This window comes from Coffea eugenioides, chromosome 2 (assembly GCF_003713205.1).
Source record: "Coffea eugenioides isolate CCC68of chromosome 2, Ceug_1.0, whole genome shotgun sequence".
Classification (NCBI taxonomy): Eukaryota; Viridiplantae; Streptophyta; class Magnoliopsida; order Gentianales; family Rubiaceae; genus Coffea; species Coffea eugenioides.
The window spans coordinates 7,248,330-7,317,667 of NC_040036.1; the positions used below are offsets into that span (position 1 = coordinate 7,248,330).

General features: G+C 37.0%; 10 protein-coding genes and 1 non-coding gene across 16 annotated transcripts in view; 5 read left to right on the forward strand and 6 right to left on the reverse strand.

The window, feature by feature from the left end:
* Window positions 1-5,272: 5,272 nt before the first annotated feature.
* Window positions 5,273-13,621, reverse strand: LOC113764174 (protein GUCD1). 2 transcript variants are annotated; one of them, XM_027308254.1, is made up of 11 exons: window positions 13,449-13,621; window positions 12,346-12,366; window positions 12,094-12,261; window positions 11,864-11,988; window positions 10,381-10,492; window positions 9,087-9,161; window positions 8,381-8,469; window positions 8,090-8,151; window positions 6,602-6,674; window positions 6,253-6,328; window positions 5,273-5,548 (listed from the first exon to the last, which is right to left on the reverse strand). In XM_027308254.1, the coding sequence occupies exons 2-11, from the start codon at window positions 12,349-12,351 to the stop codon at window positions 5,483-5,485; spliced, it is 852 nt and encodes a 283-aa protein (XP_027164055.1). In that variant the 5' UTR covers window positions 12,352-12,366; window positions 13,449-13,621; the 3' UTR covers window positions 5,273-5,482. The 2 variants fall into 2 exon arrangements, with proteins under 2 accessions (XP_027164055.1, XP_027164056.1); XM_027308255.1 differs by lacking the exon at window positions 12,346-12,366.
* Window positions 13,622-20,092: 6,471 nt separating this feature from the next.
* On the reverse strand, window positions 20,093-20,307 carry LOC113764177 (60S ribosomal protein L39-3-like). Its single transcript, XM_027308259.1, has one exon. The coding sequence runs from the start codon at window positions 20,246-20,248 to the stop codon at window positions 20,093-20,095; it is 156 nt and encodes a 51-aa protein (XP_027164060.1). The 5' UTR covers window positions 20,249-20,307.
* Window positions 20,308-27,139: 6,832 nt separating this feature from the next.
* LOC113761004 (rop guanine nucleotide exchange factor 5) lies at window positions 27,140-30,825 on the forward strand. Its single transcript, XM_027303795.1, has 7 exons — window positions 27,140-27,731; window positions 28,242-28,358; window positions 28,518-28,672; window positions 28,993-29,067; window positions 29,140-29,433; window positions 29,716-30,072; window positions 30,174-30,825. Exons 1-7 carry the CDS (start codon window positions 27,446-27,448, stop codon window positions 30,654-30,656), a joined length of 1,767 nt encoding a protein of 588 aa, XP_027159596.1. The 5' UTR covers window positions 27,140-27,445; the 3' UTR covers window positions 30,657-30,825.
* Window positions 30,826-31,584: 759 nt separating this feature from the next.
* TRNAP-AGG lies at window positions 31,585-31,656 on the reverse strand. The gene has a single exon. It is a non-coding gene; the product is annotated as a tRNA-Pro (tRNA).
* Window positions 31,657-35,333: 3,677 nt separating this feature from the next.
* On the forward strand, window positions 35,334-36,117 carry LOC113761005. The gene has a single exon (XM_027303796.1). It carries the CDS (start codon window positions 35,443-35,445, stop codon window positions 35,983-35,985), a length of 543 nt encoding a protein of 180 aa, XP_027159597.1. The 5' UTR covers window positions 35,334-35,442; the 3' UTR covers window positions 35,986-36,117.
* Window positions 36,118-37,429: 1,312 nt separating this feature from the next.
* On the forward strand, window positions 37,430-38,255 carry LOC113761006. Its single transcript, XM_027303797.1, has 2 exons — window positions 37,430-37,832; window positions 38,000-38,255. Exons 1-2 carry the CDS (start codon window positions 37,493-37,495, stop codon window positions 38,014-38,016), a joined length of 357 nt encoding a protein of 118 aa, XP_027159598.1. The 5' UTR covers window positions 37,430-37,492; the 3' UTR covers window positions 38,017-38,255.
* Window positions 38,256-39,198: 943 nt separating this feature from the next.
* On the reverse strand, window positions 39,199-41,628 carry LOC113761732. Its single transcript, XM_027304841.1, has 6 exons — window positions 40,991-41,628; window positions 40,431-40,512; window positions 40,053-40,207; window positions 39,867-39,942; window positions 39,724-39,782; window positions 39,199-39,452 (listed from the first exon to the last, which is right to left on the reverse strand). The coding sequence occupies exons 1-5, from the start codon at window positions 41,120-41,122 to the stop codon at window positions 39,766-39,768; spliced, it is 462 nt and encodes a 153-aa protein (XP_027160642.1). The 5' UTR covers window positions 41,123-41,628; the 3' UTR covers window positions 39,199-39,452; window positions 39,724-39,765.
* Window positions 41,629-52,510: 10,882 nt separating this feature from the next.
* On the reverse strand, window positions 52,511-57,086 carry LOC113755509 (cucumisin-like). The gene is made up of 10 exons (XM_027299510.1): window positions 57,051-57,086; window positions 56,785-56,873; window positions 56,593-56,687; window positions 55,473-55,716; window positions 54,822-55,335; window positions 54,511-54,614; window positions 54,146-54,364; window positions 53,952-54,063; window positions 53,666-53,879; window positions 52,511-53,034 (listed from the first exon to the last, which is right to left on the reverse strand). Exons 1-10 carry the CDS (start codon window positions 57,084-57,086, stop codon window positions 52,511-52,513), a joined length of 2,151 nt encoding a protein of 716 aa, XP_027155311.1.
* Window positions 57,087-59,734: 2,648 nt separating this feature from the next.
* LOC113763046 (ras-related protein Rab2BV-like) lies at window positions 59,735-61,656 on the forward strand. The gene is made up of 3 exons (XM_027306729.1): window positions 59,735-59,867; window positions 60,045-60,238; window positions 60,991-61,656. The coding sequence occupies exons 2-3, from the start codon at window positions 60,074-60,076 to the stop codon at window positions 61,471-61,473; spliced, it is 648 nt and encodes a 215-aa protein (XP_027162530.1). The 5' UTR covers window positions 59,735-59,867; window positions 60,045-60,073; the 3' UTR covers window positions 61,474-61,656.
* A 1,159-nt stretch (window positions 61,657-62,815) lies between these two features.
* Window positions 62,816-68,252, forward strand: LOC113763669 (mitochondrial substrate carrier family protein B-like). Of its 4 annotated transcripts, none has more exons than XR_003467381.1 (9): window positions 62,816-62,941; window positions 63,035-63,320; window positions 64,126-64,302; window positions 64,426-64,575; window positions 65,066-65,167; window positions 65,251-65,321; window positions 65,488-65,555; window positions 65,748-66,668; window positions 66,755-66,832. XR_003467381.1 is itself a non-coding variant. In XM_027307560.1 (9 exons), exons 2-9 carry the CDS (start codon window positions 63,048-63,050, stop codon window positions 68,043-68,045), a joined length of 1,050 nt encoding a protein of 349 aa, XP_027163361.1. In that variant the 5' UTR covers window positions 62,816-62,941; window positions 63,035-63,047; the 3' UTR covers window positions 68,046-68,252. The 4 variants fall into 4 exon arrangements, 3 of the variants coding, with proteins under 3 accessions (XP_027163361.1, XP_027163360.1, XP_027163362.1); XM_027307560.1 differs by lacking the exons at window positions 65,748-66,668; window positions 66,755-66,832 and adding exons at window positions 67,751-67,876; window positions 67,963-68,252; XM_027307559.1 differs by lacking the exons at window positions 65,748-66,668; window positions 66,755-66,832 and adding an exon at window positions 67,751-68,252.
* A 339-nt stretch (window positions 68,253-68,591) lies between these two features.
* The window catches only part of LOC113762317 (protein DA1-related 2), a 4,852-nt gene continuing 4,105 nt past the window's right edge, over window positions 68,592-69,338 (reverse strand). For both annotated transcript variants that reach the window (XM_027305712.1, XM_027305711.1), the window contains exon 12: window positions 68,592-69,302. In XM_027305712.1, coding sequence (XP_027161513.1) covers window positions 68,974-69,302 — 329 coding nt within the window. In that variant the 3' untranslated portion in view covers window positions 68,592-68,973. The remainder of the gene's footprint in view (window positions 69,303-69,338) is intronic.

Genomic DNA, 69,338 nt, shown 5'->3' on the forward strand with positions numbered 1-69,338 from the left:
CACGTGTCCGGCCACAATTGTATAAAAAAAAGCCCAAAAAATGTCAAATGCCATTCTAATACTAAGTATTAAATTTAAGGACTAATAGCGTAATAAAAAAAAATTCAAGGACTAAATAATATCACATGAGTCAACAAAACCCAAGAACCGATACAAATAAGCTCCAATTCCAGTACATTAATCTAAGAATCAAGTCACAAAATTTGTCTAGAATTGGAGCTCATTTGTATCGGCTCTTGGGTTTTGTTGACTCATGTGATGTTATTTAGTTCTTGAATTTTTTATTTATTACGCTATTAGTCCTTAAATTTAATACTTAGTATTGTAATGGCATTTGACCTTTTTTGGGCCTTTTTGTTATACAATTGTGGCCGGACACGTGACTGTCATATGGCTTTTTTCGGTAACAATTTGAAAAAAAATCGTCAAGGGTACTTAATGTACTCAAAATTTGAAAGTTCGGGTACCAAATTTGTTTTCGTCCAAAATCTGGGAACTAAAACCACTTGTGCGTCAAAGTTTAGGTACCAAAACTGCATTTTTCTCATTCCAGAAACCTCCCATGAGATTTTTGACAATTTTTCTAGCTTCTCCTAAAATTTGTGAAATTACACATAATTTTCCTATCTGTTGGTGAAATTACACAAACATTTTCTTTTAGGTCTGTATAATTTTACAAATTTTAGAGGATGCTAGTGAAATTATCAGAAATCTCAAGGGAGATTTTTGAAATTATTCCTAGATTCAAAGACAGAATTGGTAATGATAACAATAGATTGTAAGTTATTTGAGATATTTTTACTGTAACACTTTTTTGTGATGTGATGTATGTGAGATAAAAAGGTAATTAGAAAAATAAAAAGTATATTGAAAATTATAATGATGATATAAGTAAATATATTTGAAAAAATAATTAGCTGTCCAAACAAACCATGTTGTTTGAATTTTAATTGGGGCTCAAGTTTGAAAAAAGGACAGATAAGACGGGAATTAGTGTCACATGGCAGTCATCACTCCTCAACGTGGTAGCAGTGCCGTCTAGGATCGTGAGAAGCATGATGTACTACTAATTGATATACATTCATTAACTGTTTGTTTGGATTGCTTCATATTTCCCCAATTTTATTTGCTTACATCATATTTACAATTTCCAATACACCTTTTTATCTTCCCAATATCTTTTTATCTCACATACATCACATTACAAAAAGTGCTACAGTAAAAATATCATAAATAATCCCAAATAACTTACAATCCAAACAGAACTGAACCAGTATAACTTGATTTAATTTTCTTTTGACTGGAATACTCGATCTGCTTCCACAGGTTCGATGCATTTGCTCATTTCTAAGGGAAACCTGGTGATCAAGTGCTTCAAGAAATCTTCACCTAAAAAAAAAAAAATAGCACGGGACGGACCAACCCTAAAGTATGCAGATGAATACTTTCATGGGACCGGACAAGAGAATTTGGCAGACTACTTGCGTTGAATTTGTTGGACAGAGCAGTCACAGCTAATTTTGCTGATCCAATCCAAAAGTTGATCACCGCCACTCCAACCTTGACAGCTAACTTAGCACATGTTTTCAAGACTGTATGGACATGTTATTATATTAGTACGTTTTTGTTTGTTCTATGGGGCTTTCGGTTTATGTGCCTTGTGGGGGTTGTGACCATCGGCATCTACCCATGCAGCAGTGTCTCCATCTTATATTGCAGAAATTATGTTCCATGATTGTCGATGATCTCCTTGTCTTTGTACACCTGATTTGTTTTTCCTAATTCCTGCACGGCTGTACGCTTGTCTTGGTCCCATGTCATACTGTTATGTTCCAACGTTGTCTTCGTTCTGCTGTCTCCGTCCCAATTGTTTGGAATCCAACTTTTTAAAAATAGTCGTTTTATTACGGTATGATTAGAGAGAAGGGTTATATTAAAAAGAGATAGAGTTTAAAAGGTGTCTTTAACTTTTTTCTACTACATGATAAATATTTTAAGATATTTCAAAATAAAAAGTAGGATACTTTCAGTGAAATGGAGGGGATAAACTATTGAACAAACTAATCAGCATGCATTAGTAGCTAAACGTTTCTTCTACATTATTATGGTATGCAAAACGAGATTAAGAAGTAAAAGTTCACCATATAAATTTTTCAGAAAGAATACAAGGAAGACGGTCAAAAGTTAAAAGATGGGATGGATGGATTATTAAATTAATCAAATCAAAACAAGAATAGGGGTCTGTGAATAAGAACAGAATTTGACTGATTGCTGATGAATTATTTGGTTTTTATGCGTTGAAATAGAAGCAAGTCTTTGGTGAAAACATCGCCAGAGTGCCGGGCATGTTGCAATAAACCTACTCTCCGTGTGTTTGCTCCTTCTGAACTTAATTATCTCTTTCCCCGACTGATTGTTCTTCAACTTTTAGTATCGCTCAAGGCTATACTTCACAAGAAGGAAAAAAATATTGATTGAAACGTAGCAGTACTTGGTATCTTGCTATTAATATTTCATTTAGCTCAGTAAGTAACTGGCGGCCTTAAAAAATAGCACTCCCATTCAGTTTCATTTCATGTGAACATTTTCTTTATTCCTTCAGTAAAAGTAACAACCTAATCTCTATAGTCTCAAAGCCTCTTTTTTCCCGCAAAGCCAAAAAAGGGTACAAATCCTAAGCATAAAGAAACATTTTCTTTATACTCGATTAATTAAACTTAGGAGTGCAAGTTTAGGCAAGCGTGATTTTTTGAATGTTTGGCTACTTGCTATCAGCTTTGTAGGGGATTAAAGGTGCAACAAGATATTGACGTGGGACCAAATATGAAGCCGCAAGAAAACATACTTATAGCAGCTTTCTTCCCCTCCAAAATTCAAATGGAGGCGAGGGTGATAAGATTAGTGGACTAGAAACATATATATTATAGATGCCCCGCCCCCAACCTCCTCTTTTTTTTTTTTTTGGAATAACATGAAACTATATATGTGCTTTTACGCAAGCATAAGTACAGAGATGTATGTTCCAAAGATAGACAGAGTGCCCCCCGATCAAGGGAAAAGAGAAATTATGTCGGGAGGACACAAAGGAAATGCTTCAATCGCGTAAGGAACTTGTTGGAAAGATTTAATATGTCTTCCACTACTAAATGCATTCACTCATTTTCACTCCACTTCTTGCCTGCCCGCATTTCCATCACTACTTTCCAACATCCTTATTACTCTTACTACACCCCAAGTCCCCTAACTAAATGCTGCTGCAGCAGTCCCCACTTCTAACTCCCTTTCCATGCATTAACAATCTACTAGTAAAATACTAAAACATATAAGTGTTGTTTGGATCTTGGTTGCCTTTCAAAGAGTTTAATAGGTAAATTCTTTTAGCTGTTCCTGCCCGCGGCCCAAACGGTCCGAAGTCTGGACAGTTCTTTTGTTTTAGCCTGGCCAAGCAAGCCCATGATAGCTAATAAGACTTAGTTCAGGGACTATAACATTTTTTTTTGTGTTGGGGGACACAAGGGAAAAATAAAACTACCGTTTTCGACTATACTAGTTTATTTGTGCCTATCGCATGAGGGTGCCCAGTTTTTTGTGAAGTTGTTAGTTGTGTGTGTGGAGTTAAGAGTGGGTGTGTGCAAATTTGATGATGAAAGAGTGATAGTTCATGATACGTAGGCACACTATTTTATAGCAGTCTGTACATTACCAAAAATTGGTCATTACAGAATAGAAAGCTCATACAAAGAACTGTAGACAAAACCACTATTTACATTAACAAAAATAGGTGGTTGCATGGTAGAAAACTAATGTCAACAGCTATTGCAAAACTATAGATGACAAACAAACCTATTTAACTAAATTTATCCATACTCGACTATAAATAGATGGATATGGGTATCTTAAATTTTTGCATATGAGTATAAAATGAGTTACCCAATAATACCCATTTAATTTTATTGGATAAATCATCAAATTCAATTAAATTATTTAGAATTGTCTTCTCCCAAACCTCCTCTCTTTCTCCACCCCCTTTTTTTTTCAGATTCTTCATTTTGTCAAGATGTTAACTACTTTTGTTTCATTATTATTATTATTATTTGTTGATTTTATTTTATCATTTTTTTTCTCTTAGTTTGTTAACTTGCTCATTTTTTAGCATTACCAATTTATGACAAGTTTTAGCCTATTTTCCTACCTTTCCAAAATGAAAATTTAAATTTACACATGAAAAAAATGCTAGGGGTTCAAAATTTTTGGATTAAATTTTTATGTTAACTTTTATAGTACTTAGTTCAAATTTTTATATTCTTATTGTTCAATTATTAAATAGTATGTAATTTTGCGACATAGAGTACGGATGAAAAAAAATTTGATAATCAGGCTTATTGAACATTATAAGTAAATATTTAAAACTAATAATGAGTGTAAAGGGTGGTATAAATTGATAACTTAGTTTGCAAAAATGAATTTAAATGAGATTACAAAAAAATTAAAATAAATGGGTAAGCCTCCAATTGCTTCCACGTGATAAGGCAACAAAAGTAATGTAAACTCAATCTATACAATACTAACATGTTAAGGTGAAATTTCAAATTTAGCCACCAGTCTAAAGCACATTTGCACCGTTTTTAACAAAGACATGCAACTTCAGAAGCTCCCAATTGCTTCCACATAAGCTAACACCACCACCGTATATGTTAATCAAGTCAATCTGTCCAACACCAAAACATAAAAGTGAAATTCCATAATTAACCACCTACTGATGGTGCCCATACGGGACCATCACTATTGCACTCATATCAGCCAACTCCCTTTTTTATACTTCTTATGATTAAAATATAACATTATGAATATCCAGCTAATTAAAAGCCTGGTGGTCACCACGACTCAAGTCTTGGTGGTGTGAGAGGTCAAAGATTCGACCCTTGTCTCCCACTAATTTGTCACTATATGTGGTGGCCTTAATTGACCATCTTCGATGGAGTCTCTACTCACATCGAGCCCCCTAGATTAGGTTAGATTAACTTATAAGAATTCTATCGTTGTGACAAAAAAAATGGAGAGAGAGTATCTAGCTAATTGCTAGTTATCCCATTAAACCAACTATTTGTTTTTATTTCCATATCTAAAAATAATATCTTCTTTTGTAAAAGATAATTGTCAAACGTTAATAAATAGGATTAATCTTACATTATTTATCTTGTATACACTTTTATCATTAAATACATAACATATTATTTGAATTTAAAACTCAAATTTTACATATATATCGTACATTCAAGTGTAACAGTATATAATACTGTCAGTGTATTAGAAGAATTTTTATACTCCGTTCATTTTATCAATGAGAACCAATTACACGAGGGGTAATACAATGACCATATCAATTAATGCCCATCTGCTCAATCTACAACTATACATAATTAGCTTTGCCATATGCTACACATGCAACCGATGGCTTGCCAGATCCCAGAAATATCAGCATTCAACAATTATGAGGAAATAGTGACCCAAAAGGATTACTGCCCTTCTGTTCTTTCTCCAAGGAGATCTGCATAGAAATAAAATACCCAAATTCAGTGGCTTCCAGAGCACAATCATATTATCTAACAAAAGAATTACGCCCGTATGAAAACAAGTAAAAAATTCGGTCACTATAGACTTAAAAAATGATAATAATTCCGCTTCAATGCTTAAATTATGAAGCTTTCTTTGCCAATATTGTAATAGACTTCATGTAGTAAGAAAGCGCTAGAACAGGATAAAAATCGAAGCTCGAATAGCGAACACTTAAGATGACCATAACATATTTGTGGCATATAGGTCCTTCTTGATGCACTCAGAAAGCTGTAATAATCAAGATGCATGAGTGCAGATCTATAACTGAAAGTACTGGAGATAAATGACAAGACCTGTCCATTATCAAATCCATATTCAGATAAACCGGGATGCAGCTTGCAGTCGGCACAAAACTTGTATGCAGCCATTTTGCTCATAATGGAGGATAAGGATAGGAAATGTTGCTTGTTTGATGATAAATTACACCTTTTTATAAGGTTATTTGAAATAGGCATTGCAAATACTAAGGTTAAACTTCTATAAGGAAAATAGTTTGAGAGGTCAAATAGCTACAGGCTTTGAAAGATGCAGTAGCGTATGAGTGATATAACTGAACTCAGAATTAAGATACAGAAGAATGTCCAAGTTTTAGGCATGAAAGTGAAGGAACAGAAATTTGTTATGGAAATAGATTACCAAAAGAAGATCTTCATCAGTGCCAAAGGCTTTGCGGGCCTCTTCTAGACGTCTTGACGTCATCCTCTCATGTTTGCTGCAAATTAGGTACAGTAGATGTTACTTAAACAAGCTTGCTTCAATGCTGCTCTTCAGACAACAAATGGTTGTACATATCCATTCAGTGTAGTCAAGATCTATATTTGAACAACTATCCAAGTAAAACTCATGTAACAGAATCAACAAACCAAACCAGTCATTACATGAGCAAGGAAGATCATACAGCAGACACACACAAAAAATGCACATACATCACAGACACACACATACAGCAGACCCGATAAGGGGATGATCAAATGATATTAGAAACCTTGAGCTAGCAGGATCCCGAATTTCAAACTCATCCGTAGCAGCATCATAACCGCAAATTATGACATAGTGACCTGCAATATCGTTCAACCAAATTCACAAATAAAAAGGACTGACACAAGTAAAATGATAAGACTGCAAGAGGAGACTGAAGGTCAGTCGAGAGCAAAAGAGCTCAGTTCAACAATAAATTCACCATGAAACAAGGTCTTACGGTGAAGATCCTACAACTTTGACAAAGCTAAAGCATGTGCTTGTTGTTATAAATGGTTGACCTAGTTTCAAGGACTAAACTAACAGCCAAAATTACACAGGCGATGATCTCAAATTAAAATGAGTACAGACAATTACTATCTTTACATACTAATCATGGGGATTAATCACTGAATTGGAAGATCAGTATCATATCTAAAGAGTATCAAGCTTGCAATACTTCTATCAATGAAAATTTGTGAACATAACGATCACCTATCAGAACCATTAAACATCAAGCTTGTAATCGTCCTACCATCTCATCAAGGTATTACTTGCTCACATAATCTGCAACTGCGCTTCAGTTTCTTATGATTATTATCTTCTTAAACAAATATATTCTCTTAATAGTTAATTCTAACACAATTCAATTCCTTCACTAATTTGTATTTCAGATACGAGCACGAGTATCACAACTCTTTTGGCCAAAACAGTACATTAGAAATGTTGCAAGGATGTCTCTTAGTAGGTGGTACGGTTTAAAATTTAAGAATGATATAGCTACGAGACATTTAAGGTAAAATATGCCTGCTAGGGGCAAAGAATGCTTGACTTGTGCATAATGGTGCAACCATAAATAAAAATTAAGGGAACATCTGTTCCACTTGATCCAGTGGTTGAGTGAGTGAGAATTGTTGATGCTCATTAACTAGAAACATTCAGAAAAAATGTATCCAGTTAAGCCACGGCAGCAGCTTAAGTAACTGGAACTCCATTTTCATTCCTAAATCAAGGTGATTTTTTCCTGAAAATTAAACACAATCCAGTCTTATAAGTTAGTGCTGTAAAAGTAGGTTGGTTCTCGAAACTTATTCCAATTATTTCAAAATATAGACATGTATCTAATATATTTGAGACTGTTGACTATGTAATCCTATAACAAACAAATGGCAAAATATTTCTAGCCTTCAAGAAATGATGAAAAATGATAGTTTACCCAGTTGGATACACCAAATATTCTATAACAAAGTTTAAAGATAAGATCTCTCTATCTCATGTGTGATATGCAGCTATTGGATGTTTAAAAAACAATCTAAGCATTTCTGAGAATGGTCAGGATTTCCAAAGTTTCCACATCATCCTCCATATTCCGAAACTCTTAATGAAGCACCATGTGAGCCGGTAAGAGCACTTCATCTTTGGAAATATATGATTATATTACTCATTTTTCTACTGAAAGAAAGATAACAAGTTCAGAAGTTAAGGACACCTAAGAAGAAAAAGCAACGATTCTCACCAGTATAACCTGGGCAATCATCATAGATGCCCGATATGCAAACATCCTTTATCCAAGATCGACTGCATAGAAGTATCACAAAGGAAATGCAAAAGGGAAAAAATCAGTCTTAAAATAAGATTTTGATAAGAAAAATTTCAGTTGAAGCATCGATAGAGGCATAGGAGAAAAAGGATGCAGGGCAGCTGCCTTCTTCTTAAAGCCAAAGTTAAAGTCAAAATGGATGAATGGACACCCAAAGTGGAAAGGCCATTTTCCAAATATATATTGGAAAGAAGTAAAATGATATACCTTAATATATACTGATCAATTAAAGCAATTACGATATAATTTCCAGACAATACCATCGACGCAATTTCTTCTCCATTAATAGATCTGCACTGTAAAACAAACAAGATGTGATTTCACAAGGATGAAGAGACTAAAAGATTCCACATGTCTAATATCAGATGAACAGAGACTCAAACAAGATATACTTCAAAAAAGCTGGATTCACGCAAATTCAGATCCTTTCTGAAGAAAGGAACAAGAGGCAAAAAGAATTAGTGATTAGACTTGAAAATAAATATTAGATGCTTGAACATACAGAAGATAAAAATGCAAAGATCAAGATCAACTACCCAGTTCTTGCTTTGTTTTTCCATTATTTATGGCTGCTTATGAGTACTCTATCTAATTTCCTTTTCACATATCTTCTTTTATTTTCTTTCTTTGAATAAAAGGAACCAGACAAAAAAAGGGGGGGGGGGGAGAAGATGAGAGGGAAGCCATTATTCTAAAGAGCAAATTATCAAGTTTTTTCTTAAGGCTGACATCAAACTTATGTGGCCTCATCACCTCATCTACTTTATTGGTAAATTCCAAATGTTACACCACATTAATCCGTAATGTCTCTTCTAGTTTTGACAGTTTAGTACTATTATGTTGAGATGCTGTTTGGACCGACCATGGAATCTCCGGAAACACTATAACAATGAAGGATAAGAATCGAAGTTACCTCTATATTTATTCCAGCATCACGTGCTTTCTTAAATAGCATATCAACTCGCAGCAGATCACTTGGAAGTTGGTCCTGCAAAAGCTCTTCTTTGAGAAAACAGCACATGCAGAATGACAAAAAGCTAATGAAAGTAAGTGAGCTACACCAATGCCAAAATGCTTTGGATAAATTTAGCTACTTAAGTTTCTCGTCTTGAGTATTTAACCTCAAATACCAAAAACAGAGTAAAGGTAGAGTGGAATTAATGCGGTAATACAAAGCTGAAGGGTTCAAAAAAAGATGGCTACAAATAAGACCACGCAACTAAATGACCTTACAGATCCCAAGGAAAAACACACAACCACTTTTCTGGCTTGGAAAAACCACTCTTCTAGCTCAATCTAATAATCTAAATCTTTCCCAACAAAAAAGAAAAGAAAAAAGAAGGAAACAAAAAAAAGAGGAAAGCATGGGTAATATGGAAACAAAGAACAAAAACTCGTGCTTCTGCATATTTGCTCTAGCTGTTCTTAGACAACCAATTTATAAAAGGCTACTTAGATAAGGTCATCATGATTGAAATATAATAATTATTCAAGCGAAGCACAACAGACAATGGAAACTAATATGCCATAACAGGCAATAACAGGTCGGAACAGAAAGGTGGTAACCGGCAGACTTAGAAGCTGCAGATTTCAACATGTAGGCTTAATTCTAAGCCATTATCAATTTAAACAGTCAAGAAGTGTTATACAGTGAGACACATCAGAATCCCCAGTCTGTTGGACCTTAATACATAAAGGTTTTTCCACGGAACTAGGGAACTAGAGTTTGAAACAAAAGTTTTACAAGTCCAGTTTACCATTGAAAAACTGATGATTTACAAAAAGCCAATGCAAAACTATTTCACATATAAAAGGTTTACAGTTTTATCCATGTCCTGTCAAATTATTATAATAAGGTCAGCGGCAAAAATTCCAGCATGTAGAATATGGTTACTAGAGAAATCAAAGAGAGAGAGAGAGAGAGTTGGAGTAGTCATAATCTAATATCTGACTGTCCTGCCAAATATTAAACAAAAAATCAATCAGGCAGTAAACCAGTTAAAAGTTGTAACAGGTACAAGCCAGTCGTAAAATTCTTCAAGGGTTCAAAAGGCATCTTAATGATATCTGCGACCACAAGACTCAAACTGATACATAAACCGAAAAAAAAAAAGCTATCTTCCACCTGAACAGCCTCAAAAGTAGCAGCTAAAAATTCAAGCAGATTATTGCAGATATACAAATTCATTCATAAAATTGGACATCACCTTGTAGAAAGTCTCCCCAAGAAAATTTGGGTTGGCTCCAAACGTTACTGTGAAGTAGGAAAATTTAACTGAAAACTTTTGCAATAGATATGCCAAGTCAACTGTCCAAATACTGCAGAAAAGAATGGTGTTAGACTTATGGAGCATTTACCGTCAACAATATAGCCATAAAAGCTTAACATGGTGTTAAAAAAAAGGAAGATATAATACTCTAAAAAGGAAGCATAAAATAATTAGGTCCCATTCTATCAACAAATGCATGTGAGTAGAAAGTAGGATGTTGTGGGGTCAAATATCTTTCATTCTGACCTAAAAATTTAATACTTTTAGATATAGCAGTTTCCAATTTAGAAATGCAAACATCAATTCGATACAGATTGCAAAGGAATGTAAGAAGTTAAATCTCTACACAAGACATACATTCATATGCATTCGAATCACAAAAACTCAGCTACAAAATGATCCAATCATTAGAGGACCTGCACTTCAGAACAAAGTTAAGTGGGATAACCGGGATGGAAGCTTTGAAAAGACAAATGAAAGGTGAGCAAAAAGCTCATTCACCTTTCCCTGCATTCCAGGTCAGATAACCTGTGAAGGTCAAACATAAGTTCCTAATAAAATTGGAAATATTCCATCTATGTTTTCTAGAAAACAGCACTCTATTGAACTCAACTTTAGCGAAAAGACACAATCAAATAACCTTGATATCCTTTCATGCATTTTGCCATAAGTTTCATAATACGAAATGAACTGCTGCAGAAGATAAACAACAACACACATAAAAATGGCCTGAGGGGAAGAAGAAATAAAATCCAGCAATCTTGACACCTCAATATTAAAATGTAATTGAAGAGCCTTTTTCTGGTGTTTTGTTTAATTTGTATTAAACAGTTTCAAAGGTAACTTCAGCAAGAAAATTGTCTGATTTTGCAGGAACAAGGAGCTTATGAGATGTGAGAACAACATGTCAATATGTATTCTTTCCAAGATAAGCTCTTATAAGTGCTAGTCAACAAAGATTTACTACAAATGGCCGACCTTGGCATTCTAAAGATGCTTTCAATATCTTATTCAGATTCGTTCGTATGGGCATATAAATGTCATACAACTATTTCTGAAATCTAGATCACGTGGGTTGATTGGACTTTTCAAGCAAGAAACTCGTACCACTGCCTTTTCACCAATTTAACAAAAAGTTTCACCATATTATGAATTTACAGAATTCTAGATCTTTGATTCCTCATGTGCTAATCAAGTAATTATAAGAAGCCCAACTACACAAATTCACCTAAAAGTTCTTATCGTGAATATGTAAAGTCATACATATCCCAGCAAAGGTTTTGCCATAGAGGCACACAGTATATGGACAAAAAGAGCAAACAGTGAGGTACTGGACCATGGGGCATTCAGGGCAGCAGAAAAGTATGTTTCTGTGAAAGAACATTAGTAAAGCTGGCACAGTAATGGAAATAGATGGCACCTTGTCGTACAACAGAGGCCTTCCAGTTCCTGAATATCACCACTGTTGATGCCTAGAGTTCTCAGAACCATCAAAACACAAGCAAGTCCACAATCCCATGTGTACTGCTGGTTTATGTGTGGTACCTTAAAACCATAAACAGCATGTGACGGACGAACTATGATATTCACAGCATCAAAAAATGTAGTTTGAAAAGTATCCACTGAATGAAGCTTTGCTAATTGACTTACTTCAACAGAGCCTGAATGGCATAAGGTGTCATTTTTGGACCTCTCCTTGCTCAAAAGCAGCTTAAAAGGGTAAGACTCGACCAAGTTCAAATAAGTCCCAGGTGGTCCCTGATTATTTTCTTCTTCTGCTTTCAAAAACTTGTTGAAAAGAAGATATAGAGGCCACATCTAAGACCAAATTAATAGAACACAGGTCAGTGCAAGCTATCCACTTCCTTGGCTTGATAGAATTGTTCAACAAAAGGTCTTCACCTTCATGCTCTTGCTACACAACTGCAAACGGAGTATGACATGGATCAACTGAGCAAATAATACCAAAATCTAAGGGTGACACACCATTTAAGAATTCAGAACAGTCTGGATCAGGAATGCCGTACACTAATTCAATTTTGACCCAGTTTCACTCCGGCTTTTAATCCGGCACTAAAAGTAATGCAACATGTAAAACAAGTGCAGGTCGTAAAGCTGTTAAAGTTTAACCAAAGCAATACATGGGATTGTTACAGCCGTCAGACATGCAAAAGGCTCATGAACAAAAGTCACTGTGGAACATCATTCCATCTACCTTTGTGGTCTTCTCTTATCTTCCTAATTGTAATGTTTGTCTAAACAGGAGAAAGCTCAGCACACAGACACAAAAAAAATAATAATAAAAATAAAAAAATAAAATAAAGGGGTCTGCTCACACCTAAAGGCAAGGCTGCACACATGCTTTGTAGAGTCAGCTTTGTCATGAGAAACCTAGTCATGCTTATTACACCTTTATCCAAAATTACACCTTTATCCAAGCTGCAATTTCTTCTCTACTAGAAGATAATAGCATCATAACATATTCTGAGAACAAACAACTCTTTCTATCAGAACTGTTCCTGATACATGAAATTCTCATTAAGACGGTAGCATACGACAGGCAAAATCAGGTAAAAAACGAATGGTTTTCGGCAATTCTGTGGTATGGCGAGAGATTGAGTCAAGTACAGCCAATTCTCATAAACAAATAAACCATTGCAAAATCCCACCCCAAACGCCAAGAAAAGTGAAAGCCATCAGAATTCAGCAAAAGACACCCGATAAAATAGACAAAGTCAAGCAGGAGGCATGATCATATCAAAGAAACCGAATTAATCAAATTTAACAACCTTAAAGAAAATTATAGCCAAAAACAAATAAACATAAGGCAGAATATCACCATCCATCCTATAGATAGGTATTGCAAATAATAAATTAGTAAGACAAATAAGTAAATTCTTGCATTACAAGACAATAATGAAACAGACATCCTAAAGGGCACTCAGTGTACACAAAAGCGTTGCTGGAGACAAAAAACAAAAAAAAGAGGGGAAGAGAAAACATACCCTCCTGGCTTTTAAGAATTGATGAAGCAAGATAAAAGTGTTGCTTAATACTTTATCTCTCGCGCTGGCTCTCTGGATGAACCTTTGGTGTAAATTCTTGCTTCTTCTTTTCTGGTTCTTTTTCGATTGATCATTCTTGATTCTCCTGGTCCTGCCTCCTCAGTTGAATGATTCAAGATCTTTACTGAAACATTTATGTTTTAGTTCGTGGGTCCCTGTTATCTATCTTTTCATTTATCTTTTATGTCCTAGCGTGTAGCACATAGGTTTAGATTGTAAAATATTTTGTCTTAATATTCTAAAGATGACAGAAAATGCAGGTGGCAGGTGGCAATTGGTTGTGTTGTTAATCCACAATAATTGTTCCCTAAGGAATACTACATAATAAAAAATGCGATTAGAGATTAAAAACGATTTATTTTAGTTGCCTATGATAGTCTTCTCAATGCATTAAATGATATCATACTAAGTATACCTGGCAATTGGGCGGGTTGGGTGAGTTTTGAGCAGGTTGATGTTGGATTTTCATTTAAATGGGTTACACCCAATCCGTCCAACTTTAGATTGGGTTAATTTTGGATTGGGTCATATTGGGTTTATTTTAAACTCATGACCCAAATATGACCCAATATATTAAATAATAGATTTTGATACATAAACTCTCTCAAATATATTTTCACATACAAAAAAAAATTCATGCACATAAATTAATTTTCACATAGATAGATATATTTTCACACACTAAAACACTTACAGATACAAACACACACTCACTTTTTAAATTCTTTTGAAATACTTGATTTTATTATCCTTTCAGAGTAATTATTTGACGGGTTAACAACATAAAAATCCCCTGTGGTATAGCTATCATACAGAAAAGCCCTCTGTGGTTTCATATCATACGCGTCGGTACCCCATGGTTTGAATTATTCTGAAAAGTTGACAAAAATCGTTAAAACTGGCGGAGTTGAGTGAAAAGACGAAAATACCCTAAAAACGCAAAGGTACCACTTTCATTCAATTGAAGTCTATTCCCAAATTGCCGCTCCCACCACTGGCCAGCCCATAGCTCCTCCTCCGCCACCTCGACTTCCCTTGAAAAGACCACGATCAATTTCCCCACCACCTCGGCTTCCCTTCATTGGACCCTTCAAGGACAGACTCGACTACTTCTACAACCAAGGCAAAGACGAATACTTCAAGTCCCGGGTCCAGAAGTACCAATCCACGGTTTTCAAAACCAACATGCCGCCCGGTCATTTCATTTCTTACAACCCGAACGTCATCGTTTTGCTCGACGGCAAGAGCTTCCCCGTCCTCTTTGACGTCTCCAAAGTTGAGAAGAAAGACCTTTTCACCGGCACTTTCATGCTCTCCACTGAACTCACCGGCAGCTATCGCATCCTCTCCTACCTTGATCCCAAAGTCTTCCTCCTGCTTACGCTAAAGTCGTCCAGAGTAAAAGATGAGATACTATATAACTTGTACACTCATCACCCAGGCGGAGCGGAAGCAGGACCATCCATGATCCACCCAGAGTTGTACGAGTCGTACTTAATTCAAGCGGACTTGGTATTTAGTGGAAAAAAGCATTAAGAACAGAGGCTGCCTCCCCCATAAATCCACATACATTTACGTTTTACTCGTAAGAAGTGCAGACACAATGTTAAATGCACTATCTGTCACCGCCTTCCTTCCTTCTATACTATACCATGCTGCTACTGCTGATCCAAGTAACTACATCCGGCCAAGAGGTAAATTGATTGCTTCCTTCACTTTTGACGACGGGACCACGTCATCCCGGAGTTCCAGAAGAGCTACACCGAGCTATTCGACGGCCTCGAGCAGGAACTCGCCACCAATGGCAAAGCCAAAGCCAATGAAGCCAAATTTAAAGTGTGAAGGGTACAATAGGAATATCCGGTGAAAGTTTGTGATAAAAACTTATTTTTCACAAGAAACACGTGCCTTTCAAGTGCGTTTAATACAAATGCTTTACATTTGACGATTTCCGTCGACTTTTCAGAATAATTCAAACCATAGGGTACCAACAAGTATGATATGAAACCACGAGGGATTTTTCTGTATGATTGCTATACCACAGGGGGCTTTTCTGTTTTTAACCCTTATTTGACATGCTGCTCCCGAACCAATGAAAAAGTTTGACATAGATAGATATACAAAGATCTCACTCGAGCTCATTTAATGTGTCAAGTGGATCCCACCTAACATGTAAATTTCCAATAGTCAAAAATAAAAATTTGTTGGATGGCAGTGTTTTTTAAAAATTAATTTTTCAAATACAATAAAAATTTTTAAAAAGTATTCTAAACGGTAATCTAAAAATTAGTTTAAATTTTTTTAAAATTTTAAAAAATATCTCAAAATATATTTTAGAAACTCTTCTATTCTTAGATATCCCAAAATATTTTCTGAAAATATTCTAAAATATAATCTAAAAACTCTATTATAGCAAAGTTTTTTAAAAACACCCTAAAAAATAGCTAATCCAAAAGGAGCCAAAGCTATTGAAAATCTACATATTACTAACATCTGTACGTCCAAGTCGAAATTTCATCTGCATCCACATGCGTGTTCGTATTGCGTTCTCATTGCCTCTAGTCAACTTCTATTTCCTACTTTCTATGCAACTAGACATCTGCTTAGTATATCATCAAGTTTGGTTGTACCTTCATCAATTCTAATCACTTTCTATTATCACATTTAAGTAGAAACATTAGTACCTTTTGTCCATGAATGCTAGATAACCTATTTCGTCCGTGAATGCCGGATAGCCTATTCCGTCGGTTAATTAGATTAGATTTTAATTACAAAAAAAAAGATTAAAAATTATGACATGTCTATTTGATAGATACAAATATAAAAGTTAAATGTCATTCCAACTTAATCAAAAAGCACTTAAGAAAAATATATTATCTTCATTGAGAATTTTTTGAGGTAGTCCTGACATTTTTCACATTTTTTTGCTAATGATTCCCTTATTTTCTATAAAGCAAGTGCGTTTGATGCCACAAAATTGATGAGAATTTTAAAATCTTGAAGTGGCCACAAAATTGATGCATTTTGCGTTTAATTTATTTTTTAATTTAAGTTGGGTAATGGGTACCCAACACAAATATCCAAACCGTCCAAAATATGTATGGATTTTTATTATCCAACCCAAAATTGACCCAATACCCAACTTACCCAACCCAACCTCTCAAATTAGTGGGTGGATTGGGTGGGTTATTGGGTTTTGGGCATAATTGCCAGGTCTAATACTAAGTAATCAAAATTTTGAGGAATCTAATTTTCAGAAAGAAGAAAATGTTATGTAGTTCGTAGTAAGTAAAATAGAAATAATCAAAATCACCTTTCAAACACTTCATAAGAAAAACTTTTTATAAGAAAAAAATTAAAGAGGAAATGCAAAATTTTGCGCACAAGGAAAGTAAGAATTTATTTCAAATGGTTACGAAGAATGTCCCCGATGTACGTGGTCGCGGGTCTGGGTCTCTTGCCCGTAAATTTGCGGCATGCCCCAAATGCAGGCGTCACCTGAAGTTAAATCAAGGTCCAGAAAAGGTAGGGTTTCGCCTTGGCCCAAATCAGGCACACGCACGCTGGACTCTGGATTCCAAGTATGGGGTCGTGTGTCTGTTACCAATCCAAAGTAGCTTTTGGACGCCATAATGACCGCCAAAATTTGGTTAGACACTTAAATTAGCCTGTTTGGAACCTGAATTTTTTGGGAGTTTGTCTAAAACTTTACTGTAGTGCACTGTATAACTTTTTGAAAAAATTTTGTAGAAGTTTTTGTAAGGTGAAAAACTCTTCCCCCCGTTGCCTCCGCCACCCCCAACAGCAACTTCACCAGCAGCCACCCCCTCTGCCTCGCCTTATTCCTCTGCCCCGCCACCTCCTCCCCCCGCGACCCCCTCTGCCCCGCCTTCCCCCTCCCCTCGCCACCACCTCTGCCCCGCCACCCCCAGCCTCTCCTGTTCCTTTTCCTGCTTCTCACCATCTTTCTTTTCTTTCTTTTTTTTTCACAGAGAGGTGGGGAAGGAAATGGGGGAGATGCAGAGAGAAAAAAAAAAGACAAGAGGGGAGGAAGAGGGGGAGAGGAAAAAAAAAAGAAGACCGGCACCGGCACCGAAAATCGGCGCCGGAGGTGGTGGTAGGGGAGGAAGAAGAAGAAAAGGGGAAGGAAATTTGTTTTTGTTGTGTTTTGGATATTTCAAGTGTATAGATAAAAAATTTTAGGAAGTTTTTTAGGGTTCTTGTAGCAAAAGTTGTTAAAAAACTAGTAGTTAAAAAACTTGATAAAAAACTAGGGTGCCAATCAGGCGATATTGCTCTTGATGTGTGTTTTAGGCGGATCGGCACACCATAAATAAAAAATTGTAAAGGGAGTCGGTCATTCTAAGGAAGTTGGAGAGCGGTTTAAATATTTTCCTAATTAGTTTAGGCACCAATGGACAAGCTACCTACGTCAGAGAACACCAGGACTTGGGGCATTTGTGTTGGATTCATGAGTTAGGCCTTTGTTTGATAATTTAATTTAACATTTAAATTTAATGGATTCAGATATTAATATATATAGATGCGTTTGATAACGAAACATTGAACATATGAAGTGACACTGGATTTCATAGGCAAAACTTGAACCAAAAAATAAATGATAAGTTATTCACTTATCATTTAATATGATATACACTCAAAATGTATCAAATTTAGACATTAACAATTCAATAATTTAATGAATTCAAATTTCAGTTTTCAGACTTAAATTTTATCAAATGCACCCTTAATCTTACCTGCTTTACAACCAACAAAAGCATCTAGATACTAGGCTGAAAGAGCAAACATTAAAATTAGTTCCATATGAAATTAAACACCCTATATTGAATGGTGAGGTATCAACGGATCATGTTAACATCAAGCCGAGGAACTTGATGAAAAATTAAACTATGAAATGCTGTCAAACTGGCTAATCTTTTGTTTCTTTTTGTTTCTTTTTCAATTTTATGACTACTTATTAGTAGTTATATTTACTACCTAATGCTAACAAGGTACTCCCTCCACTATCACACGGATCAAGAAGTGTAAATTAATATAGTTAATGTAATCATTTTTTACATAATACTTTCCTCTTGTGCTGGCCCATTAATACTAGTACGTTTACTTTAGTTGTATTTTTATTACTGCTAAAGTGGTTCATCAATCAATAGAATAGTGTATCTGTTGATAAGGATGTACATTAAATACGGGGATAGTAGCAAATTGATAGATTAAATAATTTTTTATTAAAAAAAAGAGAAAATAGGCCTATAATTTGAGACAATCACAAAAAGGAGGAAAATAAACCTATCTTCATGAGACAGAAAGAATATATAGGCCCAATTTGACAAATGAATTTTTTGGATGTTTATTTCTGTTGATCTAATCAGCAACATCCCTCAGATCCCGGCTCGACGGGACTAACCGCCCAATCCGTGGCACTCAGGGGTGCAGCCTTTATGCTGGCCGAGCGTGGTACGGTACTTTGCGCTGCTATTGTGGTTAAGGAAATAAAGTTGCGCCTTCGCTAACAACTATAGTTTTTGGTGCAACGGTAAGCGCTTGATCCTGACAAGTGGTATCAGAGCGAGGTCGCGGGTTCGAGTCTCCCTGACTGTTGTTGGGGGAGGGATTGTTGGCCTAATCAGCAACATCCCTCAGATACCGGCTCGACGGAACTAACCGCCCAGCCCGTGGCACCCAGGGATGCAGCCCATCATGCTGGCCAAGCGTGGTACGGTATTTTGCGCTGCCATTGTGGTTAAGAAAATAAAGTTGCGCCTTCGCTAACAGCTATAGCTTTTGGTGTAATGGTAAGCGTTTGATCCTGACAATTTCAAATTTTATTGTAACCTACAGTAGAAGTATTTAAAATTTTACTATAACTTATTGTAGAAATTATAGGAAGAATTTTTAAAATGAAATTTTTTTTATGTGTTTTGGGTATTTTGAAATGTGTGATTTAAAAATTTTGAAATTTTTTTTGAAATTACTATAGTTAAAGTTATTAAAAAATTTGTAGGAGACAACCTTGACCAAAAACTCCTTTGCCCAACAACGACATATTAGGGGGTGCTTGGCTTGAGGGTATGGGATTCAAGATTTGGAACGATGTCCATTTTAAGTGCTTGGATAATAGGTATGGGATTGAAGATTTTGGAATGAATTCTAAAAAGTTGGCAACTCTCCATTCCTGAGTGATTTGGTGGGTTTTGTTAATTCCTATATTTGATTCCAAGATAATTTTTATAAAACATTTTTTTTATCCACTCACCCCTTCACCCTCATCCCGTCACCCTCCCTCGTCTTCCTCATCACCTCCCACCACTTGTCTCCTCCTCCATGGCATCTAAAAATTTTTCTTGTTGCCATCACTTAACATCTCAAAAACTTTCACCTTCCCTCTCACTAGTATCACTCCTTCCTCGCCCTCTTTTTTTTTCTTCAATCAAATTAAAGTTTTAATTTTGTGACTTCGAATCAAATGAAATTCGATCGAGACCTACAACAAAAAAGTGGCGGCAGAAGTAAAAAAGCTCGAGACAAATACAAGTAACATGATGGTGACGGCGGACGCAAAAGATTTAGAAGCTGAGCTTGGTGCGGCGCCAGTGGCGGCGCTTGGCATTGTAGCGGATGGTGTTGTCAGTGCGCATGCGGATCCAATAAGGGATGGGCCTGTTCTGTCTCTGCTTCTTCACCAGCTTCTTCTTTATCATGAAGGTCTTGTGGGACGGCATCTTCGGTTGCTGGAAGTTGAAGGAGAGCTCCGGTGGGAGGATGGGTTGGCTTCAGAATAGCTGCAGATAGGTTGAAGGCAAGGCGGCCGATGACTGGCGGTTGCTGCTAAAGGCCCGTGTGAATGAACCCAACAAAAGAAAAAGATAGGGCAAAAATGCAATAATAATTTTGATACCTATTCCACTAAAAATTGTACCAAGCAGTGGTGATTTCAATGATACCAGGAGCTTATACCGATACTGATTTTTTATAATTCATTCCGTATCCAATTCTAATTCTGGAGCATGAACCAAGCACCCCCTTAGTTTTCAACTACATTTCTACACCCTTTGACTTATTTGCTGATGGACGAACGACACATGACATGTGCAACAACACAACATCGCAAGTGCACTCAACTGCTTATTTGCCATGATAGTACACGATCAATCCTCAATGAACTTACAACAACATGTAGTTTGATTTTCACGTTTCGTTGCGCCTAAATTCCAAACCCTTTTTAATTTTTATGGGTACGGCAGAGATGGTTGGTTGATTTGAATAAAAGGCCATCAATACAGTCGTGAATGAGATGTATAGGAGCAATTGCACGTGCATGCAAAGCGGGGGATGACTTTGAAATGCAAACTCGCTGTTTTTTGGGATTGGCTTCTGTTTGTTAGGAGTACTTCAAAATTGAAGAGGAGAAGATGCCCGTTTTCAAAAGCTATCTATCCACTGGATTTCATTTCTGATGCATGCATGGGTGCCCGTCGAATTCAAAAAACAAAAGGCCAGTTGCCACCCAATCGTCGAGTGGAAATTAAATGCAACTACTGACTGGCAGCTAAAGTTGGTGGATGAAAAGAAAAGAGGGGAGGAATCAGTCGGCCTTTGCATGGTAGAAAGTCAAATAAAGGTTGTGGGTTTTGTTGGCAACGGGAAATTTAGAAAGCGCAAAAAGGCAGGCACGGTGTCTTTGATTAGCTTTTTCTGCATTCGTTTAAATCAGTTGTTAACTAGCTAGCCGTTTCCGTTTGGAACTTTTTGCCGCTCCCTTTTTCTTTCTTTGTTAATAAGTTACCGCTATGACTTGTGATGAGGCAGTATATGTTGTAGTCTATAGAGACAAGAGAATAGGCGGCGACACATTCTACTTACCTCACCGGAGAGGAGAACTGAACTAGAAGACCATATATATATATTGGCAACATGCCAACAACAGAGGAAAGCATTAATAGGTTAAGGTGTCAATTATCAGTAGAGTTGAATACGACCAAAAGGATGTCAACCAAAAAACAGAGAACTAATCAACCAAACGAGACATCGACTAACTCCTACTTAATTCCTAAGAGGAGGGGAATTACTTTATTTAATTAACAAAGACAATGCAGAAAAAGAAAAGCTGCTTTGCACCCTACTTAGTACTCGTACATTGGTTGGATAAACTGTAGATATATTGGAGTATATAGCATATGGATGATGGTTAATTTTTTGTTTCCTCAAAACTGGACTGGACAAGACTGAGATTTAAAACCTGCACTTCCCACGCATCCTTTATCAGACTTGGTGTCGTCTATCCGCAATATATGAAAAAATTCAGACTGGCTGCTGGCGTGACTTGATTATAATTATGCTACCTTTTCCTAAACTTCACAATTTTGATTTACGTTATAATTAATTTTGGAACGGGATGTTAGAAAGCAAGGAGCCCACTGGTTCGATTTCCTATCCTGCTTAACTAGTAGTATGTGTTTTAGGCGTGATGAGATATATTTTCAAGTACCACCGTTTGGATTAGTCATTTTTTCAAAAACAAGTTTTTCAAAGACAATGCTACAGTAATACACAATAATTCAAAAAATATCTCATCCATACAATATATCAAAATTTTCAAAAAATTTTTATGGTACAAATTTTTCATATACACTGTTACAGTAAAATTTTTCAAATATATTCCCAAAAACAGCTAATCCAAACAGATAACTCATAAATGAATGTCTAATCCTGCCTGCTGATAACCTGTGCACTCTCTCTTGCAAAATTGGAGAATATCATAGGCATCCAGATTAGACTAGTGAACCACCAAATTGAAATTGAAACATACCGTATTTTTCAATTTGAGTAGGAGAACTGCTCAACCATAACTATTTTTCCATTAAACCAAAGCCTAATAAGCTTTTTGACAATTGAACAATGCCTGTGTTTTTCATCAAAAGACGTCTTCATTTGGCGTTTATATTGGTATCACTATCACCGAACTTATTTTAATTGTCTACCGAGGTCTACAAAAGAGTCATTGGAACTCTAAATTGTAGCTCCATTTATTATACAATGGACTGAAATTAATTAATTAAAAACGTTAGTACATTCTTGGGGTCTTCGTTCCACAAACACACCTAATTAAACTTGTGGTCAAAGGCTCAAACAGAGCTAAGTGAGAAATCCAAGATCATCAAAAGACGCTTAATTGTTGACTTGCTATACTTGTAAAATGATGGAGTGTATATATGTCACAAGTTAATGGCATGCAACATTTATGTTTCGAGTGCTTCAACTTCCGATATCATCATTATAAGACTGATCGTTGATAAATGATAGTAAAATCTACCGCGAGCTTGTACCCTGAGACAATTATTAGTCTGTGGTCCTCATGAATCATGATCGATAACATCAAATTTTGATGCTTTACCCCCTTTTCATTTTGAGGGAAAATTCTTAATAGTATTTCCTTTCATCACTACTTCACTAGTAGTGCAACTCACAACACACATAAAGAAAAAAGATTAGTGAAGCTTCCAACAACAATAAACTTTTTGGTTTTAGATTAAAAACGTGCTTAATGCTAATTAATATATGTCCTGCGGAATTGATAGCATATTCGTATAATGAAATGTTAGTACTAATTTATAAAGTTCGATCCAGCATTCTCAAGAATCAAACTTTGTGGTCACCGGGGTTAGGTGATATGTGGAGTTGGACACCTAATTTTAAACTTTCACCGGCTTATTTGAAGTTTTCAACACTTTCATTTATTGGGGTTTCCTCTGCTTTGAGTTTGGAAGGGTCCCCAAGCCATCCAGAAATTAACTGCTTGGTTTGGATTTCAGGCAGCCATGTTTAACCTTACAAATTTCAAAGTTCATACACATTTATTCCCGTCATTTATGCTTCATAATATACTGCATGCTATCACATTTATGACTTCCTCTGCAACCTTGAATTCTACATAGTTTGAACAAAGGAGGAGCGTCATCTATACTTGAAAAATTATCTGAATTTTGAACAAGAGGTGTATAACTGTTCTTGCTCATCGGTGCAAGTACTTCTCCCTTCTACCCAAAAAAGAAAGAAAAAGCAACTACTACTCCTTACCTCGAAAGATAAGTAATTATTGTGGTAATTAACAGTAGTATCCTTTTATCCTAGTGTTGGTAAGTAAAGTTATATATTACATGTATAGCTGTCAAACAAACCCATTTAATTAAGTTTACCCACATCCACCCATGAATAGATGGGTTTGGGTATCTTAAATTTTTGTATATGGATATAAATGGGTTACCCAATAATACCCATTTAATAAATGAGTATTATTGGGTAACCCATCAAACCCAATTAACCCATTTAAAATTGTCTTTCCCCAAACCTCCTCTCTTCCCCCACCTATTTTTTTTTCAATTTTTTTTATTTTATCATGATGTTAACTACTTTTGTGTCATTATTATTATTATTTTTTGGTTTTATTTTCTTTTAATTTGTTAACTTGCTCATTTTTCAGCATTACCAATAAGGATGGCAACGGGGGCGGGTGCCCGCGCGGGGGGCTAATGGGGCGGGGGCGGGAGCGGGGAGAAACGGGGGGGGGACAGTGGAGTGTACCCCCGCCCCGCCACCCGTTTTAAAAAAATAAATATATAAAATATATATGTATATATATAATATATAATTTAATTAGTTACAAATTTATGATAATGATATTATTAGTTATATGTATTATATAATGTATATTAGTATATGTAATATAATTGATATTATCAATTATACTAATAATTATACATGTGTACTAATACAAATTATTAATTGGTTATACTAAATCCCTAATTACACTTAATACAATAACATTTTTTTTCTCAAAAAAAAACACAAGCACAATAATGAACTAATGATTGTATTTGTGTCAAAAGTAAAAACTTGACTACTTTAGTTGTATTTATTTTCATCATGTTGGATTGTATGCAAATAACTTTTGTTTGATTGTTTTTATAAGTTTCAATTGTGAAATTACAATGAATAATAATTTGATGATGTATTGATATTTTAGTACTTGATTATTTACTAAAATTTAACTATAATAAATTATATAACATTTTTATTAGACCGTCGGGGGCACCCGCGGGGGAAGCGGGGCGGGGGTGCGGGGAACGGGGGATGGGGCGAGGGCGGGGGAGATTTGTAGGCAGCCTGCCCCAACCCCGCCCCGTTGCCATCTTTAATTACCAATTTATGACAAGTTTTAACCTATTTTCTTACTTTTCAAAAATGAAATTTTAAATTTACACACGAAAAATGTTAGAGGTTCAAAATTTTTGAATTACGTTTTTATGTTAATTTTTATAGTATTTAGTTCAAATTTTTATATTCTTATTGTTTAATTATTAAATAGTATGTAATTTTACAACATAGAGTACAGATGGAAAAAAATTGATAATTAGGTTTATTGAGTATTATAAATAAATATTTAAAATGAATGATGAGTGTAAAGGATGGTATAAATTGATAACTTCGTTTGCAAAAATGAATTTACAAAAAGTTAAAATAAATGGGTAATTGGATTACCCAATTCATTTTTTGACTTACCCATTTATACCCATCTAATTAAATGGATATAAATGAGTTGATTAACTTATACCCGTTAGCAATTTTACCCAACCCAAACTCGCCCAAATCACCAATTTTAACGCCTCTAATTACATGTAATCCTCTCTATAGGAAATTTATGGGGATAAGCACACTCCACATACTATAGTAATCTTTGTAAGACCTAAAGTTTTTCCTCCTAAACTTTTTCTCATCCTAGGAAAAACTTTTCTTTTGGTACTTATCCACACTGCCACTATTTCTAACCATATGTAATCCAGGCCTCTCCCATTACCAAGTGAAGTTTTTAGACTTGTTAAATACTATACCTCTTCAGCTCAAATGGCTCCAAAATATATTAATTGCTGGATGAAATTTTAAAATCAATTTTTTTTGACCTTGAAATTTTCTATATATTTGCTCGGGAAGTTAGGGCCTGTTTGGAACCTGAGTTTTTTGGGAGTTTGTCTAAAACTTTACTGTAGTGCACTGTAGAAGTTTTTGAAAAAATTTTGTAGAAGTTTTGTAAGGTGAAAAATTTTTTTGTAGTAGATTTTGTAAGATAAAAAATTTTGTAAAAGTTTTTGTAAGGTGAATTTCTTTTCCTTTTCTTTTTCTTTTTTTCCTTTTTCTTTTCTTTCCTCTCTTTCTTTTTCTTCTTCTTCTTCCTTCCCCCTCCCGCCACTCCTCTCCTCCCTTTCCCCTTCTCCTCTGCTCTGCATTTCCCCCGCCACCCCCACCAGTCCCTCTGCCCCTTCCCCCTCCCTCTACAAGCCCAGCCCCCGCTGCTCTCCAGCCTCCCCCTCCCCCGCCAGCCCTTCCCCCCACCACCCTCTTTCCCCCGTCAGCCTCTCTGCCCCTTCCCCTTCCCCTCTGCAAGCTTGGCCCCGGCTGCCCCCGGCCTCCCCCTCCCCCGCCAGCCCTTCCCCCCACCACCCCCTTCCCCCCAGCCCCTCTGCCCCTTCCCCCTCCCCTCTGCAAGCCCGGCCCCCGCTGCCCCCCGTCTCCCCCTCCCCCGCCAGCCCCTCTGCCCCTTCCCCCTCCCCTCTGCAAGCCTGGCCCCCGCTGCCCTGCGCCTCCCCTCCCCCCGCCAGCCCTTCCCCCCGCCAGCTTGGCCCCCGCTACCCCCAGCCCCCCCCCGCACGCCACCCCCCCCCCCGCCAGCCCTCCCTCTCTCGTTTCCCCCTCCCCTGTTCCCCTTCTCGTTTCCCGTTTCCCGCCACCCCCTCTGCCCGGCCATCCCCACCCCCTCTGTTCCCCTGTTCCCCCGTCAGCCGTAGCGTTGGCGTGACTGAAGTCAATTGTGCTTTCTGCTTGACCATTTGATCAAGATCTCTTCTTTCAAACGAACTGGTCATCTTCATCATCTGCTGGATTGACTTGCTTGTGTTTGACTTTCATTTTCATGCTGCCTCTGCCTACAAGGAGGAATGCAACCTCTTTAGAAGTCAGCTAGGCAGGCTCGTTGGAATCTGGGTAGGTTTTCTCGATAGATGAAAGGTTTTCAAGTACCAGGAGGAAAGTAACTGCTGCTACTGCATCGGTCGGGGGAGTTTGGCCAGGGAGGGAGAAAAGAAGGAAAAAAAAAATTTGGGAACGCCGGTGCCGGAATAGGTGGCCGGCGCCGGAAACGGCGGCAGAGGTGGTGGCCGGCGATGAAGGTATGGTGGATGGGGTGGGGGGAGAAAGAAGAAGAAAGATAGAAGTTTTTTGTGTATTAGATATTTTGAAGTGTGTAGATTAAAAAATTTGATAAGTTTTTTTGGGTTCCTGTAGCTAAAGTTGTTAAAAAACTTGGCCAAAAAACTCACTTCCAAACAAGCCCTTAATTACATTCCAAAACAACCAAAAATTAAGCAGCCAGCATCCAATTTTACCCCTTATTTCCCAAACACCACTTCTTTCATCACTCAGAATCCAAAAGGGTAAGGTTGTAAATTTGCAAAGGCGTTGACACGTCCGTCTACCGTACGGCCCTGGCCGTTACTAAACAAATATTTATTTGAATGGGACTCCTTAGATTGTTACAGATAGACGTTGGCACCTGGCCAAAAACAACTTTGAAAATCAAATTTCGCAATCTGGACGTAGCAGAAGGAATAACATCAGTTCAATCAGTCCTCAGTTCCCAGTTATCAGTCATTCAGTCTCAGTCTCTCAGCAGAACACAACCTTAATAGTGCATCACTACCCAAAAAAAATATATTTTTAAAACCTTAATTCTACTTGAATTTTTCTCCCCCCATTTCCATGGCCTCCTTGAATGCAGAACCAAATTGAAAAAGAAAGTATTTTTCACTTTGATCTTTCCTTTCTCGCTAGTGGGTTTTTCTGGGTTATATGTATTTTTGAAAGTTTAGATGGAAAATTTAGCTGAGAAGAGCAAACAGAGAGATGGGTCTTCATCAGACTTGCACATTGATTCAACGTCTGAGTCCAAAAACAGCAGCACGTATTCGAGTAAATCGAGTTCTGATGCATCCACTTTTGAAGCCAAGGCGAGAGACTGTGCTTCTTCGCCGGTTCCTAAAGGTTGGCCTCTTCCCAAGCCTCCGCCCACCAAGAGTTTCAAAATTGACGAAGACAAACTCCAAATCAAGGACGATGAGAAGATCAAATTAAGGAAATTTGGTTCCAGAGTTTCAGGTCTGTCGTCATCTTCTTTTGATTATCTCTCCTTTTCTTTTTCTTTTTTTTCCCAGAAATTTTCCTTTCATTTTCAAGAAGAAGCTTTTTTTTTTTTTTGGAAAGAAAAATTCTTAGCTTTTGGACATTTCAATGTTTAGCGCCTGAGGAAAGGTAACTGGTCTTTTATTTTTATTTATTTATTTTTTGTGTGTGCATTGATCTTTGTTGTTGTTTATAGGTGGGAATGAATAGTTCAGTTCAACCAAAATACTAGCTTTGGTACAGTAGATGTGCTTTAACATTTCAATTGATTAGAACATTTAAATTATGTCTGCCCTTACCGTAAGACAATTCTTAACCCAGCCAAAGAGGAACTTTTTTTTTTTTTTTCGGTTTTATGCTTCCTTAGTTTGAATGGTTTTCTAGTGTTTGTCGATTCTGGCATTATGATATATTACTTACAACTTTTGTTAATTTGTTGTTCTCCTGTTATTGCTGGCTGTTAATATATTGTTTCGATTTGAACAGATTTAGAGATGATGAAAGAAAAATTTGCAAAATTGTTACTTGGTGAAGATATGTCTGGAAGTGGAAGAGGGGTGTGCCCAGCACTGGCCATTTCAAACGCCTTAACTAACCTATGCGGTAATTGATCACTTTCTGCAAGCTACCTATTTGAGTTTTGATGGTCTTTATAGACAACGCTTTGTATCTGTGAGTCTATGTATCTCCCTGTTACTGCAGTTTCCAATTTTTGGCACACTTGTACAATTAACCATGTTCTCGTAAACTTGATTGTTGTAGCTACTGTATTTGGGCAATTGTGGAGGTTGGAACCTTTGCCTCCCGAAAAGAAGTTGATGTGGCAAAAAGAGATGGAATGCCTACTTGCCGTGAGTGATCACATTGTGGAATTAATTCCTTCTGTCCAAATACTTCCTGATGGAACTAAACTTGAGGTCGTTTTACTTTATTTTTCAATTGTATATTGCATCTTAATGAAATGTTGCAAGCTTTTCAAGAAATGCCGTTACTGTATCACTTCGGAATTCTATGTTAGCAAAGTCATTGAATAGTTTTACGTTGACACTAACATATTACTGAACCATAATTTGTCAAGAGCATAGAATGCTAGACAGTTCTTCAAAAATTTTTCGACAGGAAGTTAAAAAAAAAAAATCCATCTATTTTGCCATAAAAGCATGAGTTGATGTCATTATATGGTCTTCACTGTGTTTGCCTCATATATCTTATGGTTTTCATTATATCTTCTCTTCAGGTCATGACTAGCAGACCCCGAACTGATATACTCATTAACCTCCCAGCACTGCGCAAACTTGACTATCTGCTTCTAGTAAGAGTCGTTCCAGGTGAATTGTGCTTTTGATTTATGTTATGAAACTTTGCTAAGTCCTTAATTTTGCAGGAAATACTAGACAGTTTTACCACCAGCACGGAGTTTTGGTATGTTGATCAGGATGTAGAAACCCCAGAGGCAGATGGATCAGCCTCCTTTCGTCAAGTCATTCAGAGACAAGAGGACAAGTGGTGGTTGCCTGTGCCCCGAGTCCACCCTAGTGGGCTTCTTGATGATACAAGGAAGAAGTTGATTCACAAGCGTGAATGTGCAGCTCAAGTTCTCAAAGCTGCCATGGCTATCAACAGCACAGCTTTAGCTGAAATGGAAGTTCCAGAGTCATACATGGCAAATCTTCCAAAGGTTTGAACTTTGTTGCAAAGCACAAATTCTCATTGTTATCTTCATAATTGTTATGGCATCATTCAAATTACCTTTAAGTTCATTTATTGCTTTACATTTTGCATGGCTAATTTGCAGTCGTCCCGCTAAGGTTTATTCTTTTTTTTTTTTTAGCAACCATGCAAATCGATTACAGTGTTCAAAATTCATTTGCTGTGGTACCAGGCTTTGTCCAATTAAACTTATCTGTAGTAGCGTTATTATTTCTGTTGAAAGGTGATATGCAACTGTCTTTACTTGCAGAATGGGAGATCCTGTCTCGGGGATGTCATTTATCGTTACATCACTTCAGAGCAGTTCTCTTCAGAGTGCTTACTCGATTGCCTGGACCTGTCTTCCGAGTATGTGGCCCTAGATATTGCCAACCGTGTTGAGGCATCAATCTATGTGTGGCGCAGAAGATTGCGTCCCAGGAACCAGATTTATCATAGCCGCTCTACTTCAAAGTCCTCCTGGGATATGGTCAAGGAACTGATGATTGATGGAGATAAGCGAGAGTTGCTTGTGGAAAGAGCTGAAAATCTTTTGCTCGGTTTAAAACAGCGGTTCCCTAGCCTTAGCCAAACTGCTTTAGATGTTAGCAAGATCCAGTACAATAAGGTTTAACTCTCGTTGTGTTTAATTATGCAAATTCTTTTTTCCATGAGTCGTTTGTGTTTCATCATGTTGGCCATAAACTTCTCTCTTTACGACTTTTTAAGGATGTTGGAATGTCCATTTTGGAGAGCTATTCAAGAGTCTTGGAGAGCCTAGCCTTCAACATAGTGGCACGCATTGATGATCTACTATACGTGGATGACTTAACCGGGCAGTCTGATAACTTGTCATCAACTCCAAGAGTAAGTAGAATTGCTCAAAGGAAGGCTGGAAACCCATATGCTGTGCCCGTCTCAGGCACTCCCTGTAGAACAGCCTTCACCACTCCCAACTTTTCACCTGCACCGCGAGCAAGCTCTCCAAGGGGGGAGAGAACTCCACTTATCAGTAGCACCAAGCTTCCTCGTCGTGGTCTTGGAGTAAAGAGGGTATTGACAAACTATCTGGGTGGTGAGTTGAAGGTAAAGAACTGTAGCCTTCTTCTCGAAGGCTTAAGTTCTGTTTCAAACAAAACTTCAGAAGGGACTGTTTGCCGGAGCAGCCTAGAAGCTGCTGAGCAGCAGAAGGAGTTATCTGCTTGGAAGTAGGATGTGCCAAATTGGTTTTCTTATAGATAGAAACAGAGAAAAACAAACAAAAGAAACTGTTGTTACAGATGTGCATTAATTAGAAGATTTTTCATAGTAAAAACATTCCGTACTCCGGCAATCATGTTAAATTGAGCATGGAATACTTTAGCCTGTTGTTGGTTCTGCATTTCTGAGTTTGCTGATAGAAAGATGTATTCTTGATGTGTGTCAATGAGCCACCAATTGTGACAAGAACGCCGAGACATTACAGGACATTTCATTCTCACACACTTCAACTAGGTTGAAGGATTATCTGTTCGGGGTTTTCCTTCAAGCACATTATTTTCGAACTGACAGAGTAAATGATGTCAAGTGGTGTCTAACTAAAGATTTCAAATCTCGATGAAGTAGATCATGTTTAGTCATCCCTAACCTGTAAGAATTGTCGTCCCCGAAACCAATGGCGGCATTTCTCTGCAGTTGGAAGTTTTAGTTTCCCCTCCCTGGCTCCCCCCTATCCATGGACTTGTTCTTACGAGATTTGTTAATAGAGTAAGCAATACTTTTAAGCTTGTCATAGTAGCGTTTGCACTCCAACTAGTCTGTGAACGCTGTGTTTTCTTCATTTCTAGAGCTTGCTGTGAAGTACATCACGTTGGAGTATGCTGCAATAGGAGGTCTTAGCATCTAGAAGAATCTGTGGCTCGAGTAAGAATCAAGAGGTAAGGCTGAAGCTGAAACAGAAAGTCTCATGTTCCATGTTTCAATGACATGGGACATTTTCTGCTGCTTTTCTCCTTCTCGATAAATGTAAAGAGAAGTCAAAAGGATGGTGGGATTGTCATGTTCGTCATCTATTTTTACCCGGTTTTGTCTGTCCTGGAGACAGGAATTCTGGGGGTAACCAACCAAAAAGCAAAAACGAAAATGAATTAGAAAAGGTAATGGGGCATTCCGAGAATTGAACTCGGGACCTCTCGCACCCTAAGCGAGAATCATACCACTAGACCAAATGCCCGGAGCACGGGTGACTGGGAATTCTGGGAATAATCCAACCTAAAAGCAAAAACGAAAATGAATTAGAAAAGGTGAGGGGGCATTCCGAGAATTGAACTCGGGACCAAGGTTTGTAAAATCGGGATCCTATGTAGGATCGATTTTAGTTTCACAGAATCGGATCGTAGGATCGTAAGATTCTACCAAAAGCTCCTAATTGCAATTAAAGGCTGCAATTCTTTGATAAATTACAAATATACCACAAATATTTTCATTTACTTGCAAAATGGAGCTTCGTATTTCACAAATTTACAAAAAAGTGTAGGATCGTACGATCCTACGATCCTACACGATCCTACCGATCCTGCTACGATCCTACATAGATTAATATGATTTGCGACTCTGAATACGATCCGGATCGATTTTGGTTATCCGGATCGTAGGATCGATCCTACGATCCGGATCGCGATTTTGACAACTATGCTCGGGACCTCTCGCACCCTAAGCGAGAATCATACCACTAGACCAAATGCCCAGAGCCGGGCGAGAGAGGCTGAAGATCCATATTTAGTAGTTTATCGTTAAACTTCTCTACAATTTTATTTTATTGGTTAATCGTGCATCTTAAGATATTATTTTATGCTTTCATATAATTTGTGTCTTACACTTTCAATACACACTCAAATAAAGTTGTTTAAACTGTTTATAATTTGGTTAGCAGTTAGGAAAGAGCTCTTACGGTTCTTCTCACTGTAAGTTTTAGAATTTGAATCTAATAGTTAACGGTGAAAATAGTTGCAAGGAGGCGTGGGAGATGAAAAAAATTTATTTGATTAGCTAAGTAATGTAATGCAAGTAGAATTTCATATTAGTTAATGTCGTGCTTAAGCCATTTCTGACCATTCACCCAAAAATGTATCTATGTATGTCGGAAATGGGACCGTCCCTGAACGGTTAATGACCATGATCTGGCTTCAAAAAATTGTGCGGCTGAGATCACAAATTGTAACTCGATTTTCACGCCATGTGTGGATCCCACAAAAATTTGCTCTAAAGTTACGCGATGTGCAAAAAAAGTTACGCGACGTACAAAGAAAGTTACGCGCAATTGAAAATGGCCAAAACCGTCCGGAACGGTTGCACTTGCAACCGTCTGTGCCCCTTGTCCATGTATGTCGCACATTGAAGATGTGTCAAAGTTGGACTTAATATTAGTTGGAAGATTAGGAAAATACTCTTGCTAGTGTTTCCCAATGCTCTCCAATCCTTTTCAATTTTTCCTTGTAGTTGCATTTATGCTCTCCAATTCTTGACATGCTCATGGTTTACACTTCAAATTCTAAAATCTAGACCCCATTCACTTGTAAATTTGTTCAGATTTGCCTAATCAAACTCCATGTAACAGTTGTGTGCTCCTTTTTTCTCAAAAGAAAAAAGAAAAAAGAAAGAAAAAAAGTGTGCCTCTATGTAAAAATGTTGTGGTGCAAACACTGATAAGTTAAAATTAGGACATATGCAACTAAAAACTAAGGAGCTCTTTTATTTCTTCCCGATTGAATAGTTTATACGCTATGGGCTCTTATGCTTTCTGAACAACACAAATTTGTATATTTAAGGATTCTTAAGCGCAAAATTCATAGCACCATACAGTTTTTATTTTTTTTATAAAGCAAAAATTGACTTTTTTGTTAATAAGCATATTCCAATCACTTCAAACAGAAAACTCTACACAGCAAGCTAGAAACACTAAAAGCAAGTAAAAGGCGATCCAAGCTCCCAATTTGATTTTGGTTAGTGAAAACTTTCTCCATCCAGCAACCACATCCCAATTTACACCAGTCTTGATTCTGAGCCTTCCAAGTCTTAATACACCACCCCATCAAAAAAGCCTCCTAACTTGATCAGAGATTGAGTTTTAGAGTTTCCAAATTCCCACGACACAATTCACATATAGATCAGTTTTCATCTTTACCCTTCCCCCAACTCTTTAATCTGTCCTTCGTATTCAGCCTTCTTCGACAAATACGAACGAATCGAATGCAATTTTAATAATTCATCAAATGCCATTTTCAAAATTTTCAAAAAACCATATTCCAATTTTTAGGTACTTGAAAGATTTATTAACTAAATATGCCCAAAACGAAAAGGAGGTCAAAGCCATTATCAGGTCCGATTGTTGCCTTGGCTAAAGAGGATGGGGAAAACTAATGATTCTGACTCCAAGTTTAGAATTTAAAACTAATTTTGGTCAATATATATTTGCAAAAAATAAAAATAAAAAATAAAAAGTGAGGGGGGATTATATGAAAAACTGTAGTGTGATTTTTTTAAATCAATTTTAAAAGCGGTATTTGTGCTTTCTGATCTAAACTAAACCCCATGAAATGGTCTCTTAGGAGAGCGACAAACATATTACTTCGTTCCAGTCGACATTGGCCCGTAAATTCTTCCTCAAAGAATCAAGAATTTGTTCTTGGGATAATTTAAGACAATGTTTTCACTCAAATCCCTCAAAGTTTACATAATTAAAAGGACCTTTCTTTATATGATAAAAAGATAACAATGCCCTTAATTAATTGTAAATTCATTGAAAAACTCTATGTTTTTCTAATTTATTGTCAATCAATAACTCAAACTACAGTTTTTCCTACTTAACTCTTTAACATCCTCTTCCTCTTTCAACTGTTTTCCTTTCAAACTTATTTATTTGTTCTTATCGATTAAATGTGTACTGTCGTAACTAACAAAATCACTATATATATCAACCACTGGTGCTTACCTATTTTGGTATCTATTTCCAATTCTCTATTTTTTCATTATTATTAAACAGTTTCTTTGTGTCCATTTTTGTTTTCATATTTTGATAGGCGTTAGCAAATTGAAATTGTTAAATGACAAGTTGAGTGATGATTTCATTATCAAACTAAATAGAGATGAAGACATTGACAATGATAAAAAATAAAAAAAATTTAAGGATAGGAAATGGAATAGGAACTAAATAAATATTATACTGTTATGGTTGTTATGACAAAAAAGTATTTCTAATATATTTATAACTATATTTTGTTTCTATTTTTGATTTGCAATTATTAGTGATGTTATTCATATAAAGAGAATTTGATTGATTTTGAACTCTATGTAGATGAAATATATTGGATGTTGATATTAGTAGTGATGATTTAAACTATTTTGTATTTTAGAGTTGGTAGCCATGGGTTGAAATTTAGAGATATTAATGAATATTATTATCTATTAAACAAAATTTGATATTGATATGAGATTATAAGCAAACTTTTAGATATCTGATGTGGTATTCATAGTTGATACAATGGTGTATATTGAAAATTTTTAGATAAAAAAGGGACACTAAAACAAAGGTAAGTATTTATTTAGTGGTGATTTAAATATTGATGAGTGGACAATAGTGATAGCAAATAAAAATGAATGAAATAGAGACAATGAACCATCATTTTTCCTTTTCTAATTTTATTGTGGGATTTTTGAGAAAAGTCTAGCCTTTTTGGACGTAGAAGGTCACTTAAACAATGAAAATAGGGGAGGTAAGTACAAATTTTATAAATTTATGGAAGTCTTATGTAATTGTCAAAAACCTCAGGGGAGGTATGTGAAATTATCCTTTCTTCTTTTCCCCGAAAAGGCGTCCAGGTGTACCGAATAAACGCGCTTTCACTGTCTGAAGGTAGAAAATGCGGAATTCTTCCATTGACACTTGACAGTACCCACCGCCCTCACAACAACTGATCCGGTCCTCCACTGCCCGCCCCATCAGAAAAAAAAAGGGAGAAAAATGTCCGACGCAGGAGTTCCGAAGCTGGCCACAACCATCCACGTCACGGCGTTAGACGGGATCGTTAACGTAAATTCCCTGTTCACACTAGCTGTGTTCATCGGACTCTCTTGGAACCCGAAGGACCCGGACAACAGACTCAACTCCGATCCGAACTGCCAAGCCGGTCCCAAAGTCGCCGAGAACCTCGTCGCTTTCCACGTCTACTCTTTCAGCTCTTTTCTCTTCTCCAGCCTGGTCGCACTGGGACTGAAGCAGGCCATCAGGCTGTCCCGCTCCGCCCATTATCGGACCATATTCACTTTGGACTTGGCCCACGTGAATAAAAGTGCTCTGCGGGTCGGGTACTTGGTTTCTGCTGCCGGGTCGGCTTCCGGGTGCCTATTCTTGATGCTGGCTTTGATTAATGTGGTGCAGATCAAGCTTGGGACATTGTCCTGTGGGAGTCCACATAGCTTGGGAGCTGTGGTCCCGCTTCTTATTTTTGTGCCAATTGCTCTTTTGATTTATGTGTCCATTGTCATCTATGCTTTTACCCAGTAGATCAAACTTTGAATGTTGTGTGACATTTGGTAATTTGATTTGTGGGATTTCTTATAGAGTTGTAGCAAATGATGAGATTACTAGCACTCTGTGACTTGATTTCTTTAGTGGGATGGCAATCTTTTTTGTTCCCTCCCAAAGTTGACATAGGTATACCGTTAGATATTGTGGAGTTTGCAGAATATAGATATTAGTATTAGATGGCTTTGTGATAGATAGTATTATATTGTGGTCGCATGAAATTGAGAGGGCAGACCTAAAAGTTTGGAAAATGTTGAGAACCGGAGCTAACCACATAATCAGACTCCTTGGTAGAAGTTGCGTATTGTATTATTGAAAATTTATCAGATTTATTTGTGGGTTGAAAGAGTAATCCTGTGAAAATGAAGGGGCCCTGAAACTTGATAATTGCTGAAATCAGGTGCTTCTCATCAGACGCCGTGCCGTGGTTCCTCCTTGAAACCATCTGATGCATTTCGTATACAGAAGGATGATCTTGTTTAATATATATATATATATATAAAAGAGGGTGGTGTTGTTGTGTAATCTTGTGAAAGGGCTTAGAACTCAAACCACATGCTTAAAGCAATTTCATTTTGCTGAGTGAAGTTCCAATCTGCATTGCAGAATGGTTGGTAACCTTACACGTTTGTACTACCATCTGCCATGCGTGGAAAGCTTTGTGGAGTAGTGTTTGCTAGTGCGTTATATGATCGAACACTACCATGTTCGAGGGAGTTGTCTTATTTTGGGTCTGTTTGTGGTTGATTATTTTAATAGATTAAAGATTTTAATTTTGGATAATCAGTTTTTGTGATATTTTCATTTGCTTTTGTATTCTGTTTATAATTTTTTTAATGATAAAAAATTTTGGATAATCAGTTTTTTGCGATATTTTCAGTCGTTTTTGTATTCTATTTATAAATTTTGTTAACGATCCAAAAAAATTAAAATTTATAATTACTGAAAGAGCAGCTTTTACTGATTCTAATTATTCTCTATAATCAATTTTCATAATCAAATTCTGTAAAATCTAAAGCCATCGAGAACAAGGCCTGTGTGAACTTTTATATAGGATAGAAACAATGTTGCTATGTGGTTGGTAAGACAAGAAATGCGGAGATGTAATGTGGGTGTGGAACTTTGATTTGGATCAATCATATGCGGACAGCTGCTTCACTGAAGCTCCTTTCGGCAATTTAGAAGATCAAAAATGGGGTAATGATGATGAACGCCCTGAATTATTGCAGCGTGCTCGATGCTTAAATTTCGCAAGTTAGCCACATAACCTTCAAGTCTTCACTCTGATCTGAAAGTGCTGGAATAGAAAATGGAAGCTCCTTTAAGGTAGTGCTTACTCCACTGCTATTTGTTGGTGGAATTTACGTGTCAGCACTAAGGGAGCTACTCCCATCAGTATAAAGCGAGAAGAATTGTTGCGGGAGCTTGCACATCACAGAAGAAGAAAGATATCACAGAAGGAGAAAGAAATCACAGAAGAAGAGAGATGAAGACTACAATGAAGTACGTTTTTGCTCTGGGGTTCCTTGTGGTTCTGGGGATTTCCTGCTTGAATGGAGCAGATGGAGCTGGAGAATGTGGAAGATCTTCTCCAGGCATGGAAGCTATGAAGCTGATTCCTTGTGCAGAGGCAGCACAAGATGCAAATGCTCCAGTTTCTAGCGGCTGCTGTGCTCAGGTGAAGAAGCTGGGCCAGAATCCAAAATGCCTCTGCGCTGTGATGCTCTCTGACACGGCTAAAAATTCTGGGGTCAAGCCAGAAATTGCCGTAACCATTCCCAAACGCTGCAATCTGGCTGATCGTCCTGTGGGCTACAAATGCGGGGGTACGCCACTCTCTTCTTATTCTCATTTGATTTACTACTATTGACCGATTTTGCAGCATTTTCCCTTCAAGGATAAAGCTCAAATTGAAAAGGGATCAATAAATCTTATCTCCCGATCCTTCGTTTCGTTTAGCTTAATCTCAAACTGAACATCATGTTTCGTGCAGCTTACACATTGCCTTGAAGTCTTGAAGATGGAAGAATGAAGACTGCTAGCCATAACGTTCCGCGTATGAACTACATCTGCTTTGGGTAGCATGCATGTATTAAACACTTTCTGGCTAGTTTGTCTGGTAAATAATCTATGTTATGTCTGAAGCATATGTATGATTAATGATAGTCTACTGTCATGTTTGGGCTTATGTTTAATAATAACCGGTCTAAACACCTCTGGTGTTTGTAGCAAAGCTTATTATGCTCACACTCTGCCTTGCCTATGATACTCTCTTATTCTTGTGTGAATCCATCCAACAAATGTGGAATGACGCGACTCCCATGTCCTAATCAATCTCTTCTCTGAGGCGATGATGTTCTTCTCGTGCATACGCGTATCACATGATCATGCTTGGAAAGCAACAAGCCTTTACGGTTTGAGGATAATGAAGAATCAAGTTCTCGATTGTGAATTTTTTTTGGATAGTAGAGTGATAGCTCAACAAGTACAAAAAAAACATAGGCAGTAGTTTCTACGGTCCAGATTCATGTGCCCCCTCGGCCGCAAAAGCAAAAATCTTTCTTTTTTTTTTTTAAATAAAAGAAAAGGACAAAGAGGACCCATAACAGCAATTTTGAGATGTCTCCTCCGGAAGACACGTCTGAAATGCAAACGTCTCAGAGTATCTTCTTGAGCTTCAGTTGTGAACTGACCACAACAGATGAATTTTACTATTCTGAGCCGCAATTTTAACTGTACCAACCACATGACAGATTGGACAAAATCTAACATGGATTGACTTGAATTAGCATTTAGGTGAAGGTCCCCTGGCTGCTGCTTGTTGCGGGACCATCTAAGACACTACTGAACCTTGGAAAATTAACTGTACAACTGTAAAACATCTTGTTGCAGATTCTTTTTTTTTTTTCCAAACTGTCTGGACCGAGCAAGCAGCACCTGCTCTTAGTTCTTCCTATGTCCTAGTTCTACATCTTAACTAGCTCTTCTTTTGTGCTAAGCTCAACCAATTACTTTGGTCACAAAAGCGGTTGCTTTCATCAGAAAACCATCTGAAACGTGGATAACTCAACTGCTTTTGTCACAATAGCGATATGGATGAAGTGTTTGCTTATGTGATTTGCCGTTGTCCAGGAAAACATGATGTACTTCAACAAGAGGGAGAGGGGGAGAGAGAGAGAGAGAGAGAGAGAGAGAGGGATGGTCAGGTTGTCGATTAAACAAGATACTTATCATATACAGGACGGACGGCTACATTTAATTACCTGACACCACCACATAGGACAGTTACATTGATTAGCAGAGACCAGAAATACTAGAAGAACGGAATGACTACAAAAAGTAAACATCAACTGAAATACTACAAGCCTTCAAAGTCACAACCATAGCTGATACCCTACCATCTTCTCACGATTCATGATGCAAAAGAAATCGCGTCTCTGGACCCCCTACAAAGATTTAAACAACGGAAAATCACATCACTGAACTGTGACAAAAGAACAAATGCATTTTCTGTTATCATAAAAATTTTAACTCCAGACAGAATTAAGTGATATAAATCACAGCACAGCTCTATATAGTTTCGGGTTATGCTAGTATTACATTAGCAAGTCAGTTCGCAATATGCTGTGATGGATGTCCTTCGAAAATACATCGAGGAGGAAACAAGAAGGAAATAACCCACCCAAGACTTGGAAGGAAAATTTATTAGGAAAATACCTGCTTGTCAATGGGTTATTAGCTGTGCACAAAGCATTAGCCCTAGTAGTAAAGTGACCCTGTACAAATCATCCGAAATGATCATTTCCACTTTCTTTGTTAAATAATGGAAAGAATGAACTTTGAATTCTTAACAATCTTACCCTGCCACCAATTTCCTCTGGATGCAGAACTCGGATTGTTATCATTTGAATCATCATCTTCCCCATCTCTCCTGAACTGGTTTTCAGTCGAAACAGAGAGAGAACGAACATAAGGCGCCCAGTCTTCAATACTTAAACTACTGCCTCTGAATTTAGTTTTCACGAAAGGAAGGGGAATATACTTACGACATGCTGAGAATTAGTGTTCTGGCCAGTTGGAGAATAAACTTCTTGCCCACCATAGTAGATTGATGAGCTGAAGTAGCACGGTTCTGAAGTTTCACTTTGATAAATGGAACTCTTTTCCTTAGTGTCCGCCCTGCTCTTCTGATTTATGTAATCTAAGATCAAGATCGCAATAACGTTAGAATTTTTATTTGGTATAGCATATATGTCTCAGAAATGCATACTTAAAATCCGAACATTGACCAAAATATAAGTTCAGTTTCTAAGCTTTCCTTTCACTACCAACTACCGAGTGCGGATCTTGAAGATTACCTGCGGAAACCAGAAAAGCTATATGCTCGTTGGCAGATAAAAGTACAAGAAAACATGCACACAAACCTGAAGTTCCATTCCTGGCAGTGCCATATTGACTCCCAAAATCCTGCTTTCTTCCAGAATGAGCGGAGTCCTTCCCAAGCCCCTTAAATAAAAAATGTGAATGCTTTAGATTTGGAGGTTGCCAAATAGTATCGTGAAGAATTGCAATTCTTGTAGTAAAATTACATTGTGAAAATGGTAAAAAAAAAAGCATGATCTTCTTGATGCCTTCGCCCAATGCTATAGTGACAGAGATATCCAAAACACTACGTAAAAGCATGTGTGGGGGAGATATGATTTCAAGTCAGCAAATTGCAATCTATGATGGATATCAAGCAACATGCACAATCTTCACGTAAAGTCAAACTATTGCTTTCTGTGCTCGATTACAGGCCTATTAGTTATCAAAAAATCCAAACAAGAAAACTAACATCCTCCTGCAAATTCTCAGGCTAACTAGTCAATAATAACATGTAGTAGTAAATGATGCTCACGAAAAAGAAAATCAAGAAATTCCGACCAACAAACGGAGACAGAGGGTGCAGAGTAGGCAATAAAAGGGTGGGGCTGTAAGTATGTACCGTGGAGGACGGCCCAAATACAGATCCAAAGAGCCCAGTGGATGAAGAGGAAGATTTGGATGGCTCCTTGGGACCAAATAGATCCATAGTAAAGGATGAAGATGAACTACCCACTTGCTTTCCCTTCTCCATATGATTTACTAAGTTACTTGCGGCTTAGAATTCAGAATTCACTTGCGGCTGTTTTTCTCTGTCAACCGAGCGACCAACGAATAAAACTATCGCCGGTTATTTAGTAGTATACGGGCAACAAGAAGGAAACAGATAACCTCGAACCCGCAACACCCTAACAAACCAACACAGAAACCCAAGAAGAACCTCGTAGTGGATAAGATCGATCTCTCTTATCTCAGACTCAGGGAAAGAAATAAATACAACCAAGTAACTACAACGACAACAGAATCAGTGTACTCGGGACGACTCCTGCTTAACTACTATACGACTCTGTCACTACTAGTAGTAGTTATTATACATGGACAGAAAAAGCTGAGCTCTGAAGAACAGAGATAGATATGGATAGATGGCTACAGGGCACGTGAAGTTGCCAGTCTTATGTGCAGAAAATGGAACGGTGGTGAGTGGTATTTATAGGCCCCAGAATGTTAACAGCAACCAAACCAAATATTAAGTCACCCCAAAAAAAGCCCATCTTCATTCATTCATGGTCACAGTTATTCATGTCTCCCCCACATCCGTGACTGTCCCTCCATCCATTCCATTCTATCCTTTACCGCTCTCCACTATTTTTTTCTTTCTTCTCTATGCTCCGTCCGCAGACTACTTCGAATTAACACATGGGATCTTGACATTTAGCCAAGTGGACATGTTGCCATCTCTATAAGCCACGTGTCCCCACAATTGGGATATTAATAGTACCTCAGCATCGGAAGGACTCCCACCACTGTTAATACCAACCATGCATCTTCTTCCTCTTCTCTCATATCATCATCAAATATGTCATCATCATCAAAGTCCTCTTTCTTTGACCACTGTCGTCGTTGAGAGAGAGAGATGGACGATGGAATGGATGGAGGGACCCAATGTTTTTAAACTCGGACCGGTCAGTGAACCGGAGAGGTGGCCGGTTCGCGGTTCGACCGGTCCGACCGGTTCAAAGGTTCACTTTTTTTTTTTTTTTTTTTTTTTTTTAAAGTGTTAAGTACTAAGCAGGTTTCATTCTACACTTGAACTTTACCAACATAACTTAATTTAAGTTATGATAATAATAAATTTTCTAAAAGTTATACACAAAACATGGAATGATAAATATAATTAAAATATCATAATTCACCACAAGTTTTCATAAATTCATTATAAACATAAATAGATACAATCCAAATGTGCACCAATTATCACAAATAAAAACACAAAAAATAAATAATTAAATATTGAAATTCTTTTACAACCCTTAAAAAAATCCATAAAAGAGTTCAAGTTAAGACAAACTATTTGAATAGCAAACTTTTATCAGTGGCATGATAAGCAACCACACCACCTTCACAATTTCATCAACTTAAGCTGAAAAAGTTAAAATTTTATTATAAAAATATAAATCTAATTGCTCAAACTAAAAAAAACTAAAAATTTTTGAAAAACAAATATACAGTTAAACACATAAAAAATTAATTGCTACTAAACATTACTAATTAACATGTTATATTAAATTCAATGATCCTATACCATTAATTATTTTAAATTCAATTATCAATAGCTTCGATTATGTGCCAACTACCATATTTTTGACCAACCCAATGTTATTATTTGTAATAATTCCTACACGGATGTGCACTACTTTTGCAAAAATTTCATCCTTAATTAATCGAATAAAAATAAAACAAAAATGAGGGAAACATATGAAAATTGAGGGGAAAAAGAAGAAAATGCAAAAAATCAACTAAAGATAATAATATAGAAAAAAACCTTGAAAAGAAAAAATTAAACTTACTAAAATGTTGGAAAACAAGAAAAGTTGAAATTTTCAACTTGTTTACAATCTGCTAAAGATAATAACCTGATAATAATGGTGAAGACTTGAGAAAATCTTGTTGTGGATATTTGGGTTAAAAATGGTTAAGAAGAAAAAATTGAAAAAAAAAATAAGAGAAGAACTTGATGTTTTAATATATTTTTTAGTCAAGTAGAATTCTCAACAAACTTAAGTACAGTCTAGCGGTAAGATTGTCATATTTAAACTTGGAGACCCAGGTTCGAATCTTAGCTACACCATTCTTGATATTTTGTTGAAAAATTTAAAAAACCGCCGGTTCACGGTTCTTAACGGTTCGCACGGTTTGTCCGGTTCGTCCGGGTTTCAACGGTTTTCCATGAACTTCCGGCTTTAGCATTAGACCGGACCGGTGACATGGCCGGTTCGCGGTCCAACCGGTCGAACCGGCCGGTCCGGTCCGGTTCTGAAAACATTGGAGGGACCCATATGGAGTAAGGTCCCACGAGAAATAAAGGAGAGAGTACTCCTGTAATAGACTAAACGGTAGTTTTATATGGATGGATAACTGGATAAGGTTGTTTCAGTCATGCAACTTGCGTTTTGCATCTGTGTACAGTATATACTATATGGATGGATAGCAGCCTCGGCCCTCGGGGCAAGAGGCCCCTCACCTCATGGTCCTCATCTCATTGCCAAACGGTTGACCGTAAAAGGGTTCGGTTCTCTTCTATGTTTCTTACTTGCAAAACGAGCAGTCCTATTTGGTGAAGAATAAAGATGGGTGGATAAATGGATAGATAGATACCGATGCATTGAAGAAGATATTAGATCTTATTCCTCCGCGTATCTGCTTTCGGAGAATCTCTCGCTAACTCGGAGTCTTTAGAAGGAATATTAAGAGGGGGCAAGACTCATGTGATTTTAATGTGAAATATCCCAAGGCTGTTCCCTTTATTTTATGTGGAGAATCTTCCCACCAAATTCTTTGTTTTAATTAACTAGATTTCTTTAGAAGTCATGGCCCTCATTGTATGGTCAGTTAGGCCTTCTTTGTTCCTTTTTGGCTTCTTTTCTTTTTTGTATTACAAAACTTTAGCAAGGGGTTCGGATTTCTTGCTCGATTTCTTGTTTGTATGGGACGAATGAACTATATATATTTTAAGGCAACTTGATATTCTCCAACGGAAGAGGAGCACTCGAAAGCTAAATTATTAAAGATTCTGCATCAACTTAAACGTACCCTCTTATGGTAAAGACAAATTCCAGAAGTAATCTGAATACAACTAATTCCAGGATGAAGGCAACTGTGACACGGCCAAGCGTCTGTGGCAGAATACAGCATGATGGGCTTATCGGCGTGCTTTGAGACGTCCTAATCAGTAATCACCCATCCCACTAGTTGTCAATCGATCACTAACTCGTGCCCTGTGTGTCGCTTCACCTCCGCCTAATTTTCATCCTTTTAACTGTTCCTTGGAACATCGGATTTTTGGTATATATGGGCGTTTTCCACATCAATAGTTGGAAGGCTAGTTTGCATGAAGTACCAGTGAGAATAATTTCATTGCCATTCTTACAGAATCATGTAATCATCAGGTTATTCAAAAAAAAAAAAAAAAAAAAACTTTAGCATCGCTGTTTTTTTCTCTTGACAAAAACACAAGTTTTGTATGAAATAAAACACAAGTTTTTTTTTTCTCTTGACAAAATCTTGATTTAGCATCACTGTTTGAGTGAAAGAAAACTTTTGTAGCTACTCGGAAAGTTTTGGTTCTATGATTTCCCGTGAGCAGATAACAAATCGTTTAAAGCACGGATGTCGGCATCAATTCTTGGATCTTTTTGCCGATTGAGCTTAGCCAATCTTTACTGACTGAATCTTTGTCTATAGAGTTTTAGACTTTCTGCCATTTCTCCGGTGTTTCATTACTCAGATAGGAACTAATTAAAGTATGCCGTCTAGTAAGTAAGTACTAGAGTATTATTTGTGATGATGAGTAGTGGAAGGATAATTCTAGCAGAGAATCGAGCAGCATTGTATCTTTAGCTTGAAAACAGGCAGACACGTATATGATTTAGTCTTGGTGGAACGACAAATCATTTGGGCATTGGAAATAAATTCAATATGATGGAGATAATGATGGTCTTTTTAATCGGGTTTTTTAGGCATTATATGTTCTTAAGATGTCATGATGATTTTAATCTGAATTGGTCTTTTCACCACTAGGGTACCATCATTGTAATACCAGCAACGATCAACTTCATAGAGTTATTTTATGCGCAAACAAATATTAAGGGAAACCAAAATTATTGAAAGCCAAGAACAACAACATGAGGTCCACTTAGCAAGTACCAGGCTAGATATACTGAAACTTGATAGCTAGATAACATTTTTTTTTTTTTTAAAATGTTGTGGCTGTAGATGCATATCAAGGATAACGTCTAATGCCTAATCATTGATTCCTTCGTCAGGTGTTAGGGCTTAGGAGTCCTTTGATTAAATTGGCATTATCAATGTTAACAAAGAAAAAAGTGATGCAGAGAACCAGATAAACATCCTACTCAGACAAGGTCGTTTTAGCGCTAGAAAACATGAGACGAAAAGCAGGCTGGATATTTATGTTCTGTTTATTTTGATAACATTATCAACCTTATCTTTGACACCACAGTACTGGAAGACATGGAGTGCAATTCTCAAAAAATTTTAGCTCTTTATTCTTTATTTATTTTTCAATATATCCAACAAACGAACTAATTAATAGGTCAAGTGCCGTGATGGAATTTGGAATAAGATCAAAGTGGGGAAATAATGATACTCCAGAAGACATTGAATGGATTTGTTAATAGCCTTCAAATGAAACCTCGTTAACAAGCAAGTCATAGGCGCCTCACCCTAATTAAAAGCAGAAGCAAAAGAATATAAAAGAGATATTCTAGTATTATCTTAGGCATGACCTCTTAGTACTGTAGATATGGTGTTAAGATAACGATAACGATTCATTTAGATCTTAGATAGCTAGATTGATCTTTAGTATTGAGATTTGACATGAATATTCTCGCATGCTTTCTAGTTCTTTAAGTTCTGCTAACAATGGTCGATGTTATAACTAGAATCACTAATAGGGAAATGGTAACTCTTCATGCACTGATAGTGTAATGATTTTTTTGCACTAACAACTATGAATGTCTGTTACATATGTATGATTTGAATTTCAAATTTGAATTTATATTGTGCCGCATACTTTAAACTCGCTAATGTGAAAAAAATTGTACATTGACGGTGTATAAAAGTCCTACTCTTAAGAATTTTGGGATAAATATTTGTAATTATAATAGACGATGTGATTTAACCATTACAAAATATTAGGAAAACTGCAATATTTTTTTTTTGCAACAACGAAAATATTCCTATAGTCTAATTTATTCTATAGAGCCTAGAGAGACGGTTATTAGGTATACAGATTCGATTAGATCAAAATAGTGTTCTAGCACCATTACAGGAAAATTGCAATATTTTTTTACCGCAATGATAACATTCCTATAACCTAATTTATCCGGTAAAGCCTAAAGAGACTGCTAGCACGTATACATAATCAAAAGAGTGTTCCAGCACCATTACAAATTATTAGGAAAATTGTAATATTTTTTTTGCCTCAACGATAATATTTCTGTAACCTAATTTATCCTATAAAGCCTAAAGAGGCTACTAGTAGGTATACATAACATTCTTATAACCTAATTTATCCTGTAGAGCCCAAAAGAGACTGCTAGTAGGTATACAGATCCGACTAGATCAAAAGGATATTTTGACACTTCTTTTAAATTTTTTTACACTGCACGTAAGATTTGAACCCACTATCTAAAGAGAGACTTAATCCTTTTTTGGCGCCCACTGAGCTAAAGCTCGGGGGTTAGGAAAACTGCAATATGCTTTACTTTAAATGCCGTCCATGAAAACTGGAATGGCACGCGAAAGCCTAGTCAATTGGCATAAGATGGCTAAATTTCTTGTTCAAGCTTCATTACCTACTATTGGACAGCTTCAATGTGCCCAACACAAATAAGAGGATATAGTCTACTTTCTGCTTGTCTTAGGTACATATTAGGAGAAAGGGATAGAGAAGAATCAAAAGCTTTCTCAGTTATCACTTTGTGACTTGTTATTGCGGAGCCACCTCATGGTCATGGGCAATTTCAACTGGAAAAAGGTAGCACTTTTGAATCAGGAAGAACGGGGAAAAGTAGATTTTCACACAAGTATCCAAACAGCTACCTCTATGGCTTCGATCCTTGCAATCGTGTATCGCTTGTTCGGTTAATTTGCTTAAGTGTGATCCAACGCATTTGGGCATCTCCTACTTTTCCCTTAGCTTTTTCGAATTGCGGCAAGTTAGAGAATTTATTCAAATTGTGAAAAGAAAATTTTAAAGGATTAAATTTATTCAACAAGAAAAAACATCAAATCAAGGAGAGAATGAGCATATCCATTATTATCTATTTTCCACTATCTGTTTTAGTTATACACGTTTGAAGTAGCCCTATCCTCCCTTCAAATCAATAATTAGTCTAACAAAAGGTTAAAAGTTGATCGGCTCGAGCCAATACAAGGCGTGGAGAGAAAGGCTTTGCATGTGACATTCTTTATTCGAATATATGGTCCATCAACCAATCAACGAAAAAAAAAAAAAAAAGAAACAAAGAGAGAAAAAAGGGAACAAGATCTTGGCATATATGGTGCTTCCTTCAAAAGTTTAGCGTCAAATAACGGAACATTAGCATGTTTGGACAAAGTATTATTTGAAATAATTACTACAGTATTTTTTTGTAATGTGATGCATGTAAGATAAAAAAGTGGGTTGAAAAATATGTTCATGATGTAAGTAAAATATATTGATAAAAAAGTGGATTGTTTGGACAGCAATTTATTTGGTCAAATATATTTACTTACATCATCATTACAATTTCCAATACACATTTTTACTTTCCCAATTACCTTTTTATCTCACATATATCACATCACAAAAAGTGCTACAGTAAAAATATCTCAAATAATTTACAATCCAAACAGATTCGCACAAGTAACGTCAAACACAAACTGTTTTATGTCTTGTTGCTATTCTTCCTCGTATATCTCATGCCTTTGTATATGTTGTAAACATCACTTGAGTGCCCATGCTATTGCTAATTGAAGATCAATAAAATTACGAGAACTTACAAAAAAAAAAAAATGAAATATTAGGAAAAGTTTAATTAACTAGTGTTCTTAATATCGTTCCTCGATCCACTAATACTTTAGTTGGTGATCAGGCATAACTATACATGACCAGATAAAGGGATTCTCACTGTAAAATTAAGCAGAAAATTCCTGAGAAAGTTAATTATAATACACCAGGAGGTTAACATATTTAGTACGTGAAGAACATATATAGAAATATCATAACAGCTCCATATATATATATATAGGATACCATTCAGGACTGGTGTCCAAAGACAAGGATTTTTCCTAGTACCATGCTCTTATTTATTTAAGCTGAAGCTGCTAAATACAGGGAATAATTCATATTACGTTTGAAGTATACATCAAGAATCAAGTATGCTTCCACGGAGCGCAATGAAGTTTCCCTGAGCAAGACCCCTCCCATGAACTTCTGCATCCATCACCTGCGCCATCACAACATTTGCAAACCAATCCCAGTGTGGAGAACATCCCCGAATAACCTACACATATCCCAGAAAGAAAAAGGCAAAAATATATAGAAAACATCAGAAAACATTTCCCCACTACGGGCTTATGTTTATTTTCTTTATTATTATTATTTTTTTAATTTTAGGGTTGGGAAGTGGGTGGGGAGGTGCTGGATGTTTAAATAGGTACTTACGTGGTGGAAATTTGGGTATCGGAGGATTGGCTTCAACTTGAAGGCGTCTGGCTCCGATGGGAGATGTTACAATGATGATAATGAACGACAAAGCGAAGAGCTCAAAACGTTGAGACATGCTAACTGGATTGAAATTCGCAGGTGTGGTCTAGCTAGGACGTGGAGAAGCCAAACTAGATCAGGGCAAACTTCGATCAGCAGCTAGAAACTGCTAAAGAGATTTGCTAAAATTAGTTTCAGATAAATATCAAACGGGGAAAAGTTACAAAGAGAATTGTTCTCTCTACCCCTAGAACCTTAGAGCTTAGAGTTACATATATGGATACCTTGGTCTCTAGTGCGCATTCTCCAAATAATCCCCTAAACCCTATATATAGGCCAAGATGTTCTTCAATATTTGAGCCTTAAAAGAGTAAGTTTATGAATTTGTATTTTCAGAGATGTTAATTCTGACTTTTGGAAATGTATGTACAATTGAATCTGGTTGACAAACATAACTTCAATGTAAAAGAAAAGGTATTTGTTTATCCCTAAATGAATTACTAAATATGTTGAAAAATTCTATCTGAGAGGTCAAATCTATTGGTTTTCTAGAACATGAAATACTTCCAAATGGGAATAGAGAACGCATTCTACCAAACAAAAAAAGAGAAATAAATAAATGCAATATGCCACCATGATCCACTAACGTCTTTATCGTGTCTAGAAAGCATCAATGTAGCATAGCTTATCCTTTGCCCCTTTAAGCACGTACTTAATTTACCCAGTTTGCAACTTCTATTTCATCTTTGCTCAAAATTTTCACTTCGCATTCTTCTCATTATCAGGACTGGCGTTGCATAAATTTTTCACTGCATAAAAGCTTTTTTTTTTTTTTTTTTTTATCTCTTGGGGGGCTGGAAGAGTATAAGGCATACAAATCTAATTAGGGATTCCGCATTGGTTGAAATTTGACCGATTTTTTTAGGATTCAGCGGTTATGGTCATGTATAGATTTTTTGTAATACATGCTTTTCCTAACATATGTTTAATTAGTTGTGCTGACTCCAGGTTTGTATTATTCTGCAGATTCGCTGCTTCAGTAAATATATTTTTTCATATCAATACAAGTGCTAGATATACTTAGTTTGAAAAGAGAAAGAAAGACCAATTGAACCTTCCTTGCCCACATGCTATTTGTTTTTCTTTCATATAACGTGAAAGAAGGATCATAGCTTTGATGCTGACACAGGAACGGTCTTCATGGACTTTAGGCTATACATTAGCAACAAAAAAATTTCTTTGTTATAGTCCACAGTTTCATTTTCAAATGAGAGACTGTATTTCTTATACATCTAATTAAAAGTCAAAAGTCTGATGAATTTATGTTTTACATTGCTTTAAGGTTGTCGTTGTTAGGTTCCAATCTCGACAGCATAACTGCATTAATGATCTCTTACATTCTCCATGCATGCATCGATGCATGAAAGCTTACAGCCCCATTTTTCCGTGCAAGAAGAAAACTTGACTACTTCATAGTCAGCCGACCACAAATCCGCCACTGTGTTTAGTCAGGGAAAAAATACGGGTGATCACAAATCACAAGTCAAGTGGACTGCAGAATTCATGTTTCTACTTTCTAGAGGGACATACTAATATATAGTATAGTACATGCAGTCTGATTTAGCCACTGAATAAGATATTAGGAGAGCTTATCTAGGTAGCAATTGAACGTGCATTAATGTTCTTTGTTTTTGTCTTCTTGTGTTGGTTGCTGGGTGGGGCGATCCTTATCTCCTCTCACATTAGTATGTTCATTGTATATATTCCAAGTTCAAACATCTTGTTAGTTGCGCCCTTGCCATTTTCCCCTTTGACGGGCAAGCATCCGTCATATTCTGGAAAACCATAACAGCGTCGAACCATCAAAGGTACAGTTAAGGCCATATATGAAAAGGAATTTCTAGAAAATAATTGAACAAATAGTAAGCCCATTTGGCTAACATAATTAGGTCGTGAGAAAAGCTGTGAGGTAAACTTTTAAGGCAAAAGTTTGGGTAGACTTAGTCTTGTAAATCTAGTTATTCAAATTTTGTCACATTTTTAATACTTGAATGGGTGAGATGGTATGATAAATTTTGAACCACTCGTTCTACATAGACCAGATCTACCTAAGTGTTTGCTAACTTTCAATGATTAACGTGCTAGGAAGAAAGTCAAATAAAATGTTGGGTGATGAATTGCATTGAAGCGTTATATATTGCCTAATGTTATCATGGTGCTTTTGATAAAACTAAAATCTGAAATCTGAATTCATTAAATTGTTGAATTGTTAAATACTAAATCTGATACATTTAAATACATATCATATTAAATGATAAGTGAATAGTTTATTATTTAGTTTTTGGAGCAAGTTTTATTTATGTAATTCAGTGTCACACTTAACTAATTTAGATATTTTTATTTTTTGTTATCAAACGCGTCTGAATATGTTAAGATATAAACATATTAAACTTAAGTGTTTAAATGTTGAACTAGGTTATCAAACAAGGTGTTTGTTTCGCTTGAAGCCACCGTTTGATTTGAAAGCAAAAATTAATCGCGTGTTACTTCTTCCTACAGTGATGAACCAATATACCAAAATCAAAATGATGGCCATCCAAACATAGCCCATCATGCTTGATAAATTTGTCCAATTAGTGCTGTGGTTCTATGACCAACATCCTAGCTATTAATTATTACTAAGAAAAGGGTAAAAAAAGGGGGAAGGCCGAGAAGATCAGAGCTAGCTATTGAGGAAACGCCAGCTCAATCAATCTTTGTCTGTGTCGCGGGAGGAATTGTCCACCATTTGAACGTTCATATCCCCATTGCCGAATGAACAGAGTCGTTTATTCTTCGAGTCATAGCATTGCGAACTTTATTAGAAGTTTGTGGTTTGACTTCGCTTCGTTTTTGGGCTGGATTAATTCTTGGGCGCTATTCTAACGCCAGTTATACGGTTAATGACATTGGCAAAGCATCGAATTTGACTTTCGAAAAGAGCATTGCAAAAGTTGATTACCGTGGAGATTGCATTAAACTTTCCTGCAACCAAGTGGTATTCAACGGATTTTTTCTGCTCGCAAAACTGCTTATTTCTTCTTCTTCTTTTAAAAAAAAAAAAAAAAAATCTTTAAACAGCGTTAGCAGTCTACTTTTGTTTTTCTTTTTACCTGGAAAAAGTAGGAACACAATGAGCACTAGCAAAATAGTCCATGAATTTGATCTTGTTCTGTAATTAATGCTTAGAGTGTTAAAACATTATTAGAGTCTTTTTTTTTTGGGAAGCAACATCCTTAGAGCCTTAGTGGTAGTTTCACTACATCAATCACTAATACGTGTTTCCATTAAAATTACACATCTCAAATCATATTCTCAGGCATTTTCACAAATAATTGGTAGGAAAACTTACCAGAAAGATATGACCCTTAGAGAGCAAACATCTCCTGTTTATTAATGAAATCAGAGCAAGTATTTCTATGCAAAACAGGAAAAAATATACTCGTAAAAATTAGGAAGTCCCATCCCGGTGTCCTCACCTATATATGCTTTCGTAAGACTGATTTACATTGCCAAATGACCGAAAGTGAATATGTACATTCTGCTTCTTTATTTCGAAACAGCATCATATTTGTCAATCTAAGATCAAGATCCACTTATTTGAACTAATGCTTAAGCATATGAATGTGCAACAACAGGGCTTCTGACTTGATGCACCCCATCATCCCATACCAAAGAGCCCGAGATTATAGTTTGTGGAATTTCTGCTGTAACAGTAACACTAAAAGACAACTTCTGCCCCAATGATTTGAAGGAAAGAGTAATGGGGTTCACTTGAATGCTGAGTTGAGGTGGAGCAGTTACAGTTGCTTTGTAAGTCGATACTGGATTACCAACATTTGTTACAGTTCTGTGGAAAACCCGAGTGACTTGTCCAGATTTTGCAGAAACTGCAAATGAAGGATAATTAAGATCCCAAACTGTTGCATTATTGGCTTTGGTGCAAGAAGAACTGTTATTGCCAGTGATGCGTCGCAAAGTTGTGGTGTTGTATCCTTGACCGCACAAGAAGCTCACAAAATCAGCCTCAGTTATGTCATATACAAGACCGGGAGCTGCAGCTTTTATGGGATTTATTTGACCGGATCCATAAGAAAATTCAGCATCAATATTGGTTTTTGTACTCATGGGTGTAGCTGCATAGCAGTGAAAACCAAAAATGTTAAATTTTGATTAAGCATCATGCATTGTTATTTACATGATGTTGGGTATATACTATTAATGTTCATGTAAAAATTTTACTATTTATTCATTTGCTTTTTTTTGGGAGGGGGTAGGGGGGATTTGGGCGGTTGGGGCGAGTTTCAATTATGTTTCTGATATGTATTCATGTTTATTTTTGAGCAAGAGAAAATGGTCAAAGGTAGCAGCCCACTACAAGTGCAAGCAATTCTAGACCTTTATAGTTTATATTGTACAATTTTTGGGCAGTATATGCGGGCCTTTTGCCTGTAGTCCGTTTTAATTTCAAGCAAGTAAAAGGATTAGTACGTTCTTCGAAGCAAAAATATAGCTGTCGCCTCTGGCTAGCAAAGAACATAATGCGGCAACAAGCAAACAATTTAGCCCTATTCTTTCTTGGTTTCCAACATGATATTGATCAGAAAAATGATCAAGTTCTTTAGCTTCAAATGCATTTTAACACTGTTGCTCATATACACAATCTAAAGATTTTAGGAAGTGGTAAAATTTTGGAAATGTGCATAAGTCCGTTTTCATTTTAATTTTTTTTTGAAAAATTAAATCTGAATCATATTTAATTATTACCAGTTGTCATAAGTGCAGATTTGATAGCAGCAGGGGACCAAGTAGGATTGAAAGATTTAACATAAGCAGCTGCACCAGTGGCGTGAGGACAAGACATTGATGTCCCAGAGATTATGTTGTATGGAACTACTCTGGTGTCTCCTTCGTCCCCTGTAACCGTGGTAGCTTCTGACCATGCTGCTACAATGTCTATCCCCGGTGCACTTATGTCAGGCTGCAAAAAGATACTTAGAAGGTGTATTTGTATAATTTCAACATCACAATAAATTACTGCTAAGTGAATCACCTTGAGAATGTCTGCAGTAATAGGATTTGGTCCCCTTGATGAAAATGAGGCCACATATGGAGCCGCTTTGTCTACAATTGTTGTACTCTTTTGAATAACTGCAGTGGGCTCACTGCAAAATCAAAAAACCATTTTTGTGCTACTTTTTATCAGAAAATTGTCAAGTGTATAACTGTTCTAAGGTTTGTACGTACCTCGTGGAGTTAATGTAGTTTAAAATTGTAGTTCCGTCTCGTGTACTTAGATAAGATACAGGCAAGGGGAAAGAGAAGGCAAAATCTTTGTTGCCTCCATCTTGCATTATAGTGCCAGTAGCACCTGCATCAAGTGTTGTTGTCCCATCATTCAGGTTGTCACAGACCACAATCGTTCCATTCACTTTGGTTACGTCCAGGGAGTTGTATATGCAGTACCTGCACTTCATGTGTCACTTTTTTTTTTTTTAATGCGTCACGTTTAGTAAATGTCCGAAAAGAAATCCGCATATATATTATGGTTTTGACTTCTATCATTTTACAGCAGCTAAGTAATTACGCTCCTGTGTGAAACTTTTGGTTACCTGGAATCTGATGAATCAAAACCGGCTGCTACATTTGGGACATCCCCTCCATAAACAAGCGGGTACAACTCATCATGAAGCTGGAAAGTATTCACAGAGACTCCCTGCTTGCAAACAATTATATGTGTAGATAAGCACATGCTTGTTCTTTAAATTTCTTTATGCTTTATCTAACATGGTTACTTGTGAGGTCGGCTCAGTAATCAGGGAAGGGCTATTAGAGTCTTTTCTACTATATATCAGGTCTAAGGTTGATAGTTGGGAATACTAGGTTGATTGTTCTTCACATTCATTATGGTCTTATTGCTCACCTGGTAGACATTTTTGTTTCCCAGGAGCACGTTTGTCACAAACTTCCTATCAGTAACACTGCCAGCCACCGAGAGGGACCAAGGCGAGAAATTCGTGATTGACGAGGCACCAGGTCCTGAATTACCTGCTGAATTTGATGTGAGTATTCCATGTTTCATAGAATGGAAAGCTCCGATGGCAATGGTATCTTCGAAGTAGTTCAAAGGAAAAGAGCCGCCGATTGAGAGAGATATAATGTCAACTCCATCAGCAATAGCATCATCAAATGCTGCAAGAATATCCGAATCGTAGCAACCATCGGACCAGCAAATTTTGTACACAGCTATCCTAGCAGAAGGCACGCCTCCTCGAGCTGTTCCCGAGCCCAGGTCAAACAAGCTTGCCTTGCTTACCAAGCGACCTGCAGCTGTGGACGCTGTGTGGGATCCATGACCTTCCGAATCTCTTGGTGAGGGAATGTCTACATCTGGAACTTGGCCATCTGCCCGATAATGTTTTGCTCCAATTATTTTGCTGCAAGCAAAATATGCAGCTTTTATTCATGATTGAGCTTAATTAAGTTGCACTCAGGACACCGTCATTAAGAAGGAATTCTTGCATGGAGTGATCATGTGTGCAAGTAGAAGGACCAAAACGTTAGCAGTATTTACTTGTTACAGGTGAAGTTTTTGGAGGTTTCGCAAGTGCCTTTCCATTTGCTAGGAGCTGGACCAAATCCTGTGTCATCGAAGCTCTTTGATTCTGGCCAAACTCCAGTATCCAGCATTCCTACGATGATATCGCTCTCAGCCGTTTTTCTGGGAGCATTCCGGGGAAACCCCACGAAATCCCACGACCTTGTTGTGTGGAGTTCTCTTTTGCCATTTGGGAAAACAGAAACTACACCGTCCATGCCTGGATTTTTGGACAAGAAAGGAACCTTAAGTTGCAATAGCCAAGATATTGTAACATTCAAATATAGCATTACAAATTAGATCGACCATTGGACAGTTATATAAATAGACATGTCAATGGGTAGGGTTTGGATTGGATCTCTTTAATTCAGATCCAGACCTATTAAATTTAGTTAGATCTAAATCAAGATTTAGACTCTTATGGGTTTGAAAAAGTAAGTTTAGAGGCCGTCTCTCACGGATTTATGTAATGGATATCCATTATATTTTTTTAAACATACTAAAGTAAAATATATATTAAAAGTATATAGACTTAAAAATAATATAAATATCATCTAATTTTTATTTTCAAAAAATAAAATTAATATTCAAAAAATTGAATGCAATATTTTCAACTCAAAAAAAGACGACTTGTATTTATTTTCAAAGATTCAATTGTATCCATATTCAATATTTTATTTGTTTGCCTTTATTTTTTCTCTTTTTCCTGAAAAAATGTGTATCAATTATAATGACAACTATAATTAGCTTGAAAAAAGAAAATAATTATGAAGTCCTACTGTGTTTGATCTAATGGATACAGAATTTTAGATTGTTTTATAAATTTACTAATATATATATATATACACACACATACATACATACATATATACATATATATAAATTTACTAATATATATACATATACATACATGCATATATATATATAATTTTGTTATATTTTTATAGACTTAAATAGGATTTGATATGAATTTAGATTTGAGCATAGATCATCGAAAACTAGACTCTATTTAAATCTATGACTCTCTTATAAGTCCAAATATATCGGGTCTGAGTGACTGTGTCCCGTTGATATGTCATATGTATAATTCACTTACTGGCTAATCTTTCCTTCTCTTCCTCGGTCAGCTTTGCTACGAAACCATTGAAGCTTCTCTTGTAACTGTAGAGCAGAGAATCTGACGCCCTTTTGCTGCATTGATCATTTGTCAAGAGAAGTAGGGAAAAATGTTCAACATTGCCAGTCCATGCAAAGAAGAATGCTAGTTGTATATCGAAAATCACAAGACCTGCCAACTGCTTCTTGTAACATGCTTGAATGACGGGATGAAACTGAGAAATCTCCCTGTGGACGGTCCCCCATGTACACGATATAAACCTGCTGGTTAAGATGCATAATCTTAATGAGTTTCCAAGGCGTATATTTTGTTGGGAAAAAAAAAAGAAGAAAAAGAAAGACTGAAAATAATGTAATAGTAAAAAGAAAAGAAAATTAATTTGCCTTTCGATTGTCATCAACTGCCTCGGCGTAGCATCTAAAGAATAAAGTAACTACCAGCAAAAGGCATGTAAGAGAAATTGAATTGGCCATGATAGGTATCAGGCAGCCCTCAGGTACTTTAAAGTGATGAACTTGGAGAAATTAAGCAGCAGTCGGACGACCTTTTATAGTGAGAAGTAGATATTTATTCTCGCATTCGATTCTCAGTTGAACGAAATATCGTCATACCCGCCAACAAGTTAAGCAAGCCGATGGCAGCATCCAACAACGCCGGTTAGTCTCCCTCCCACATCAATACAATATTTACAAGGTTAACGTACGTTCTTAGGTATGATCTTTACCACGGTGTTATCCCCTTGTTTATTCTTTAAACTTTAAAAAACGTTGTACTACGCAGTTTCTTACTGTATTTTGTGTTTTTTCTGTCTGCAACAATGTAGTACAACATAATTTACACTTCTTTTTTTGAGATCTGTTTGGATTCACAAAAATGTTAGTTCCACGTAATGTATCTGATCTTGAGTTCCCCATAATCCTACACCTCCTGCTTCCTTGCTTAATTAACTATCCTTGCTAACTAATCTAATGGGATTGATGAGATTATATTGGGATTATACTGGGATTGACGTTACAAAATTCCTTGCGAACTAACTCTAACGGGATTGACTGATGATATCAGACCAGAAGAGATTATACTGGGATTGACGTTACAAAATTGAGTCAATATCAAACGGTATCTCCAAATACCTTGTCTTATAAATTAGAGTTTTGCAAATTAACTAGCAAGTAGAGAAAAAAAAAAAAAAAAAAAACGGATTATCTAAAGTATATTAGAGTTCTGCATCTCCGTAACGTTATCGTCTCCAGTTGCCCAATATGAACTCCACAATCTGCTTCTCGTGACCTCATTTCCCTTCCATGAATTTGAACATTCCCAGATTCGTTTTATTCTTTCTTTGATTTGTTTCTTGGTCAAGGACTACTCTGACAATGAACTGGATTATATATTTCTTTCTGATTGGAGCTTCCGTCCACGGTCTATTTTCATTAATATATAAAGAATGGAGTCTGTATCACTTGTACTACTACTTCTTACATATGCTAATACCTTTTGTTGAGTCTTAGAGTTTGCTTTTGAGAAGTTAATGATGTGTACAACACAATCCTTTCTTATAAGAATAGTGACTGTCAAGTGAACGCAAGAAATCCTTTTCTTATTAGAGTGCGTTGAAATTATTAGGTGCGAGAATTCGAGAAGGCTTGAAAAGAATGCTATACATTTTCCAGATGGGACTAAATGGTTAATTTCACAAAGCAACCCTATTGATTTATCCATGTTTATGTTTTTTGTCTTACGAACATAAAAACATATTCTTGATTTCCGGAAACCAACAAGTGTCGACGAACACATAAATTTATGTACATGAATTGAGTTTTGAGTAGTAGATTCGATTCGTTGCCATTATAGAATAAACGTGTTTTTAAGAAATTATGGCGTATTAGTAATTGCATCACTCCTAACTTATCTTCCTTAATTGGGAAGTAATCTCTCGATTTGGATGGCAAAGCCTATACTAATATTCATTGTCAGTCACTGTGCCGTGCAAGTTTCAACGACATATACAGAAAACTAAGAAAAGAATACATTAATGTAGCACGGGAAAGCTTCTCTTTTTCCCTTTTGAGGACCCACCGTTTGGATTTCTTCAATAAACTGTCGCAAAGGTTTCAATCACAACAATGTACAAGGGACTTAACATTTCATATACCGTCAATGTAGTGATTTTTTAACATTAACAGTAATTTTGAATATATGCCATATGTATATTTTGCATTCGTATTATGTTATGTGACCTGATTTAGATCTAATAGTGTTTCAAAAAAATTATCCTAAAGCTATTTATGGTTGTGATTGGCAAAATCTTCATAACATTCGACGGTACGCCCGAAAAAGGTCATTTGAGAGACTTCGAAAGTCCACTCCAAACAAAGAAATTTTGATTCATCCCTGCTGTATCTAAATTGGGTTGGTTGGACATGATTTTGTCCAAAAGTTCGTATACATTAGGCTTTCATCTAGCCTATATTTGAGGCCCATCTGGTGTGGGCTGCAATGACTTTCAAAATTTCGCAAAATTTGTTTTGTGGGCAAATAAGAGGAAAAAGGGACATGATCCCCTTTTTTTCTTTTTTAAAATAAATCTGGTGTTACGCAGTGCACCAGACTAATCTGGCAGACCTCACAAAATTTCGCAAGAAATAATTAAGCCTCAATGGCCACCACCAAGGTTTGTAAGACTTGGGGAGATAGGTGGTCAAAGGTTTAAATCTTGTCTCTTATCATTTATCATTATATATGGCTTGCCACTTTTAGTGGTTCCAAACTGGTGTGTGTAGACCGGTGGTAATTCACTTCTCACCGATTTTCTTTTGAGCTTATTTAGGATGCGCAGGTCGATGATGATTCAGTCTTCACCGATTTTCTTTCGGACCCTGTCACTTTAAGTGGTTTCAAATCGGTCCGTAGGCCAGTTTCTTCTTGGGCCTCTTCAGGGTGTGTAGATCGATGGTGATTTAGTCCTTACCGTTTTTTTTTTTTTTGGGCCTCTCTATCGTCTACAGGAAAAAAAAAAAAAAAGAGGATAAAGCATGCTTTTCATCCGATGTTTTTGAAGGATGGAGAAGAGAATGAGTAACGTCTGAGGCCGCAGAGCTTATAGGATGCTTAGCCGCTTAAACTCCTGTTTGTGCGGTTATTCTGTTTCTCAAAATTTTCTTTCTCTTCCTCCCTAACCAAAATTTAAAAATTGCCTCTAATTTCCTCGTAACAAAATAATCTCCCTTTGCACCTGTGCTTGCCATCCTTTCATGGTTAGTGTCTTGGCAAATTATTCTGTTCTCTGTCAGGCCTACTTTTGCATTGTCCATGATTTTTCTTTTCTTTTTGGGCGTTGCATTGATCCTGGTTCTTGAATTCTACTGTGGCCTTTCCCTGTAATCAACTGTATGTATTCTTGTTAACTAAATTCTTGATTTGGGTGAATGTAGGTTGGTGGGATGTACAAAGAAAAATATAAATGGCTTACAAGGTGGATCATGAGTATGATTACTTATTTAAAATTGTGCTGATCGGAGATTCTGGTGTTGGAAAATCAAATATACTTTCCAGGTTTACGCGAAATGAGTTCTGTTTGGAATCTAAATCCACGATTGGTGTTGAATTTGCCACGAGAACTCTTCAGGTTGGCTTTGATCCTCGATCAGTGCATAACAATTTGCCCATCTATGTCATCCCTTAAAACCTCGTTGCTGTTGTTTTCTGATGTGCTCCTTTTTTCGTGCCTAGTTTGAATTTGTTCATAATTAATTGCGCTCATATTCTGCTGCTTCATATCTTCATCATGCACTTTTGTCATTGTAATTGGATCGTGACGGGTAAACGTTGGTCCTATTGGCACTTTTTTTTTTTTTTTTTTCAGAATTAGATATTGCACAAATCATAAAACCAATCATGGAACTTCTGCAGGGTTAAATACCCTTTTTTATTTCTGAGGGGCTCGACACATCAAAATAATATTTGATTGATGCCATGTCCCTCTATCTGTATATTTCCAGTCATGGCGCATACTGGATATTCTGTATCAGATGTGGGAAAACCATTTCAACTTGAAGGTTTTCACCCACTACACATACTTGCCCAACACTGTTAGTTAATCTTAAGGTTCCTCCCACACCACTATACAATTAATGTCCGCGAAGTTTTGATGATCAAGTGTGTCTTGTTGAGATTTGTGCATTTGAGCTAGTTTTTACCAGTCATGCAAGATCATATGTACTTTCCCTGGTATGCAATCGTCGTTCTTGCTATTTGACAGACACAGACTTGTTTCGTGAAAGAATTGGACGGATTACAGGCGCCCGGCATTGTACTTCCACTACATATCTATCGTATATATAGTAATTGAGCACATTGAGGTTGAAAATTTTGGTGCAGGTAGAGGGCAAGACGGTGAAGGCCCAAATATGGGACACGGCTGGGCAAGAGAGGTACAGAGCTATCACCAGCGCATATTATAGAGGAGCTGTTGGGGCGCTGTTGGTCTACGATATCACCAAGAGGCAAACGTTTGAGAATGTGAATCGTTGGCTTCGTGAGTTAAGGGACCATGCTGACTCCAACATTGTCATTATGTTGGCCGGCAACAAGTCTGATCTGAACTACCTCAGAGCTGTTCCAGAACAAGATGCAAGACTTTTGGCCGAAAAAGAGGGACTGTCATTTTTAGAGACTTCAGCATTAGAAGCACTTAATGTGGAGAGAGCATTCCAAACAATTCTGCTGGACATATACCAGATAATCAGCAGGAAAGCACTGGCCGCGCAAGAGGCTACTGCAAACTTTCCCGGTCGAAGCACCACCATTAAGGTTGGTGAATACTCTGGTAATACGAGCAGGAAGGCCTGCTGTTCCAATTGAGATTTCAGCTTGTAAACCTCTGTATCAAAATCGGTTTTTGAAACGGAAAAGCAATTGACAATGTAGACGACCATGATGGAGTATTTGATAAACAATACATTCTTCCAATCCAATTTAGGAAAGAAGATAGGGATATCGTTAGTTTTTAAGCAAAACGAGGACCAAGAAAAGGGTGCTTCTTCTTGATCGTTTCCAACCATTCTTCATCTTTTGTTTGCTCAGCTATTTATTTCCATTTTAAAACTTTTTGGATTGTTCACAGGTAACGTGAGCAAATAGTAGTTGCCCATATGGCGATATGTTATAGTACTGCTACTACTGCTTATTACTGGAATTGGCAGCTTAGCCATGTATGATGTACTGTACAGTTTAACTGCTGTGGAGATTGCTACAGTATTACGTTAATCTTGAGCTTTTTTACTCTTTTTGTCGGCTAATTTCTTAGATTATATGCAAAAAAAAAAAAAAACTTTGAGTAGAGGAGCAAAAGGTGCTGTCTTCTTAATTATTTTGCCATTCTTATCTTTTAAAGTAATTGCATTCAGCTATTTATTTTCCATTTAAAACTTTTTGGTGTTGTTCACTAAAAAAAAAAAAACGTGAGCAAATGTAGTTGCTTTTGTTTTTTCACATTATTAATTTTAAATTTTTTATTCTTTTTTTTTTTTTTTTTTTAAAAAGCAAGGCGACAAAAATAAATTTTGATGTCAGGACAAAGGTTCTCCCTTTTGTCACGGCAAATACAAGATTATAGATGAGATGCTTCCTTGAGGGATTATAGAACTATCAACTATCGTATTTCTTCCCTGTATCTGATAATAACCAAGAATTCATACCTTGCTATCTTCTCTACTTTACATGGATGAGGCCAATTATATTTTAAAACAGATGAAGCCCTTTTATTAGTAGGGTCTTGTTCACCATTTTAGATCGAGTTATTTTGGTTCCAAGATGCTATCTGCAAACCATCATTTTTCAGTCTCTCTTATCTCACAAAGGCCTATTTTCACTTGAACATTTAACTTGTAATATAATAAGAAAGTGACCCCCCAAAGACCTAATTGCATTCACCCCTACAACTTGGTTGGGGTCGTTGCTGAATGAAAAGGTCAATTACTTTTTAAGTAAATCTTATATACACCATCAATGTATACATTATAATAGTTAAATGGATGACACGTGAACAAAATTTTAATTTTAAATTCTAATTTTACACATATTATATATATATATATAACGATAATTGTGTATATACTGACAAGATTAATCCTTATTTTCTTAGAGTTAAACATTCCAGTCGCGTGATTCGTGATTTACTTGGCCACAAAAACCACCGCCCCAAATCCAATGGACGGCCCCAAACCGCCATTCTCCTAAAACCATTCCAGCTACGACGTCGTCGTCCTTTGTTCGACGCTTTTTCCTGCGTCCCAAACCAAACATATACAGCTGCTGCTGCTTGTTGCAGGTATTCGTCTCACTAAACTCAAAACCGTCCGCTGTACAGAGTGTAGACTTGCGTATAAATACGTATTATCATTTCGTATATCAATTGCGACAGATAGAAGGCTGGAATGCAAACTGAAGCTAGAGCTCGGGTGGTGGTGGAAGGAGGAGGAGGACGCGGCGGGCAGAGGGTTATGAATACTGGCCATGGAGCGGTGGTGGTCGACGGAGGCGCCTCCGGTGCTGCCCATAAGTTGATGGAGCAGCATAAGGAGAGAGCCTTTCATCATAATCATCAATCGCACATCGGAACAGTTTCGCAGCTTCTCGCCGGCGGAATTGCCGGTGCTGTGGGCAAGACCTGTACCGCTCCTCTTGCTCGCCTCACTATTCTCTTTCAGGTTCGACGCTTCTTTCATTTTTTTTTTTAAATGCTCATTTTACGTCTCCGAGAGCACTTGGGAGGAACTCTTTAGTAAAGTGGTGAAGGGATATAAAAAAAAAATCAGATTTTGATGCCGGTTCAAGGTTGCTATTGAGTTTTGCTTTGTATTCTATCCTGAATTGAGGCGGTTCATTAGATTTAGGATGAGCACAGAATCGGGTATTGCAAGTTGCAACATGTGGGCATTGGCCTCAATATGTACAAGTGGTGCCAATGAAATCAGGAAATGGTGTGTATGTGCTGCTGGAGCGAGAATTTGACGTCTTATTCAGAAAGATGTGCATAGAAAACTCATATTCCTGTCAGTTGAGAGAAACACTACCTTGTTCTTTTAGAAATAAATTGTTCAGAAAGCTCATAATTGACATTCAGTTTGGAAATAACCTTTTCTGCCTTTTGCAGGGGACTCGCCTGTGCGTTCTTTTACACTTTCCTTTCGTCTGGTTTTCTTAAAATGCATATTCTTATGGTCATAGCCGGTGTCTCTTCGTCCTATATTGATTAGGTATTGGCTTTTGTTAGTGATAAACAGCGAGAAGCCTTGTTACTGTTTTAGAAGCTCCCATCAATTAGCCATCGTTTCGTCCATGATCCAGTACATTGAACATTCGCGTTTACCAAGATTTCACTTTTATATTCATAACAACGTTGTTGCTGCTGCTGCTGTTGTTGTTGAATTTCTCTTTTTTTTTAAAAAAGAAAAATCCACCTGCACCCAGTCTCTGTATATCATGAAGATGATGTTACCTTTGTATTCACAGCTACAAGGAATGCATTATGATGCTGCTAGCCTGAAGAAAGCTAGTATTTGGCATGAGGCCAGGCGTATCATGAGAGAAGAGGGATTTCGGGCATTCTGGAAGGGAAATTTGGTCACAATTGCTCATCGTCTGCCCTATTCTTCTGTCAGCTTTTATACATTTGAGCGCTATAAGAATGTTGGTACTCATGTTTCATGATGAAATCTTGTTATGTTTCCACAAGTGCTTGCTTTCACAGATTGCTTTTTACCTGTTCTGTACGTCATTCATTTTGTTTTATGATCTTTTGTCATGTCACAGCTCCTACAGTTAATTTGGGGAGTTGAAAGTCCAGGAGAAAATGTAAGAAAAGACCTTTGTATACGACTTATAGCAGGTGGGTTGGCTGGAATAACTGCTGCTTCTGTTACATACCCTCTGGATCTTGTAAGGACACGCCTTGCTGCTCAGGTACATAATGAAGAAACCATGTTTATGAGCATTCATTAAATTTTGCTTAATGAACCTGTTTGTTCAGTATGTCTATGTTTTATCTTGCTTTTGTTAACGACTGTACTAGGAGCTAAATATGTCAATGTATGTGGGGTTTTTCTGCATATACATCTCCCTGTTTTGGATGACTAATTTTGTGGAGCAACTGCTCCCCATGGTCTTTCTAATGCTCCCCCATCTATATTGCTAGCTTATGATGTTTTGCAACCACAATGTGTATCTAGTCTGTTTGGGATGAGTTTTTCAACCTACAGGTGTGCATTAGGCAATTAGTCTTTCTTCTCTTTGCATGTACACTTTTTCTTGCTCTACTGAGAGCACCATTTCTCTTTCTTGGCACCCTTAAGGCCACTATATCTGCCTGAATAAGAAAGTACCCCAACAAAAAAAAACGTCATGCTACTCTTTTCTGATTACCATCTCATTGAATGTATTTTACACTTTGCAGACAAATGTTGCCTATTACCGTGGTATTTGGCATGCTCTATGTACAATTAGCAGGGAAGAAGGTGCCTTTGGCCTCTATAAAGGACTTGGAGCAACTTTATTGGTACCTTATATGGTTCTAGATCCATTTTTTGGAGAGTATCAGATTTATTCTGGGGTCTGCTTACTGATTTGGTGATATTGCAGGGTGTTGGTCCTAATTTGGCAATCAGTTTCTCGGTTTATGATACAGCAAGGACATTATGGCATTTTCACAGGTAATCAACACTAAATGAAGCACTTACTTTAAGCTAATGAAATGCTGGTCAGCATTGTTGTTTGTGTGGTTGAAATTGTTCTTCTGCCACCATGAAAGCATAGCGTGTATCCAAAAAGTTTTGGAGTTATCTTGAAATTTTAATGCAAGTTCCTTGTTAACATCAGGCCAGATGACTCAACTGTCTTGGTCAGCCTTAGTTGTGGCAGTCTATCAGGCATTGCATCATCCACCGGTGAGGTTCCGCTAAGCGCTTATTCATATTACTGCATTAAGTTTTTCTTTCGAAAATTTATTTGTTTTCTATGAAGAATTTGGAGAATGAAAATACAGTTTGTTTTCAGTGTCCAGCTGTTGTGGCGTTGTGCCTGCTAACACTTGTTTTCTGCATCTTTTGAACTGGAACTGTTTTTCTTGGGTAATTTAGGCAGGAGAAATGACAATGGTATAACCTCACTCCTCGCAAAAGTCTTTGAAGGTTGGCCTTGTACTAATATTACTCGAATACCTAAACATGACCAGCAGCTGTCACTCTTTTACCTGGAAAAGCTCTAGATCCAGCACAACTTATAAGATAGTGGTGCTTCTTCTGGCGCTCAGAATAGTGTAAACTGAGTTGCTGGTTTACAACCTTCTGGTTGTATTCGGAAACATTCTATTGAATGTACCAGGCGTGTGTAGGTATGCACTACTTGCTAACGGGATATGGTCATAGTGAGTTAGATTTAGTTCAGTCTACATGGAAAAAGACACATTTTTTTAATAAATTGCTATTGTTTTAATAAGTGCGTTTTTTAAGAGGAACTATGCAATTGATCTAACCTCTTTTATTGTTTAACCTTTTTTTGTTGTACTTGATGCTGAAGTTCCATCTGACACACATTGTGCTAGTGTTGCTTTTGTTTCTTGTAAACATTTTGTTTTAACTATTCTTTTGATTGTTTCATTCTTCAGAGTACTGCAAACTAAAGATTGTAGAGAATTATTGCAGTTATATATTCATGCTTTGTCCCCAGAATTTGCTGCAATTATGTTGCGTACTGCTTCTACATATTGCACAGAAACCAAAGAGAGAGTTGTAGATAATGATGGGTTTTGACAGTTGAAAAGTGGATCACTCGCTGCTGAGTTACATGAATAAACCCCTTCTTTTTGGTATTTAATGAAAGATGTTACTGGCTCTCGCTGTCTTCATTGCTTTTGATGCAGAGAAGCAGATAGAGGTCCAAGTGTTTACTAAGTAACTAATCAGACTGGTCCTTAGAGCTAGATGCTCTCAAATGTTTGGAATATGGGAATTTGTGCAAGGAAAGTGGAACAAAAATTTTTACTTCTTGCAGTTCAGAAAGTAAATTTATTGTTTACGTAAGAGTTTTAATAGTATAACTTTCGGTGTCCTACATTCATTGGATGCTTGGCTCTCCAAACATGCAGTTGGCTCCATATAGGGTGGCTATTTTGAGGTGACCCAAAATGTGTTTGAGGTTGCCAGATGTGAGAGGCGTCCTCTTTGAGGTATGCTTCTCAATAGGCTTCCTATACCAATTGCTCCTTGATTTTACTCAAATCCTTGAAGCTTCACTCTTTGTGACTGATTTTTTGGTTCATATCAGACATGACTTCACTTGATCATTTTATACTTTCCCCTTGCTCCCAGGTCCCAAAATCCCCCCCCCCCCTTTTACTCTGTTCCTAATCCCTGCGCCCAAGTAGGAAAAGGAAAACCAAGAAAAGAGCAGAAGAGGATTAAATCACATGCTAGCACAGAAGAAGAAAGGCATATCTAGGAAAAATGATTTTTGTTCCTTCTCTTGTTTTCTTTTTTTTTTGGGGGGGGGGGGGGGGGGGTGTTAATGGATGGAGAAAGATAGAGATGGAGCAAGAGGAGAAAACTAGAAATGCCACATTAACTTAGATAAGAGGAAAGTAGACGCATAATGTAAAAGTACCCTCATGCAAAACCTACAAAGTTGTCTCAACTGACTTTGGTCTCTAGTTTTGACAAAAAAAAAAGACTTTGGTCTCTAGTTAAAGAGTTTTCTGCCTTGGGCCCTAATCCATTTTGTAGTTAAATCCTTGAAAGATCGTACTGAATTAGTTTTCCATTGTATTATTCAAGCTTTGCAACTCATTGTTGGGCAACCTAACATTGGTGGTGAACATTAATTCTATAGTTTCTTGATATAGGATGTTAATGCACTATTTAGGTATTTCTACCTAATTGTTGTCTGCTGTAATAGGTATTTTCCTTGTCTTATAAATCAGTGATTGAATAACTTCATGTAGAAGCTTGATGTTTGGTGAAAATTCAGGCATAATATTCTGGTTTTTGTGACATTTTCATTTAGGTACAGTGTGACTTCCTTCACCCACTGGACTGGTTTTTGTCTTTTTTTTTTCCCCCTTGATTTCATATACTTTATTTTGTAGCAACATTCCCTTTGGATCTTGTGAGGCGCCGAATGCAGTTGGAAGGAGTAGGTGGTCGAGCCCGTGTTTACAAGACGGGACTTTTTGGTACATTCAGGCATATATTTCGAACGGAAGGCTTTCGCGGTTTGTACAGAGGAATTTTACCTGAATATTATAAGGTAGTGCCAAGTGTGAGTATTGTGTTCATGACGTATGAAAAGTTGAAGCAGGTTTTATCAAACATTCCTGGAAGTTGACGCTGTTGGTGTCCCGGAAAGTAACTTCATATATTCAAGCACAATGCATGATATGAAGATGGTTTGTTAGACAACATTTCTCAGATAGGGCTATGTTGTAATTTGTAATACCGGAAAACCGCAATTTTCTTGTATAGAGCGGTATACTTCAATTTTACTCCGGCATATTCTTCACACCTTCATAGAATCATCTGTAAGACGAATAATTTTGAGCATCTGCCTTCATTGATCCATCTAGTTTAGATATTTTTCTTTTTGGATTCTGTAAGATAATTGTTTACTGCAATAACCCTAATATTTATGAATGCTCAGCATGTGACATCTTATGTGAATCTAATTGCTCTTTGCAAATTATGTTAGACGCCTAAGTATTCACTCATCTTGGGTGGTAAAGATTTCTAAGTTTTCTCGAGGCATCCGGAGTCGAAGTGATTGAAGCTTGGAATTGGAAAAGTACAAGTGTCCAAACAGCTCCGGTACGGTTTCCGTCCATGGTAAGTAATACTTCCAAAGTTTTCTGTTCAGATTGGATTTGGGATTTTCGGATGATGTTCAAGTCCATCAAGAAAATAACAATCATGGATCCAAGATCTAACCAAAGGTTTAACAAACAGAATCTTTCTATTTCGTTGATTGAATTTAAAATCCTATTTTTTAGCTCTCATAGAGAGTAAAACATCAGAGTTTAGCGCAACAGGACATTGTAGCGGAGGAGTTTCCCATCTCCTGGATATCACGCTTCAGGATTCTGTCAGTGGTTAATGAAGTTGTCGGCCCAAGGATCCATCCTTCTGGTCGAAAGACATGCTTCTTATTCAGGAACCAGTAAATCTTAAACGCATCCTCAAAAGGGCCCCCAAAAAAATTAGAGGGAGCTAATCCAATTTGGCATGATCAAACTCATTCCTCCCGAGGAGTTATTTCCACCATCTTTGACGGGGATGAATCTTGAACGAGGTTTAGGACTTGCCATATACATGAAACTTATTCAGGAAAGCTTCTGTTTTCGCGGATGTGGTCCAAGGTACGGCGTAAACCATATTTCTTTACAGCAGCATTAGCAGCTCTAAATCCTTCTCCATATGCTGGCGAAGCATCGTTTGCTATCTGATGCATAAAAAACTCGCCCAGCTTGCTTTCTATGTGTGATTTTCCCCCTTTCTTAGATGATGACCAAGTTGACGATGAGGATGATGAAGCTGCTGATGTGGATGGCATGTTTCTGAATTCGGGCATAACTTCAGACTCCAGCCACAAATGCGAAAGCACTTGACAGATACCTTCTTCCACCTGAGGATTCAGATTACGGTAACCTGCATATTTTAAAGGAAACTTTTTTGAGTGCACAA

Coding starts and splice junctions, on each gene's coding strand:
- LOC113764177 (XM_027308259.1), bottom strand. CDS start 20,248: ATGCCGTCCCACAAGACCTTCATGATAAAGAAGAAGCTGGTGAAGAAG.
- LOC113761006 (XM_027303797.1), top strand. CDS start 37,493: ATGAAGACTACAATGAAGTACGTTTTTGCTCTGGGGTTCCTTGTGGTT.
- LOC113763046 (XM_027306729.1), top strand. CDS start 60,074: ATGGCTTACAAGGTGGATCATGAGTATGATTACTTATTTAAAATTGTG. Junction 60,239..60,990: donor TTGCCACGAGAACTCTTCAG/GTTGGCTTTGAT, acceptor ATTTTGGTGCAG/GTAGAGGGCAAGACGGTGAA.
- LOC113761004 (XM_027303795.1), top strand. CDS start 27,446: ATGGAAAATTTAGCTGAGAAGAGCAAACAGAGAGATGGGTCTTCATCA. Junction 27,732..28,241: donor ATTTGGTTCCAGAGTTTCAG/GTCTGTCGTCAT, acceptor CGATTTGAACAG/ATTTAGAGATGATGAAAGAA. Junction 28,359..28,517: donor CGCCTTAACTAACCTATGCG/GTAATTGATCAC, acceptor TGATTGTTGTAG/CTACTGTATTTGGGCAATTG.
- LOC113755509 (XM_027299510.1), bottom strand. CDS start 57,086: ATGGCCAATTCAATTTCTCTTACATGCCTTTTGCTG. Junction 54,615..54,821: donor GAAACAAAAATGTCTACCAG/GTGAGCAATAAG, acceptor GTTTGCAAGCAG/GGAGTCTCTGTGAATACTTT. Junction 53,035..53,665: donor ATCTGCACTTATGACAACTG/GTAATAATTAAA, acceptor ACTGCTATGCAG/CTACACCCATGAGTACAAAA.
- LOC113763669 (XM_027307559.1), top strand. CDS start 63,048: ATGCAAACTGAAGCTAGAGCTCGGGTGGTGGTGGAAGGAGGAGGAGGA. Junction 63,321..64,125: donor GCCTCACTATTCTCTTTCAG/GTTCGACGCTTC, acceptor TTGTATTCACAG/CTACAAGGAATGCATTATGA. Junction 65,322..65,487: donor ACATTATGGCATTTTCACAG/GTAATCAACACT, acceptor TGTTAACATCAG/GCCAGATGACTCAACTGTCT.
- LOC113761732 (XM_027304841.1), bottom strand. CDS start 41,122: ATGGAGAAGGGAAAGCAAGTGGGTAGTTCATCTTCATCCTTTACTATG. Junction 40,513..40,990: donor TATTTGGGCCGTCCTCCACG/GTACATACTTAC, acceptor TTTTTATTTAAG/GGGCTTGGGAAGGACTCCGC. Junction 40,208..40,430: donor TGCCAGGAATGGAACTTCAG/GTTTGTGTGCAT, acceptor TCTTGATCTTAG/ATTACATAAATCAGAAGAGC.
- LOC113764174 (XM_027308254.1), bottom strand. Junction 8,470..9,086: donor ATGCTGGAATAAATATAGAG/GTAACTTCGATT, acceptor TTTGTTTTACAG/TGCAGATCTATTAATGGAGA. Junction 6,675..8,089: donor TGATTGCCCAGGTTATACTG/GTGAGAATCGTT, acceptor ACGATATTGCAG/GTCACTATGTCATAATTTGC.
- LOC113761005 (XM_027303796.1), top strand. CDS start 35,443: ATGTCCGACGCAGGAGTTCCGAAGCTGGCCACAACCATCCACGTCACG.